Below are 67,563 nucleotides of genomic sequence, written 5' to 3' on the forward strand. Positions count from 1 at the left end.
AACTGATAGAGAACATGACACACAGTAAAATAAATCTTGGAGTGGAGGACTGGAGGAACAAGAACTGTGGTCATTTAACTTCTTTAAATTATCATTCAATAAATCCACCATTGGAGGAGAGAAAAAATCAGTCCCACAATCAGCAATTAATAATTATTTTAATCATAAGATGCCCATTTGTTTGAATGTAACTGCCCTGGTGGTGAGAACTGCATCCTGATTACCAAATACCAGAATAAGATGACACACACATACACACAAACATGAGTTTGATTGATGCTACTGTAACTTTCCATAAGATTTTTTTTTTAATGATGGTGAACAAAAGCATGTTCATAAGCCCTACATGCGAGTGCTGTAAATATTCCCCTTAGGAACTAGAGGATGGGGCCGTAGCTCAGTGGAAGAACATGCAGAAGGTCCCAGGACCCAGGTTCACTCCTTGGCATCTCCAGGTAGGGCTGCGTGAGACTCTTGCCTGAAACCTTGAAGTACCTGCTGCCAGTTAAGAGTAGATAGGCCAATGGTCTGACTTGGTATAAAGCAGCTTCCTGTGTTCCTAACTTGTCCTTCAGGGGGGTGTTTTTGGTTTTGTTAGCTGCTCCTGTTGAGCTGGAAACACACTCTCAACATGCTCAGAGACAATCAGTTATTTAGAAAGCTGTTCTGCAGAAGAGGGAAAAGGCATTCTACATATGGTTACAGTAGGCAACATCCAGATCATATCATGACTAAATCCCACTAAAATGAATGAGACTTAAGTTAATAAGGACTAGATGGTCTCGTCCAATTGATTCCATTACTGCTTGGTATTAACTAACTATTCTAGATGTTGCCTACTCAACCTAATTTTTTTTCTAACAAAAAAATTTGGAAATGCTCAGAGGTCCTGTGTCCTTTGCAATTTGGTAGAAGCCGTTTCATTTCGGAGTAGAACAACATTCTGCACATCTTCAGAACTATTTTGATCTTACGGTCTTTGACAAACACTGTTCCTTAGGGGAAGAAGGCATTTGGACATGTTCGGATGCACTCAGCCTGAGATGCCAGCATTAAAGGAGAAAGAGAAGAAAAGGGTGGCGTGCTTTCCTGCACCAGAACACTTCGCCAATGTACGTTACTCTCTGGGCTTAGCTGAAGCTTTAAGCAACATATGTGCCTCGCCTCCTTCACAACATTCCGTTTACGAACAAGCCACTTCCCCCACCCCCTCCACCATCGACTCTCCTAAAAACGGAGCGGCACGTGCCTCCCTCTACCGTACAGAGGCAGGACCGCTGCCCCCTCCTCCTTTTCTAAAGCGCGCGCGCACGCACACACGCGGGGCACTTAGCTCCCTCCCCTTAAAGGCAGGTATCGGCTGCAGCCGTTAAAGGCCCCCCTTCTCCCTCCCCCACCCCCAGGTCCCCTAGCGGGCGGGGTGGGAGCGGCCGTTGGAGGTGGCAGAGAGAGGGGGGGGCGGATTAACCCCCTCGTTCCCGTGACAGCGGCGGCGTAGTGGATTTTCTCTCTCTCCCCCTCCCCTGCTGAGGCGGTGCTGGGGAAGCGAGAGAGCCGGGCCGGCCAGACGCCCAGTGCATTGTGGGACTGACTGTTTTGGGCTTAGGAAAAGGGGGAGGGGAGGGGAGGAGGAGGGGAGGGAGTCCCGTTCGCGGGCGAGCGAGAGAGCGAACGAGAAAGAAGCAAAGGAAACGGTAAGGGGGAGACCGGGGCGAAGGCGGGGGGAGAGACTTAAAGGGGAACTCGCTCCCTTTCTCTCAGCTTCTTTTTATCTGGGTCGGTATCGGAGTGGTTGGAAAGAGGCTTCGTTTAGGGGGCTTGCCGGTTGTAGGTGGATGGCCTTGGGCTGCTATGGCCCAAAGGGCTGCTTTAAAAAAGAATTGCCCGCGCCCGGTGCAGAACGGGTTAATTTTTTTCACCCGCCGACATTTTTTTTTTTTTTGCTACGGTTGAGAGATAGGGAGGGTGGAGGCCGAGTGCGCGCGCGCCGCGTGGATTCCTGAGCGCCAGCCGGGTTTCCTCCCCTTTGAGAAGCCGCCAAAAGCCCTCTCAGTCTGGCGCGCGACGCTCCGTGGAACGTTCCATTTGCTTTCTAATTATGTGGCATTCTTTTCCGTTTGTGTTCGCCTTTAAATTTGCTTTTTTTCCTTCGCATCCAGCAAAGGGTTAAGCCTTCTCTTCCTCATATGTTTAAAAGACATACCTGTCCTTTCCTTTTACTTATTTGCCTTTTTTTTTTAGGGGAGAGGGAAATAGTAGTTTACAAGATGCTTTATATTGCGGGGAGAGAGAAGACGTTTGCAGTGAGAAGGTTTATACGGGGAGAGAAGGCGGGAACGTTGGCTGTAGCAGAGTCCCAGTCGCTGCCGAAAGAGAGCAGCAGCGAAGGCCCTTACTTGCCTTTAAAGGCAAACAGCTTGGAAATTTAAGGTGTCCTAGAATCATGGCTTCCCTCAGTTTTCTCCAAGGTAGAGTGGCTTGCCTCCCGCTTCCTGGATTTCCCTTTAGTGCTGTCCCTTTTCCACGTGTTTGAGTCTACTTCTGTGATAAGCATGATGGCTTATACGTTTGTCTCTGTGCAGCGCTCTCTTATACCAGATCTAAAGATAGGCTAAGATTAAATGGCTATTTATGCAGGTTTTTGAACAAAAAAGGGGAAATTTTATGCAAGTGTATTTCGTTTTTCTTAAGTTTTAATAGAAGTGTAAAGGAATTTTCAAACTATTAAATGGTGATGGCATAATCCAGGTCAAGTTATTTTATATCCTGTTGATTTCAATGGGAGACATCTTAAGCATATGTTTAACTCCTTAATTGATATCAAAGGAGTTTAAATATGTTTGGGTTGTGTACTAAGTTAGTTGTGGCTAAATTCCATTGAAAGCAGTCAGTGGGATTTAAGTTAAAAGGTACAGAGGGGAAGCAGCATGGTGATTGGACTAGCCAGGCAAGGGGAAGGCATATTGGATAAATACAACCTTTTCTTGGCCCCTCTCTCCATCTTTGATGACACTGGTAGACATTTCAGTGACCCATCAGCCTGAGGATGTTGATGTTAAATATCAGCTCAGTTAACAGCAAAATAACTACTCTCCAGGATTTGATCATAGATGGGCATGCTGACCTGGCAAGTCTCACATACCTGATTGGGTGAGGGTGAAGATTGGATGTTTCTTATCTGTGCCTTCCAGGTCTCCAGATGTAACATCAGTTTTGGCTCAATGGGCAGAGAGACAGAGTTGCTGTGGTCCGTCAGGATTCCATCTCTCTCCCCAGGTACTCCAGTTAGTTTTGAACATTTGTGTCCTGTTCTGGGCTCTTGATACAGGATAACAATTAATTTAGTACACCATCCACCCTATTACCTGTCTTTTGTTATTTGCAGCTTAGGAGTTCATGGCTCCATGATATCCCTGGGTTTATTTCAAACTCTTATCTTACCCAGTTCTTAACTAGCTTGTCTCATTGATTTCAATGGTGCCTACTACTCCTACTGTGAATGTTTATATATTGCTTTTCAACAAAAATGGCCAAAGCAGTTTATGTAGAAAAATAATAAATACATTGGTTTCCTGTCCCCAAAGGGCTCATAGTCTAAAAAGAAATATAAGATACTGCTTATTTCTACTTCTGGTCCATTGACTGTAGCAAACAGAATTTAAAATAGACACCAGCAACAACTACTGGAAGAATGCTGTGATGGGTGCCAGATAGGGACAGTTGCTCTCCTCCTGCAAAATATAAGAAAATTGCACTTTAAAGGTGCCTCTTTGCTTATTTAGCAGGGTCTCGTTAGTATGTGACCTTGTAACTTTATTTGGAATATGCCTTGTAGACATAGCAGTAATAAACCCACAAAGGTATGGAACTTGTTGAAGTTCTTACCTCCCTATATTCAAATTAGGGAAGGGAAGTTGTTGGGGGGGCTTAATGAAACCTGCAAGCCCTGACTCCTAATTTTAATCAGGTCATGACTGTAGCTTTCTAAGACTATAGGTAAAGGGGCTGACACCCCCACCTCCCAATAATTTGAGCCTTGTTCCTGCCCCTGTACACTTAAACATACCACTTTCCACTCTCTCATCTCCACCATCCAACTCACTTGCTTCAGAATACATGTCAGTTATATTGTTGAACTTTTCTGCACATTCTAGTAACAAATTAATAAACTGTAACATTCTAGCTAGTAACGTCTGCTGAATCATCCAATTGGGCAGGATTTTTCCTTTTGAAGAAATCTTAGTACATCCACAGATCAGTTTAAACAATACCCAGAACATTTTCTTCAAATACATTCTAACTGCATGTTGTCATTTTATTTTTGTTAAGGTTTTAGACAGTTTTTCCAACTTGTGAAAGGAGACTAGGGATGTGCATGGAACCATCTGGCCCTATTGGGTTTGAGGCTGGACCAGCCTCAAACAGAACCGGGCCAGTTCGGTCCGGCACCCCTTGAAACCCCCCCCCACCCCGGTCCGGGGTTTCCCCCCTGCAAATATTAAGTTTTTTTAAAAAAATACCTTTAAAATCGAACCCCCGAACCAAAACCACGAACCTTGAACCCCTGAACCTGTCTGCACATCCCTAAAGGAGACAGGGTGAGCTTGTCTAAGTTCACTGCTTCTGTGGCTCACTTGAGTAGTTGTTTGTGGTCATGAGGTGCCCATTGATCCTTGGAACTAATTCACGACCTCATAGGTTCTGACTATAAATAGAAGCTACAAAAAGTGATCTAGGGGAAATCTTCCATGTGGAGAGAGTGCCTAGTATATCTTAGCCATTAAAATGAACAGGTAAGTTGTGGTTCTTTTTCGTGGTCTCTGTGTATCACACTTGGGTTTGCGCCTGCGCAGAGCCAAGCTTCAGATCTTTCTAGAGATTTACCAAATATAGAAAAAGAGTGGGGAAAAGTCTCCCCCAGTCTGACTGGTTGTTTTGATGGAACAAACTTGAAATATTTCAAGTGCTTTGGCCATAGGGAACAATAGGGAAACTTGAAACACCCCATTGTTCCCCACGCGTAGCTCCTAGGGACACCAAAGTGGGTTGAATGGTACGGCATAATGAGTGCCACCTACCACCCAACCCACACAAGAAATAGATCCCCATAGGATCCTGGGGGGGGGGGCTGGTTCGGGGAAAGGTTAAACATTTGTTTAAAATTGCCTGCTTACCCATTTGCTTACCCAGCCCACTTTGGTTTCCCTAGCAGCTACCCATGGGGAATAATGGGGTGTTTTGAGTTTCCCCATTGATCCCTATGGCTGGAACAAGCTGCACTCAAAAAGCACATGCAAACAAGTTTTGCATTGCAAATTGCAACCCTGCCTTGAAAAATACTGCAGAAGCACACAATAAAAGGGAATGTGTGTCTCCCAACACAGAACGCACATTTCAAAGACAGTCCAAATGGCCAAAAAAGAATCACTGACTCAGAATCCACTGCCAGCCACTGTGCTGCAGTAACATCATTGGCACAAGTTTCGCTCTCACACACAATTAGACCTCCTTATTTCCTAACATTGCAACTGCTGCCACCGCAGCAACCTTAGCAGCAAACATAGCCATAAGCTCAATTAGAGCACCTTCAGCCACATTTTGACTGAGTACACCTTGCAGTGCAGACCAGAGCAGTGAGGGAAGCACAAGTTAGTCTCAAGGCCAGACATGGAGCTCATCACAGCAGTCACTAAGAAATAATACACAGAGAGCTGCCCATTTCCCAATTTTTTATACCGCCCCACACAAAAAAGTCCATGAGTGGTTCACAATCTAAAAACCATTAAAACAATTTAAAAATACAAATAAAAACTCAAACCTAAACCTGAGTATAAAAATATTATACTCAATGCTGAAAAGAAAACCCCAAAATCAAACCTATTTGATTCCTTTCTCCTCTCCTGATGTATCTTCTTCAATAGACTATAAGAGCTCTCTCTGCCTCCGAGTCCCTTTAAGTACATTTTGAAACTCCCTCCTTTTGTCTCCCCCCCCCATGGGGGCACAGTTGCCATGAAAACACTTGATTTGATTGATAAAAAGCCAACCAAGAAGCAAGGAGATCGCAAGCCACTTGGAAGCTAGTGAAGAAAACCAATCAGCAAGGAAAACAGGCATTCATAATGGTGCTAGGAATGTCACAATGTTTCGATAGAAATGGGGTTTCTACTTGAAGCTCTAAACAGGCTGTTTATTTAAAGGGTGTTTTAAATTTTCTTTATTTAAAGGTTGTTTTCAGCTTGAGACACTCAAAACAGCTCATTTTCAGTCGGAATGTTCTGCACATCCCTTCCCCAGGTCAGGAAGAGCTGGTAGTCACAGTGAAGGTGGCTTCAGTTAGTTTTCACTCCACGCAACTTGTGACTGTAGTTCAGATTTTTACATAGGGGACATACTCTTTATGAGCATTATCTTGCATAATATGAACATCTTTTGTTGTCTGTGCTTGGCAACTTGTTTCTGGATTAATTCATTTTAACATTACCTTTGAAATCTATTAAACTAGGCTAATTACCAGAAAAAGAAACCTACATATTTTCTAAAGGAGAAGAAAAGCTGTGGATACGTACTGTGTGAGAATCATGTCTGTTCGGGAATCCTTTAATCCAGAAAGCTATGAACTTGACAAGAATTTTCGGCTTACCCGATTCACTGAACTTAAAGGAACTGGCTGTAAAGTGCCTCAAGACGTCTTACAGAAATTGCTTGAATCCCTGCAAGAAAATCACTTCCAAGAAGATGAACAATTTTTGGGAGCTGTTATGCCAAGACTGGGTGAGTATTAGATCTTTAATAATGGGATCTCATGTTGATAAATAAAGTCACTGGCCACAATCCAACACAGAATTAAATATGCTTAAGCCCCTTGAAATAATCATTTGAGGACCTTGTTTTTACATGTTTCAGGACACAGTACTTGTGTGTGAGGGGGTAGAAATCCCAAGAGAAGGGGTGAGGGGGGTTGGATTGTTTTTGTAATCAATATGCAGTTGATCCTAGTAAAGACTGTTGCATACATGATATTTTACCTGCAGAAAACAAAGTTTGAATAAGACTGGGAGTTTGATCAGACAAAAAACATTTGTGATTCTGACCATCAAATATTGGGGTCATGAATTTGAAGCATACAAGCTATACTAGGTCACTCTTCACTTCATGAAATATTTAACACTGTTTAACTGGTTAGTCCTAAGTCTACTTTAGGAGCGCATTGGGAATCATGGAAGTTGTATTGACTGATAATTGTCATGTTACTCACAAATGCTAGAAAGATTCAAGTAAGTATAGAAAGCAATCTTTAGTCTGAACTAGCGCTACAACCATGATCTTGTCTCGTAGCTGCAAGTAAGTAATAGAAATCTAAGACAGGCTACATTAGCAAATTGTGTGCTGCTTCAAACTGAGGCTTACTCCTCCATTTCTGGCCAAACTAGGTATGACTGAACTAGGTAGGGGTTTGTGTGTATGCACATGCGCGCACACAGACAATTTGCATAAGAAAAAGCAAGCACAACAAGGTCATTTATATAATTAAAAGTCATGTCTGGTTTGGCCCTAAATGTACACTTCTGTATTATCTTTTGTCTCTTGATTTCTGAGCGTTCATCTAGACCAGGGATTCTCAAACTTGGGTCTTCAGGTGTTATTGGACTTCAACTCCCATAATCCCCAGCTTCAGTGGCCTTTGGTTGGGGATTATGGGAGTTGAAGTCCAATAACACCTGAGGACCCAAGTTTGAGAATCGCTGATCTAGACCCATTTCAAACTGGCTTTAGAGCTGGCTATGGGGTTGGGACAGGCTTGGTTGCCCTGATCGATGACCTTTACTGGGGAACTGACAGAGGGAGTGTGACCCTGCTGGTTCTTCTGCATCTCTCAGCAGCGTACAATACCATAGACCATAGTATCCTTCTGGATCGCCTGGGGGAGTTGGGGATAGGGGGCACTGCTTTGCAGTGGTTCCGCTCCTATCTCTCGGGTAGATTCCAGATGGTGGAGCTTGGTGACAGTTGCTCCTCAAAACGGGAGCTGTTATATGGAGTCCCCCAGGGCTCCATTCTGTCACCAATGCTTTTCAGTATCTACATGAAACCGCTGGGTGAGGTCATCAGGAGGTTTGGTGCTGGGTGTTATCAGTATGCTGATGACACCCAAATATGCTTCTCCTTTTCCTCTTCAGGAAATGGCACTCATTCTCTAAATGCCTGCCTACAGGCAGTAATGGGCTGGATGAGGGATAACAAATTGAAGCTGAATCCAAGCAAGATGGAGGTCCTCATTGTAGGAGCTAAGAATCTGAGGTGTGGGTTAGATCTTCCTGTGCTGGATGGGGTTACACTCCCCCAGAAGGAGTAGGTGTGCAGCTTGGGCGTACTTCTGGACCCAGGCCTCACCCTGGTGTCTCAAGTGGAGGCTAGGGATGCACATGGACTGGTCTGGAGCCTATTCTAAGGGCCTCCGGACCTGGGGCTGGTCCAGCGGTCTGGCACTGGGGAGGGTGGATCTTTAAGGGCGGGGGAGAGTGTACTTACCCCGCCTGCTGCTTTCCCCCCTCCAGCACTCCCCGTTTTTTAAGCATTTGGGGCGGCAGGGTACCTTCCTGCTGCCCCTACACCCGTTCCTCGTCAAATGGCTTCAAAAGCCTCACTGCGCGTGCATGCACGCGACGTACGGATGTGATGCACACGCAGTGAGGCTTTTGAAGCCATTTGACAAAGAACGGTGGTAGGGGCAGCAGGAAGGAAGAGCCAGCATGGTGTGGTGGTTAGAGTGCTAGACTAGGACTGGGGAGACCCGAGTTCAGATCCCCATTCATCCATAAAACTAGCTGGGTGACTCTGGGCCAGTCATTTCTCTCTCAGCCTAACCTACTTCACAGGGTTGTTGTGAAAGAGAAACTCAAGTATGTAGTACACCGCTCTGGGCTCCTTGGAGGAAGAGCGGGATATAAATAATAATAATAATAATATAATAAAAAGGTACCCTGCTGCACCAAATGCTTCCAAACGGGGAGCGCTGGAGGGGGGAAGCGGCGAGAGGCAAAAGTACACCCTCCCCCCGCCCTTAAAGATCCACTCTCCCCAGTGCTGGACTGCGGACGTACGGTTCTGGCAACACCACTAGTGGAGGCCATGGCCAGGAGTGCTTTCTATCAGCTTTGGCTGATTCGACAGCTGCTCCCATTCCTTGAAGAGGATGACCTCAAAACTGGTGCATCAGCTGGTAACCTCCAGGCCTGACTATTGCAATGTCCTCTACGTGGGGCTGCCTTTGTACATAGTTCAGAAACTTCAGTGAGTTCAAAATGCGGCAACCAGATTGATCTCTGGGGCAACCTGAAGAGACCATATTATGCCTGTTTTGAAACAGTTACACTGGCTGCTGATACTTTCCCAGGCAAAATACAAAGTGCTGGTTATTACCTTTAAAGCCCTGAATGGCTTAGGTCCGAGTTATCTTAGATAGCATTTTCTTATGTATGATCCCCACTGCACGTTAAGCCATCTGAGGAGGTCTGTCTCCAGTTACCACCGGTTTGTCTGGTGGCGACTGAGGTGGGCCTTCTCTGTTGCTGCTCCTAGGCTATAGAATGCACTCCCGGCAGAAATCTGTAATTTGAGCTCATTATTGTCTTTCAGGAGAGCCCTTAAAACCTATCTGTCTGGCCTGACCTTCCAGGGTTTTTAAATTGTTTTGTTTTAAATATTTGCCCTGGTTTTCCAGGGTTTTTAACTGTTTGAATGTTTAATTGGTTTTATTCTGTCTTTATCATTTTGATTTTAATTGTTAACTGGTTTTAATTGTTTTTATTTTGTTGTAAACTGCAGCCATTTTTGGAAGGGTAGTATATAAATTGAATAAATAAATTAATTTAAGCTATCTAATTATCAGTGTCTATACTACCATGCAGATCATGCTATGCAATGATCTAAATGTCAGTTTCAGCAAAGCATCTGATACTTTTAAAGAAATACGACAGTTCAGATGTAGAAAGCTGGTATCTTGTCTCTGCCTCTCTTAATCCTTCCCATCCTGCCATTACTGCCTTGGAACTCTGATTCCTATTGTTTCCTCCTTTAATATTTCCCTGCCACAGAACTTGGGACCTAGAATTTTGACTCTGCAAATTCAACTTGATGCAGATTTTATAACATTTCAAACTTACATTATTTCTGAAATGAGTTTTGGGAGCTCTAGTGAAGTTCCATGTTTACATATGGTACATGCAGAAGGATATTACTGAGAATATGCCTCTGCGTGCAAGCAAATTTGGTTCTTTGGCCCAGAGAACGAATTGAGGAGATCATATTGACACTGCTAAAGCTAATCCAGTCTCATAGGAAACTGGCTCTGAACCCTTGAAAGTAGCGCTGATTTTCCAGGAGGGAACGCTGTTAAGAAATGGAACGAGCTCAGTCCTGCTCTCTTAGAACTATTAGTTGGTCCTTCGAAGGCAAGAGAATGATGTGGAGTGGCTGACTGCTATGGCAAGGACTCTTGTGAGAGCTCATTTTGGGGTAAGGAAATGGGCTTGGTCCACCAACACTGATGTGAGAACCATTTAAAAAATTGTAATGGAAAATATTCTATATTATTCCACGAAGTTTTCAATTTCTAAAGATGTGCTTTTTCATACAATTAGTAACAAAATGAATTGAAATAATACCAGTTAAATTAGGCAGTTTCAAATGAACTTTTGTCAGGTGACTATCCCTAGAAAGCATGTGTGTATATTATAATAAATATCTATTTTTAAGTTTAGCATGCCCGAAGTATTGTTTTCAGTGCTTTAACTTTTCTTTAAATTTTAATATAAGGATGTATATGCTATTAAAGTTCATCTTTATTGGAATACTTGTAAATATTTTATTTTCTAGTAAAGCTTTGAATATGAATTATTGCATTTAAATCACATTGTGTGTCTTACTGAATTTGTGATCAAATATTTCAGTTCAGCTATTTTGGCTTTTGGGAGGTGGAAACTTTTAAGATATTTACAATGTGTAAAATTAGCATGGCGGTCTTTTTTTAAAAAAAGTTTAATATAAGCCAAGTATGCTAAATCAGATCCCAGTTGATCTAGGACAGTGGTAAATTTTCCAATTCTGAATGTTTTGGATTGCTTTCCACCGCCTTCCATTTTCTCTTCAAAGCAGCCCTCCTATATAAAACTAGCTACTTAGGTGTAACAAATTTTACTGACATGGTGTTTGAAGTTTGTCTTGGAGATCATTACAGTAATAGAGGAATACTATTTAAAGCCCAGTGGGTCATACCCAGCACATTGAATTATGCCTGGAAACTAAGGAAAGTCTGAAACAGAAGTGTAACTTGTTCCTCGCAGTCCAAGCTTTACAGATGAGCGTAACGTTCTACACAAGCTCTGGTTTCTGAATTGCCATCAAAGGAACAGCCTTGTGTAAAGCATATTGCTGCTTTTAAGTTTAGAAGGTAAACAAGTATGGATGCCAGGTCCACATTGGGTCACAATTATCGCACCAGAGGTACATGATGAAAAGCCCTCCCAGGTACTGCAGAAAACTGGATGGTGCAGTAGTATTCCAAGACAGTAAAACAATATTCCATCACATTAACCGAAGGAGGCAGAACTTCTTGAGCAAAAGCTATCTAGTGTGTATACCTGGCAATCATTATTTTGACCTTGTTGCATTCATTCCCTCTCTGTGGACAAACATTGATCGAGGACTGAGACCACAGGCCCAGGGTGTGAGTAGAAGCAGCAGACCCACGTGTCACTTGAAACCAAGCCTTTTGACAGCAGAGGGTGCAGCACCCTCCACCTCTGCCAGCACCTCCTGTGGGTCTGGGCAAAAATTTCCTTGCCCCCTTTGTTGCCGTCCCATGTTCATTGATGTTCAAGTAGATCAGGGAGGAAGTGGCCAACAGGTGCTCTTTCTCTTGTTGTATTGGGAGATTAAAGGTCTGTGTTCTGGTTTTAGATCTGGCAGTTCATGGAAATGGCAGTTGCAAGTCCTGTGCTGTATGCTTGTAAGAGCGGGTGAGCCACATGATGACTAGAGTTCTTTTTGCCAGGGAACCATGAGCTACTTCCCCTGGTCTGTTAAATTTTTGCTGTCTAGCACCAAACCTTTGTATGAGCTTGCCATGTTGTTGCCTCATGTGCACCTTTTGGATTTCCTTAGTATATAAGGGCTATTTTGGGGGTGGGGTGGGGGAGCAACAGTCTTCCTTTAGCAGTAATGACCAAATGATTATTATTGATTAGTGATGTCCTCTCTTTGTAGGAATTGGAATGGACACATGTGTTATTCCTTTAAGACATGGAGGCCTTTCTTTGGTCCAGACAACAGATTACATTTATCCCATTGTAGATGATCCTTACATGATGGTAAGTTGCATAAACACCTTCTCTCACATCAAAGACTCTGGATATAGGAAGGTGTTTACTATATACCTAAATGTTATTGGGTGGCATTCATTTCACCTCTGTATTTCGTCAGTTTTGTATTGGAATACCCAATTCAAAAAGTGACAGACACTTTTAAGTTGCTACAAAAATGTTCATCACTGGCTTGTCAGATGAGAGGCAGAGATCTAGACTTGAATGATGCACTGCTGTAGTTCTTGGGGTACTTTAAGTGTTAGAATTGTAACCCTAATAATTCTTGGCTTTTCAACTGAAAGACTGTTTTCTTGGGCAAGTAATTTCACAGTGCTCCTGTCTATCAATACAGATCTTTTAAAAACCTCATGTAGAATGTTATTTGTAAGCTTTGTATTTATTTGTAAAGTTCTTTGTAAGCTATTAAGAACACCAAATATAAAGTTATTTGTAAGCTGCCCCAAGCAGCTGTGTGCTGGTGGGGTGGGAGAAAACATTTTAAATAAATGAATAAAAAGTCTACAGTCCAAAGAATCAGCTTTTAATTTATTCATAAATTATCTAGAAGCAGGGGTAAGTAGCGAGGTGGCCAAATTTGCAGATGATACCAAGCTATTTAGGGTAGTGAAATCCAAAACAGATTGTGAGGAGCTCCAAAGGGGTCTCTCCAGACTGGGGGAGTTGGCGACAAAGTGGCAAATGTCGTTCAATGTTAGCAAGTGTAAGGTGATGCACATTGGGACGAAAACCCCCAACTTCAAGTATATGCTGATGGGATCTGAGCTGTCGGTGACTGACCAGGAGAGGGATCTTGGGGTCGTGGTGGACAGCTTGTTGAAAGTGTTGACTCAATGTGCGGCAGCTGTGAAAAAGGCCAATTCCATGCTAGGGATCATTAGGAAGGGGATTGAAAATAAAACGACTAATATTATAATGCCCTTATACAAAACTATGGTGTGACCATACTTGGAGTACTGCGTACAATTCTGGTCACTACATCTTAAAAAGGACATTGTAGAACTGGAAAAGGTACAGAAGAGGGCAACCAAGATGATCAGGGGCCTAGAGCACCTTTCTTATGAGGCAAGACTACAACACCTGGGGCTTTTTAGTTTAGAAAAAAGACGTCTGCGGGGAGACATGATAGAGGTCTATACAATCATGCATGGTGTGGAGAGAGAGATATTCTTTTCCCTCTCACACAACACTAGAACCAGGGGTCACTCCATGAAATTGATTGCCAGGAGTTCTAGGACCAACAAACAGAAGTACTTTTTCACACAGCGTGTGATCCACTTGTGGAACACTCTGCCACAGGATGTGGTGACAGCCAACAGCCTGGATGGCTTTAAAAGGGGTTTGGATGACTCCATGGAGGAGAGGTCTATCAGTGGCTACCAGTCGGAGGGCTGTGGGCCACCTCCAGCCTCAAAGGCAGGATGCCTCTGAGTACCAGTTGCAGGGGAGTAATGGCAGGAGAGAGGGCAGGCCCTCAACTCCCGTCTGTGGCTTCCAGCAGCATCTGGTGGGCCACTGTGTGAAACAGGATGCTGGACTAGATGGGCCTTGAGCCTGATCCAGCAGGGCTGTTCTTATGTAATATTTGTGTATAGCGCACAGTGGCAGGTACAGCCAGAGCCTTGTGTTGTAGCAGTTCTCACTGAAAAGTGCTAAAAGGACAAGCTGATGTTTGAAACTGAACAGCAACTTATTTATTTAGTAATGGGGATTTCTGGGCGCCAACATCAATTGAAACAGGCTGTGCATGCAGTTATATGCAAAAGACAAATGCAGGATATATTGCAAACTTTTCTTGTATGCTATTTTGCTGCGTGATGGCTAGATTCCTAGCAGACATGACCAACTGGAAGTTCACAGTAATTGGTTAAAACTACTAAATAAGCAGTTTGTATGCATTGTCCCTGGGACAGATTTCAAGTCTTGCTTTGTGAATGTGGGTGGGTTCAGACAACCAAGTAAACTGAGTGCATGCACTCCCTCTTCCCCTTAGTTTCATCACTTATCTAGGATGTCAGTGTTGTGGTTTGTTTCAGCTGTTACTCATCCGAACCAGAAGCTGTGCTTTACAAATCATTGTCAATCCACCATTTAAATCAGAGCTGAATTCCTGTTTCAAATGCTGGTTTAATCATGATTTGTAAACCACAATTAAAGGATAGTTCCAGATTTAGACAGGTTGTGGTATAAAAACCATGATGGAAGAGGTAAGAGGAGAAGGGAGCCTGTGGACTTGGGTTGCATTCATTACTGAATAAACCATGGTTTGATTGCCTGAGCCCACCCTGAGTGTCAAATGGACTTTGCAACAAATAAAACAATGTTGTGGGGATGGTGGGGACTTATCTCAGTAGCTAGATTTTCAGATTTTTGTAACAGTTTCCTCAGTGTTGAATATCAATATTTTATTTTTGAAATTTATTTAAAGTTTAGATATTCTAAAGTAGCAGCATAAATATGATTAAACAGAAAATTACATTTAAAATAGAATAAAACCAGTAGCAAAAATGCTATGTCAACTTATAACAGAAGTTTGAGAATTCCGCTCTGGATATCTTTTATGATGACAAAAGTAGATTCTAGAGTGATGCATATGACACCATTTGGCATAAATGGTGGTATGTCTTTTCCAAACATACATAACCACTTGACAGAATCCAGTTCACATAAAATAGCTAACAATTTTTTTCTTTTAAATTTAAATCCTGGTCTGGTTCCTTAGCAAGGGCAAATAGAAGAGAATTGGAGAGGAGAGCTGGTCTTGTGGTAGCAAGCATGACTTGTCCCCATAGCTAAGCAGGGTCTGCCCTGGTTGCATATGAATGGGAGACTTCATGTGTGAGCACTGCAAGATATTCCTCTCAAGGGATGAAGCCGCTCTGGGAAGAGCAGAAGCTTTCAAGTTCCCTCCCTGGCTTCTCCAAGATAGGGCTGAGAGAGATTCCTGCCTGCAACCTTGGAGAAGCCGCTGCCAGTCTGTGAAGACAATACTGAGCTCGATAGACCAATGGTCTGACTCAGTATATGGCAGCTTCCTATGTTCCTAAAAGCCAAAGGAAATACAATATGACAAGACTGTGTCACAAATCTTAAGCTTATTTAGAAAATTAATCTGATTTCAAATAGAGCTGACAGTTGGGCCTTTGATTCAAGTCATATTTAGTCCTTCAAAAGTACAACTTCATGTTAAATACTACAACAATCTCCCATTTCCCTCCTCTTCTTTGCTTCTTATCCTTGCTTCTTTCTTTGTCTCTTTCTCATTCTCTCTATTCTTGACATTTTTACTACTTGGGACAGGAATCTCTTGTTGTTGCTTGCATTGCATTGTAAAGTGATACATGTTTCAATAGTGCTACATAAATAATAATTTCATTAGGAGTTCTGTGTGTTCTGTTTTCAGGGACGCATAGCCTGTGCTAATGTTCTCAGTGATCTTTATGCTATGGGTGTTACAGAATGTGACAACATGTTGATGCTTCTCGGAATCAGTAATAAAATGACAGACTGGGTAAGTTATGTAAATGTTGTTGAGATGAGCAATGCTAACATGTTACCTTGTGTTTCTGTAAAAATGAATGTTAACTTGTAAGTGAATAATGCAAATTGTATTTCAGGACTTCAAAGAAAAAAATATGAGTGTCTTTGTGGAATTGTAAGTAGCTGTTCTCTGTGTGCCAAATTGTACTTTTGCTGCCCGTAAACATTGGGTCCTCATGAATATCCCTTTTCTTACCATTTAGAAATATTTCTCACATTGGAATGTGAGACAACCCAGCAGGTTGCATGCAAACGATTTTTGCATGTAATCTTAGCAGTGAGTTTGGAAACGGTGACCACTCTGGGTTTCCCAAACTCATTAGAATGACACAGATTGCTGAAAAGGACAATTGGGATCTACATGTTGCTGACCACTGCCAAATCTAGATAATTCAGGCAGGGATGAGGAGATTAGGAGAGGTGTGCATAGGTGTGGAATACTGCATGTGTGTGTGTGTGTGTGTGTGCGCGTGTGTGTGCGTGCACGAGCTTAATGGATGCAATAGTGTTGGTGTACAGAGCCAGTGTAGTATAGTGGTTAGAGTGTTGGACTAAGACCGAAGAGACGAGAGTTCAAATCCCCATTCAGCCATGAAACTCACTGGGTGACTTTGGACCAGTAACTTATTTCTAAGCCTCACATATCTCACAGGGTTGTTGTGAGGATAAACATAACGATGTATACTGCTCTGGGCTCCTTGGAGAAAGAATGGGCTGGTCTTGTGGTAACAGGCATGACTTGCCCGCTTAGTTAAGCAGGGACTCTGGTTGCATATGAATGGGAGATTAGAAGTGTGAGCACTGCAAGATATTCCCCTCAGGGGATGGAGCTGCTCTGGGAAGAGCAGAAGATTTCAAGTTCCTTCCCTGGCTTCTCCAAGATAGGGCTGAGAGAGATTCCTGCCTGCAACCTTGGAGAAGGCGCTGCCAGTCTGTGTAGACAATACTGAGCTCGATAGACCAATGGTCTGACTCAGTATATGGCAGCTTCCTATGTTCCTAAGATAGTAGTAGTACAGGGTGTGTAAGAGCCAGATTGCTAAACATGATTTCTAGAGTAGGAATGAAACACAGTTTTAATAGGGATGAAGGGGCTTGATTTCAGGAATGCTTCTGTAGAGCGTCTTTCAATTTCTGTTTCTGCTTTTTAGGACAAATAGGGTGGGTTCACATGTAATGGTAGCACCTGAGGTTCATGCAAACTCCAGCAGCCCTGGGAGTGCATACTCCTACCCCACTCTTGCGTAAGCCTTTACTTCCTTTCCAGGTTCTGATATGCTGAGGTTGGTTGTGCCATCTGAACCCAGCAGCCTTGGCATATCCTGTCCTACTTTCTGTTTGGTCTAATGACCGTAAACAAAATCACAATCACAATCCTGTCCTAATTCCATCAAGGAACTCGACACCTATAATTTATTTCAAGTCTCAGTTACAGATGTCGGGTTCCCTGATGGATGTAGGGCAGGATATGCCGAGACTGGTGTGTTCAGATGGCACAACCAATCTCAGCATATCAGAACATGGAAAGGAGGTAGAGACTTGCGCAGGAAAGGGGAGGGGGAGGAGTGCACACTTCCAGGGCTGTGGATGCTTGTGCAAATCTTGGGTGCTGCTGTTATGTGAACCAACCATATTGTTGACTGAAATTAGATGCTTGGTGTCAGACATAGGGATTTCTTTGCCTCTGACATCCAGAAGGAGTAGAGTAGATTTACAGAAAAGTGGCAGGTGCACTGGTTCTATTGCCTTCCATTTTTTCTGTGCAATCTCCCCTCTTCTCTTGGCTCCCACAAGCTAGGAAACCTGATGTTAGATCCAGACTGGGGGGAAAGCAACTCGGGGCGGCGGGGAGGAGATTAGGAGAGGAACAGTGGCGGAAGATGGAAGGCCCCTGCTCCTTCTCTTCCTGTGTTTCATAAACAATTAAACTGCATGTCTATTTCCACTCTTGGAATTCACCTTGAGGCATATTTCCCACTCTGAAACAGCTGCACTGGCTACCTATTTGTTTCTGAGTCCAATTCAAGGTGCTGGTTTTGACCTTTAAAGACCTTGATGGTTTGGACCCTGGATATCTGAAGGACTGCCTGCTCCCAAGGGTTTCTGCCCACTTGACCAGATCATCAGAAGGGGCTCTGCTCTGCATGCTGATGGTGAGAGAGGCTCAGATGTTGAGCATGTGGGACAGGGCCTTCTCAGTCATTGCCCCCAGGCTTTGGAATGCTCTCCTGGCTGGCATCCGCTCCTCAGTCTCCTTGACAATTTTTAGGAAAAAAGTAAAGATATGACTCTTCACCCAGGCTTTTAAATGAAAGTATTTTGTGTGTGTTTTGCTGCTGCTGCTTTGTGTTATGTATTATTATTTTATGGGTTATTTTTATTTAAAGATTATTTTTATATTATTATTATCTGTACTTTTGTATGATGTATTTTTGAGATCATCTGTACCTTTGTATTTTAATTATGCATTGTTTTAATTATGTCGTAAACTATTTTGAGATTATTTTAATGAAAAGCAGTATATGAATTGAACAATAAGTACATATAAAGTTCTACCATTAGACTGATCAAATCAGTTCTCCTAGAATAACATATGCTGAACCATTTTCATCTTCTGGTGTGTTCATATGTTCAAGATGCAGTAGAAGTTGAAATGGGTTGAAAAAGCATGAACAAGTCTTGGTAAGATCCTCATTCCAGCTTGTTCTGGACTTGGTAATCAAATAACTGATAGAAGATTTTATTCTGACAGTCACTGTTGCACAAGGAAATATACTGATCCATCACTAAAGCGGAGTCAAAATGGAAGACTGAGTTTTGCAAATCTTTTGCAACCCTGCCCCATTTAGATGATTTTTCAAGTTGGGGGCACAGAAAGGCTTGAAAGTTGGGGGTGGGTGGGGACTAAAAGACCAGTTCTCTTGTTTTCCTACAGTGTGCTGACAGTTTCATTATCTTCCAGAACAACTTGGCAAAACAAGTGTCAGTCCAACTAAGATTGGTTTGAAGAAGCAGGCTTCTGTATACCATCACCTACTGAATCAGGAATTACATTTTATATTGCATGTATATCAAAATACACATCTGAGTGCAGATGCTGCCTATCAGCATTTTATTGCTTTCAGTGAGATGCACACTGCTATACTCTTTCGAGGGATGTATGTCCTGTCAAAGGTAACGGAGTATAGATGCACTTACATATGCATCACCTTTAACTTGCAGTTCCTGATACAGCAAGTAGTAGGCATGTTTATCTCCTTAGTTGTTGGGTTGTTAAACAGAGTGGATAAAGACAGATTTTTTAAAAATTGTTTTTTAATTTAAATCAATGTTTTTAAAGAATGTAAATAAAATACTAAATTTCAAATTCAAGGCTGTGTGAAACTCACCTCCCCTGCCCAGATGATCCAACAACTTTGGTAGGAAGCACAGACTGCATTCCCACATGATCTGCACTGCTACATGTATGTAGCACAGATCTCCAGAGGCTGCAGTGGTGCCTCCATGTATTCTCCAGTGCACCCCGCAATGAGTGTGGTGCATTGGGGGATACCCCCATGAGGCAGGTGTCCTAGATGCCCATCTCTGTGTGCGCTCAGGTTGCAAACAGCTCGAGCACATCCATGATCCCAGCGCCAGGGTTAAGGGGACACTCAAACCCTTAACCTCACCTAAAGGCCTGGCTTCGGAGTCAGGCTAAGTGGGCGGACAGCACCAGGATCAACACGGATCCCGGCGCTGCACACAAGCAGCCTAACCCAGGCTGGGCTGCCCTAGCCTGGTTTAGGCTGCTCATGAGAATAGCTTTTATATTTCGTAAATGCTCTGTTGAATTGTGAGACTGAAACTTGGGTTGGTGGTTAACATCCTTCATAATGCATGCTCAGAGGCAGAGATCCAGAACTTTCTCCATAAGTTAATAGAAGCTAGTATAGGCTCTAAATCGGAGTATAACCTTACTCTTTGGCAACATTTTGGGTATTAGGAATAAGCTCTGCTGCTGATTGATTATGTGGTTTGTATAATAGGTAGAGTCCATACCATTTAGTCATTGGGCTAAATAATTTGAGGAAGATTTTACTGCTCATTCCAGAACTGAAGTACTGCAAATACTGAGAAGTATTTTTATGCACTGCATTTTGGCATGTGAGCAAGTATGTATTTGCATATTATGTTGACACATTAAAGAGCCTATAGCTTCAATTTAAAATGGAATTGCCAAGTGTAGGCTATCTGCTCATACTGTGTTTTCAGTTTCACAAAGCTATTAGTAGAGTGTGAGAGACCTTAATTACGTTGGATAGTATGTAAATAAAATAAAGTTGTGCCTTCAAGTCGGTGTCAACTCCTGGCAACCACAGAGCCATGTGGGTTTCTCTGGTAGAATACAGGGTATAGGTGTATCTGGATTGTGATCCATTGTATCCATAAGAACTGGGTTCTGTGCCTGCGCAGGGACCTCTCGGGCTGATTAATTAGCTCCTCTCCGCGCCCCATCTGCCTGCACGTGCCTTGCAGTGACCGTTGAGATTGGCGGTTGGGGCGCCTCCTTCTCAGTTTTCTCTTGACCGCCTAAGCGATCACACCTCTTAGCTGTTGCTCCTCGATTGAACTTGTTTGGATTTAGGCTTGACTCAGATTGTATTGGTTACTCTTATTGCTAAACGGACTGAGTATTTGGTAATTGTGAATATATTGGTTTGACCTTGGAACGGAACTTGGAAAGTGTTTGACTATTCTAAACGAACTGGTTTGTCGAAAGATTGTTTGCCTTTGTGTTGACTCGGAACGGAATACAGACTTCGCCTACTCTACGGAGCTGCCTTGTTGGTGAGGCAATGGAAGTTAAGAAAACTTTCAAAAGATGTGTAAAATGCCGGGCCAAGCTACCGTCTACAGATTACCATGACGCGTGCTTGATGTGCCTCGGAAAAGAGCACAATACTGCAGCATGTAAAGTTTGTTGCTCGTTTTCAAAGCAAACGAGACAGAATAGAGCATTACATCTTCGGGCGGCGTTGTATGAGGAGGCCCTTCGCCCGCCGACACCACGGCCGTGTGCTTCGTCAGGCTCCAGAACTTTGGCAGGAGCCCCGTCGACATCGAGTGCGCATTTGGTGTAGAGCTCTCCGGGGCTGAGTAACAGCGGACCTGCACAGCAGCAGTCTAAAACCACTGCCGAGGACATCTTTAACAAACCTAAGGAGGTTTCAAAGAAACGGAAGCACAAGGATAAGGATCGCCATTCGAGGGGGGAGGCTGAATACCGAGACCAGCGAAAATCATCTCGACATCGGACTGTGCCGACCCCGGAACAGTCTCCTTCAACGCCGAGAACTCCAGGATTGACGGGACATGACGGAGGACTTTGTGAGCTGCTGGGCTCGGCTTCGAGCACCCCTTCAGGATCGACTTTTCAGGGGTTTCTGACTACAGACGAGGCTAGACGAGGATCCTGATGTGGAAGAACCAGCTAGGCTGCCTCGAACCCCTTCTTCTGCTCCTGCACGTATGCAGGGCTCGGGTGTGGGGGCTCCTGCCCCGACTTTATTACAAGAGCAACCTTCATTCCAACCTACTCACACCTGTGGCTTCCGGCATACTTTACCAGCAGATTATGCAGAGTTTCTACGTTGGAGAGCTTTGTAGGGGCCTCTGCCTCAAGCCCAAAATGTTCACCTAGACCCAGTGGCGGCCATTCCTGCGCAGCGTGCGCCAGTGGTCCAGCCAGTAATCCAACCATTGGCTCAACCACATTCGGAACCAATAGTTCAAATTCAGCCACTGATTCAAGTGCAACCTGGACCGCTCTGCCCACCTCACCAAGTGCCGATGGCTCAGACTCACCCTTCGATGGCTCCACCGCAGCCGCCAGTGGCTCAGCCACCACAGGTCTGTGCGCCAGTCGAGCAGATTCCAGTAAAGCCTGCAGGGAAAAGGAAGCGAAAGTCTACTCCTCCGCCTTCAGAGCCACCTTCCTCCCCCTATGACAGTAGCATTGATGATGCCTCGGGGGCTATTTCAGAGTTGGATGATGTCAGGCGCCGGTCAGACCCCCCCCTTGGATGTTTCGCCTAAACTCTCAACTTCACCAACAGAGGATTTAAAGGCTTGTCATGCTTTAATAAGAGACATAGTAGAGGCTCTGGGGATGGAAATAAGGTCGCCTGATGAAGATGTTGTGGACCCAGTCTATAACATGATGAGGAAGTCTAGATCTTCACACCCGGTTGCTCTCACCATGATCCCAGCAATTAGCAAGGCAGCTAAGGCGGCGTGGGAGGTGATGAGTGTCGCGGTGCCAACTTCTAAGCGGATAGAGAACCTGTACAGAGTCACTGAGGAGGAGAATACTTACCTGCTGCGCCATCCGGTACCCAATTCGCTGGTCGTGAGCTGCGCTTCTACCTCCAAGAGTGGCCACCGACATACAACACCTGCGGATAAGGAGGGGAGGAAGGTTGATGTATTGGGCAGGAGAATATATAGCACAGCTAGTCTGGCTATCTGTATTGCCAATTATGCAGCATGTATGGCTCGTTATAACCACCTGCTATGGGATGCTCTTTTGCAAGACTCCACTTCTATGACACCAGAGGAGTTTCAGTGGAAGTTCAATGACACTTATGAGAAGACTACTGCAGTGACGCGACAGCAGTTGAGTGCGTTCAAACATCTGGCTGAGACCGAGTCCAGAACGATGGTAACAGCGGTGAGCTTGCGCAGGCATGCATGGCTCCATTCTGCTACTCTACAACCTGACATGAAGGACAGAGTGGAATCTCTGCCGTATGATGGGAAGGGATTGTTCCATGAAGACACGGACACCTCTATGGAAACTTTAAAGAAATCAGAGTTTACAGCCCGTATGTTTATGGTACTTTCAAGTGGGTCCAGTTCGACATCTAGGAGTCAAAATTATTATCGGCAGAGACGCAATAGGTTTCAAGACAAGAAGGATTATAAGAGGCAATACCGGACCTATCAACGCAATAGGGGGTCTAACCAGAAAGCGAAGGGAAAGGTGACACGACAAAACGACAAGGATACTTCAAAGCAGAGCTTGATGGGACCGTTCGTTCACTGCACTGCCTTGGCAATTTTTACAGCCAAATTGTTGGTCTAATTCCATCACCACCAGTCGAACAATCCAGGACCCAAACCATCGGCCCTGTAGTTGCCAGAAATTCCATCAGACTGGCAAGCCATGCCCAAGCATGGCACAATATAACATCAGATCGGTGGGTCTTGCGTATAGTGCAAACGGGAGATGCGTTGGAATTCAAGACCAAGTCTCCATTTTCAGGGCTGATATACACGCCAGCCACGGAGATACTTCAGGAGGAGGCCAAGGTACTGCTGGAGAAGCAGGCGATTACACCTGTGCAGTGGACGAACAGACTGACGGGGTATTATTCCCGTTACTTTCAGATCCTGAAGAGAGACGGCGGGATCCGGCCTATAATGGACTTGAGAGGGCTCAATTGCTTCATTCTGGCCAGGAAGTTCAGAATGGTCACTCTGCAAACTGTCCTGTCCCTATTGGTGCACAAAACGTGGGCAGTAACACTGGACTTGAAGGATGCCTATTTTCATATCAGCATCCAAGAGAGCCACCACAAATACCTCAGGTTTACGGTGGGAGCACAGATATATCAATATGTGGTGCTCCCGTTCGGACTGTCAACGGCACCCAGGGTGTTTACCAAAGTGATGGCAGTTGTGGTGGCCTACCTACGGACACAAGGACTAGAGGTCTATCTGTACTTGGACAATTGGCTCGTGGTCAATCGCAGCAAGGCTTTGCTAATTCAACAGGTGCAGCAGCTGGTGCACCTGTTAGAGAGTCTCGGGATCAACATCAACTGGAAGAAGTCGAAGCTCGAACCGATGACTCGGGTGAGTTTCATCGGAGCAGTGTTAGATTTAGAGAGGTTGAGAGCGTTCTTGCCTATGGAGCGCATTGCCCAGATACACCCTCTCATCCACCAATTTATGGAGACCCCACAGCAGCCGGCAGTTCGGATTCAGAAGTTGCTGGGGTTAATGGCTTCGTGTACCACGACCGTAGAGTACACACAGTTACACATGCACACACTGCAGCTGTGGTATCTCCGCAATTTTCGCCGCAATGTGGACAATCAAAGTATGCGCCTGACACTGCCACCGCGGATTCTGGGGAGTTTGCGGTAGTGGATGGAGGAGCTCAATCTTGTCCAAGGAGTTGGATTCGCATCACGAATTCCTACGTGTCAAATAACGACCGATGCGTCCAAGACAGGATGGGGGGCGCATTGCTCAGGTCACTGCATCCAGGGGTCGTGGACACAGCCACAGGCTTGGCAACACATCAACTATTTAGAGCTGATGGCGGTGTTCCTAGGCCTCAGAGCGTTCGAGCCGCTGGTCGCGGGAGCGACTGTGCAGCTGGAGTTGGACAATACGATGGCAATTGCCTATGTCAATCACCAAGGGGGGACAGTGTCCTTAACGTTGTGCCTGTTGGCCCAAAGGATTTGGGATTGGTGCATTCAACACTCAGTTCACCCTATCGCGATCCACATAAAGGGGGTGGACAATTGCTTGGCCGACAGGCTCAGCAGAATCACCGACTTCAACCAAAGACACGAGTGGGAGATAAATCCGGTGTACCTCAGAGTAGTGTTCAGAATTTGGGGGGTCCCATCGATAGATTTGTTTGCAACTCATGCCAACAAAAAGTGTGCCAGTTACTGCTCTCGTGCGGGCATAGGCCAGGACTCCCTAGGGGACGCGTTTCAACATACCTGGAAGGTGGGTCTGCTGTACCTCTTCGCGCCACTGCTGCTGCTGGGGCGAACAATCGCACGTGTGATGCGGGACAGAACAAACTGCATTCTTCTGGTTCCATGGTGGCCACGCCAGCCATGGTTCGCCCCACTTCTACAGTTGTCAGAGTGTTTTCCATAGATTCCCTTGGTGGCAGATCTGTTACAAAGGGAACAAGGAAAGGTGTTACATCCCGAGGTCCAGTCACTGAATCTGACTGCGTGGAGAATCAACTTCTGAATAGTATATTACTGAATAGCAGACGGGAGATGACAAGTAGTTACGCTTGCAAGTGGAAATGCTATTGGACGTATATGAAAGGAAAGGGGATCAAGCCCTTATGTGCAACACCGCGTGAGGTGTTGGTGTACCTGATTTCACTGAAGTTGGACAACCTGGCCAACGTCTCGACTAAACTGCATTTGGCTGCAATTTCATCAAGGCATAAGGGCTGGGATGGATCTTCAGTCTTCTCCCACCCAGAGTGCAAGCATTTCCTTAAGGGCATCAATAATTTATATCTGCCTGTGCGTCACCCTATGGAACAGTGGAGTTTGTCATTGGTGTTTTCAGCCCTAACGGAGGCCCCATTTGAGCCCTTGGCAATAGTGCCGATTAAGCTTCTGACGTTAAAAACAGCGTTCCTGGTGGCAATCACGTCAGCGAAGCATGTGAGCGGGTTGACAGCGCTGCGGATGGATAAGCCTTACACACAGTTCTATCCGCACAAGGTGGTGATGCGCCTTGATCCATGATTCCGGACGAAGGTGGTGTCTGAATTCCATTTGAATCAGGAGATAGTGCTACCTACCTTCTTCCATGATGCAGAAACAGACTTGGAAAGGGCACTCCACACGTTAGATGTGCGGAGGGCTCTTCTATATTACTTGGAGCAGACTCATTGTTCTAGGAGAAGTAAGAAGCTATTCATCTCGTTTAATGGACGTTGTAAGGGCCGTCTGATTTCTCGCCAACGCTTGGCGCAATGGGTAGTGGAACTCATTTTTCTTGCCTTTAAGTGTCAAAAAGTAACCCCATCTAGGACGGTGCGGGCCCATTCTACAAGGGCTTATGCGGTGTCAGCAGCACATCTGTCGGGCATCAAGATGTCGGATATCTGCCTGGCAGCCACGTGGTCTTCTCATCTGCCATTCGTCAAGCGTTATGCTCTAGATTTGCGGATGGCAAGGGAGGCAAATTTTGGAAGGACTGTCCTGAAGAGGGTATTAGCGTAGCTATGGGTCTTCTGCACCCGCCTCCAATAAGGGGAAAGCTTGCTAATCACCCAGTTCTTATGGATACAATGGATCACAATCCAGATAAACAGGTTGCTTACCTGTAACATATGATCTGGATGTGATCCGTTGTATTCATAAGTCCCTCCCAGACCAACCCCTCTGCAGAATCGGTGGGAACAGAGAGACTAAACGTCGTGTGGATCGTCCCAGTGAGCGGTCTGCGAGAAACCTGAGAAGGAGGCGCCCCAACTGCCAATCTCAATGGTCACTGCAAGGCACGTGCAGGTGGAAGGGGCGTGGAGAGGAGCTAATTAATCAGCCCGAGAGGTCCCCTGCGCAGGCGCAGAACCCAGTTCTTATGAATACAATGGATCACATCCAGATCATATGTTACAGGTAAACAACCTGTTTTTCTCTGGGAAACATACCAGTGGGGATTTGAACCAGCAACCTCTCGCTCCCTAAGCAAGTTACTTCCCCGTTGCACCATTAGGTGGGATGTACCATATATATATCTTAACATCTTTAAAAGCAATATATATATATATATATATATATATGAAGGAGGCGAATATATATAGGAGGAGAATATATAGGAGGAGAATATATATATATATATATATATTGCTTTTAAAGATGTTAATATACATTCCTTTGTGTTCTCCTATAGCAATAACCTGCTGTGTGCTTTATATTAAGGAGCAAAATATCCTGAATGTTAAGAACTTTGCTGGTTTTATAAGAAGAGCATACACTTAAATCCATGAAATGTTCATGTTTTGTTTCTGTTGTATGTTCTTAAAAAAATGTTTGCTGAGCTTTTTTAAACAGTAAAACACTCTAGTCTAGTTGGAGCTCCTGTATGTTGGTTTGTGAGTTGTAAATGGATACCTTTGATGCTAGTTTGTACCCCTAGTGCAGTAGAAAATGTAAATTGTTTTTCCATTAACAAGTCACTTTTTTTTTTTTTGCTTGTTCCCTTTTGATCTGTAGGAAAGAGACAAAGTGATGCCTCTCATTATCCAGGGTTTCAAAGATGCTGCAGAAGAGGCAGGAACGTCGGTGACTGGTGGTCAAACGGTTTTAAACCCTTGGATTGTTTTAGGAGGGGTAGCCACAACAGTCTGTCAGCCTAATGAGTTTATAATGTGAGTTGAAGGATTTAATTTTATGCAAAAGGTGTCATGCAAATCATTAATCTTATGCAAAACATTAAAGTGTATAATTACTTCTAACTACTTCTGGTGCTCTTCTAAAACTCATGGAATAGTTGTGTGGACCCAACTTTTTTTCTGTGCTTAGTTTTTTAAAACAGAAGTGTTACCACTTGAAGTCCACATTTTCAAATAAAGAGCTAGTGTTATAAATTCTAGTCTAGAATGTGTAAGTATCCTTAATTTTTTTAAAAGCCTTTTAAAAAGTCATTTGAATAAAGATATGTTTAATGGTACCTAGAAAGTCATAATAATAACTCAGCAGTTGTCATTCTGTTCACCATATTGGGTATTTGCTCATACTGTGTAGTGTTCATTATTGAATGCTAAAAAGGAAGTTATTCCCTTCCAGCAAACTTGGGGTAGTGTGTGACTATCAGTCTTACCCTGATTAAACTGAAACTCTGCTTATGGTGTCTGCATTAACTTTATGTTAAGATCCAGAGCACTTATACAAGTTTCATTGAAAGCAGTGTGACTTACTCCCCAGTATGAGATTGGGGTGCTGGTATGAAAGCTCGGTGTAAATATAGTTAAACAGTTTGAAATGCTATTTCTCCAACATGTACAAATATTGTGAGCAATCTTCTGCCACATATTTATGCCATCCAGTGAGTGCATTTCACAGGCAGCTTTTTAAAAGTACTTTTGTTTTTAAGTATATTTTGAGCACTGTTGAATATACTCTGTGGAATGCTAACTAGGAAATAGTAATTTCACGTGTCTCAAATATGTGGATATCTTGTTGCAGGCCAGACAATGCTGTACCAGGAGATGTGCTTGTATTAACTAAGCCCTTGGGAACACAAGTGGCTGTAGCTGTTCACCAATGGTTAGATATTGTAAGTAAATTCGTCTGCATGAGGTTGGGTAAAGGGATCAGGGGAATGTTGGGTGTGGCCACATTAGAGATAAGCCAACCTTGATTTTGAAAATTTGATTCTATGGGACTGGTAGAAATTTGTCAGTAAAGCAGTGAATAAGCAACATGGGCTTAAGCTCTAATTTTCTTGCAGGTGACTATTTTCTGTTACCGTTTTTGAAACCGAGTCTCTGCCACATGTTCATAGACCTGCCAATTATCTTTTAAAAAAACAAAAAACTTCTGATAGAAAAACCTCTGAAATGATCACACAGGACAATACTGAAATTTTCACTATAAAAACAAACACATTTCTTCCTGTGTTTTGACATGGTGTATCTATGAAGTTATCATTGCTAGCCTAACACTTCAAAAGAATGTGCTTTTACTGTACTTGGAACAACATTCATTGAGATGCAGAACAACAAAATGACACTACTTTTCTGATTGCAGTTCCATCTACATTAGTTGTTTCTGTGACACATAGACCTGCAAATTAAGGATCTGCTGAATCCTTATATTTCAAATGCTCTTAATTTTCCTTAGTTGTCAGACCAGCATACCAGCACTTAAAAACAGAGCAAGAAAAAATTCAATTCTAATATTTCTTCTAGACAAAATATCTTTTGATTGTTGCTTTGTAAGAAAGTTCTTTGGTTATGCCATCTGCTTAGCTTTTGTTGCTGATGTTGTATTAAGAAAAATAAGTGGATATAAAATAAAACTAGAGAATGGCTAACCTGTATATTATATGCGAAGCTTCCAAAGGAGACCTAAGTTATATGGCTCTTGGAGAAATCTCTTGAAATGATTGCACTGTAGAATAACACAGTCTTCCCTCTCACCCCAGGGAAATAAGAATGGTCCCAGTTATTTGAATGTGGAATCTCCCTTTTGCTGGGAGAGTGAACTGTTCAGGCCCACAGTTTGGATGCTTACTGTTCTGGATACCAATAAGCTAACTGAATGCAGATTATCTGTAGCTTCTTAGATGGGGTAGATGAGGACACTGGTCATGGATGGATTCAGTTTCCCCTGCCTACAGGATCATGAAGCCTTGGGGAACCTCTTGATTCCTTGGTGCACCTGGATTTTTAGGTTGCAGTAGTGATTGTGTATAAATGCAGGCTATGTGCATCACTGTATTGAAACTAGTAAGTTAATTAAAATGTGAACTGCCGCTTCAAAATACACTTTCTGTCATATTTTGACAGCCTGCAGTTTTTACTGCAATTGGAATTAGTTACGCCTGCAATCCTGCACTCATTTACCTCAAATAAGCCTCACTGTGAAACTTGCTTCTAAGTAAATATGCATAGTATTGCACTGTAAGCCAGGTAATTACACCACATGCAGAAATCATCATCTATTATATTAATTCTCCTGGGTGTGCCTTAGAATGTGCATCCCAGAGCCCAGCTGATTGGCTGAGGCTGCACACAGGAGGATTGGTTGCCACGGTGGTGGCCTGGCCGCCGAGGCAAGGCCCAGGAGGGGGGAAAGAAAGGGGGGCAGAAGTGGCAGTGGGGAGGAGAGGTGGCTGGGCCCAGAAGCAGAGACTGGGGCAGAAGGTGGGGGGAGAGGTAACCGCTGGCCCCAAAGAGCGCACAGATGCTCTGTGCGGGGTCAGCTAGTATAGTTAAATGATGTTTGTAATACCAGCTGTATAGGCAAACTAATCTTGTTTCTTTTATGTATCAGCCAGAAAAATGGAACAAAATAAAGTTGGTTGTTACACAAGAAGATGTGGAACTAGCATATCAAGAAGCAATGATGAATATGGCAAGACTCAACAGAACAGGTATGAGAAAGGGGAATACCCGCTTCATGTCTTACCTATAAAGAAATAACATAAATGAGGCATTCTGAAGGAATTTGTTTTTAAAAAAATAAAAATGCACAGACACTATTCATATAGCATATTTACCCAAATCAAAGACTACTGATTTTTAAGAAGGAACCGCCCCCCCCTTAAAAGCTGTGGTTAAATACAGCTTATACCTGCATTTACTTGAATGGAACAAGACTCTGAATGTAAGACAACCTCCTGATTTCTCAGATTAAAAAACTTGGGGGGGGGGGGACCTAGTCTTTGATTGAGGTAAATACAGTAATTAAAAATCAGGTAGCATAATAGAATAGAATTGATATGACTGTTTAATGCATTGGAGTCTGAAAAATACTGACGTTTCATTATGTTCCCAAAGTCATCAAGAGGTTATAGAGGTACCTTCTGAGGATCCAGAATAAGTGCCACAGAAAGTAATGGGACTTAAGATAGTTGGGACTAATTTGTCTCATTTCAGTGCTGCTTAATCTGGATCCTACCCAATATTTGAAAATGAAAAAATCTTACCAGGGTCCAATCAGAAGAGATGTAATGCTGAAGCTAAATAAGTTGGGGTCTGGTCATTGCCTGGATAGTTCCAGCATAGCAGAAACACTTATAAATGTAATCCTCACACTGACTTTGTTGTATGAGAGGACCTAAGAGGTTTTCTCGACCTCTGATTGAAATGGCAAGAATTTAAATCTTGTTCTGCATGCCATGTCTTATTACTCTAGCTGTGCACTGCCTTTGGGCATCCTATGCAAGTAGGGGTTTTTTAGTCTTTGGAGAATAGGCATTGCAGTAGGAAACATTAGGTTGTTCCCCCTGCAAATGCCAAAGGACTGGCAAACATGTCAGCATTCTGGCTTCATTGTCAAACTGGCCACTCTCTACCAGGACTTGCTAGCCATAGGATTTAATAGGGCAGGGAAATCTTGATAACTTTTTAACTGCTGCCCAGAATGCACCAGCCCCTCTTAGCCTAGCCTGAACAACGTATACTAGTCATTTTCACCAAGTGTTAAAGACATCTACGGTATGATACACTTGACTAAAGACTGGACAAAAAAAGGACCAATGTGTCACTTTTCTACTTGCTATATTTGTGCCAATTTTTTCAGATTGTTCTGAAATTAGGTACATTTGTAGACCTTGTCTAATAGATCATGCATACCAAGTTTCAAGTTATTAGGGATGTGCATAAGGTTCTGAGCTCAGAACATTCCAACCTCGGAATGAGCCATTTTGTGTGTTCTGAGCTTGGAACAGAATGACTAGGAGTATTTATAGACCGCCTTTCAATAAAAGTTCCCAAAGTGGTTTACATAGAGAAATAAAAATAAATAAGGATGACTCCCTGTCCGCTCACAATCTAAAAAGAAACATACCAGCAACAACCATTGGAGAGATGCTGTTGTGGGGTTGGATAGAGCCAGCTGCTCTCCCCCCTGCTCAATAGAGAGAAGCACCCACTTTTAAAAAGGTGCCTCTTTGTCCTGTTAGCAGGGGTATGTTCCAAGCTCGAAACCAAATGACAGTGTTTTAAGTCGGAATGTTCCGAGCATTCCATTCACCATTTTGGAGTCCAGAATGGCACTCAGAATGCTTTGAGTGTTCCAAGCTCATTCCGTCAGAACAAACTGCTCAACCAGTTGCTCCAACAGAGTGTTCTGGGCATTTGTGTTCTGTTCTGAGCTCGGAACAGAATGCAAATGTTGTTCCATGCATATCCCTACAAGTTATTAGCTCAATGAATATTTATAAGCAGTAGTATTTTGAGGTGTATAATGGCAGATACCTTTTTGCTACTCACCTTAACTAAAGTGGCACTCCCTTGCCCCTTGATGAATGAGAGAGCAGCTCTTAGGGATGATGGGAGCTGTCACTGGCTCCCAGGCCTTGCAATGAAGAACACTGTACTATAACATTGTGGCTGAAATGAACCATGAGGCGTCCCCACCCCATCCTTGTACTTGTTACTTTTCAAGGTGTTACTTTTCACGTACATTTTTGTTACTTTGAACTTTTCAAGGTGGGAGACCAATCAGTCAAAGCTTCCTAAAAGGCTTTGCCAAAATACGTATATACTGAAAGTACCCTTTTCAGCAAAAGGGTTCTCAAAGTAGTTTGTGTAGCAAAAGCTTTGAGGAAATTTTTGCCTTTCCCAAAAGAGATCTGAGTCTTAAACACAATCACACATGTGATGCACTGGAGGGACAGTATGTTGGGCTGAATACAGACAGTTGCTCTCTCCCTATTAAATATAAGAGAAACAACACTTTAAAAGGTGCCTTTATTCCCAGTAAGCTGGGAATGTTACAAGTGCAACATAGTTACAGGTGACTGAAGTTTAATCTGTTCTTTGTACAGTGCTGAAGAATATTTTATGCAATTACACAAATACTGGTTGGAAAAGCTGCTTTCTGGAGTTGCATAACATTTTCTCCTGTTTTTCATTTCAAGCTGCAGGTCTCATGCACACGTTCAATGCACATGCAGCCACAGACATCACAGGCTTTGGAATCCTGGGACATGCACAAAATCTAGCCAAGCAGCAGCGCAATGAGGTGTCTTTTGTTATACATAACCTTCCTGTTCTTGCCAAAATGGCTGCAGTTAGCAAGGCATGTGGCAATATGTTTGGTCTCATGCATGGGACCTGTCCTGAAACTTCAGGTAAATCACCTTTAAATACCTTTCTCCTTAGAATTTTATATATGTGGCAGCAAACAATGTGAACTGATGTGCTGGAGCATATTAGACAGACAAATACTTTGCTAACGTAATCGGTCTGTAGGATTATTGAGGTACTTCATGCATTCCATTTTGAACAGTATTTGAAACATTTCATGCAAAGCAGGCTAAACTTTGCTTAAAATTACTTTTATAAATTTAAAGTATCTCCAAATTGGCAGTTCGAATGTTTGTATAATGGAGCCTGTATTATAACTGGCGGAGGCTGGAATTCAATTCTAGGTATGTTGCAATACTTATATTTATTTCTGGATCTGGGAATATGTCTTCACCTAAAAGAAGAAAAGAAAATGATTGGATAGGGCAATAGTTTCTGAATAGCAGAACTGAACTCACTAGTTCCTACATGAGATCTTCAACAAGTTGTTTGAGAAGTATATACCTACCTAAAATGTAGGTAGAATAAGCTCTGCAAATCTAAGGATGTCTTGTGTTCACAAATACAAAGAACAAAGTCTGCAATTGCTATTATGATCCATGAGATTCCAGAGGCTCCGTAGATTTGGCCTAAATATTGTTGAGTGGTGAGCATCACTCTGTGCAGATTGTTCTACATAGAGAAGGTAGATTAAAGAATAAATGTGAAACAAACATTGATTCCCTCACCAAACTTATAAGCAGGGTTTTTCCTAGCCATCCCCTTTTTGGTTGGTCCCCCAGTCAGTCTGATAAAGTTCAGTCCTTGCTTTAAAGATTGGCAAATAAAATGTTAATTGTTCTGCAGCCAGAATACACAATAAAGCATCTTGCAGTCATGTAAGATTTTTACAAAATTCAGTCAATATACAAGAAGTTCTAGTGGTGTTAATCCAATATGTCATTAACTAAATCAGTTACTGTTGTCCAAAATACTTTAACTTTAATGCATCACTGCCACATATAAAAGAAACCATCTTTAAGACAAGCCATCACCTTCCATTAATAGTTGTATAAAACTTAATTTTCCATGGTATGAGGTCCTATTGCTTTGCTATATTAAAACAGTGTGTTCTTAATCCGCCTGCATATAAAGAACTCTTGAAGAAGATAAAATGGGGCAGCATATCATAAATATTTTTGATATATCTTTGACATGAAGTCATTGCCTTTCTACAGTTTACTAGGACTTCTGCTACAAGGGCAGTAGATGGTGCTCTTTCCTTGAGAGTGTGAAAAAGCTACTGCTGCTTTGTAAGGAATGGATGCTGTACTTTGAAATTTCTGTCCCTTATGTCATAGTCACCTTTGTATGTGACCATATGTTAGATTTATATTCTCTGCTGCTGGGTGAGGACATTCACATGGGTTACCCTCCCCACATGCTCCAGAGGGCAGGACAAATAAATTAGTCAAAAACCTATAAAAGGCAGAGGATAGCCCCTCCCAGTTCAGTTTGTCCTGCTAGGTCGTTTCAGCCAGCTTCTCTTTCTTTCTATTCCTTTCTCTTGCCTTTTCTTCCTCAGTATTTTGCTGCCTCTTCTCTTCATTTGATTCTCTTTCCCTCCCAACTTGCCTCCTTTAAAAAAAACCCCCCAAAATCCTCTCCTTTTCTGTTCCTTTCTCCCCCTTCTCTCTCTCTATGGAGCCTCAGAGGACCGGAATTTTGCATATCCTTATGTCCAAAGGAAAAAAGCAAGCCTCACAGCATGGTAAGCTCCTTCACCATGCTGCTATAATACATGCTGCTGCTTCAGGCCCGTTGGGACCCACCCAGTCCAAGCCAGGGTGGGTGGGAGGCATCGGTCCCTTTAGAGGGGCCTTTGGTTAGGAACATAGGAAACTGCCATATACTGAGTCAGACCATTGGTCTGTCTAGCTCAGTATTGTCTTCACAGACTGGCAGTAGCTTCTCCAAGGTTGCAGGCAGGAATCTTTCTCAGCCCTATCTTGGAGAAGCCAGGGAGGGAACTTGGAACCTAGATGCTCTTCCCAGAGCGGCTTCATCCCCTGAGGGGAATATCTTGAGTGCTCACACATCAAGTCTCCCATTCATATGCAACCAGGGTAGACCCTGCTTAGCTATGGGGACAAGTCATGCTTGCTACCACAAGACCAGCTCTCCTCTCCAAACATCCTTTGATCCACAAACATCCGTAACACACACAAAGAAGCGCTAATGTCCTGTCTCCCCCCGCACCCCAGGAGGGAGGAGAGTCCAGACATTGTCATTTGGGAAGATGATGCCCCCGTTGCTCCTCCAGACCAGGAACCTCGGACAGACAAGGACCCCCCCCCCGCAGTCCAAATGGGCGGGAAGGCCAACAACCGGGCAGGCCTGATCCTCCTCCCCCTTTCCCACCTGCTCTACCACTGGCAGAGGGCAGCAACAAGCTCAGCATGCAAGCGCGGGACCCGCCAACCCAAGGGAACTGGCAGATCAGCCGGCTCTAACTCCCTGCACTCTGGGGCCCCTGTCTGGGGGCAACAGAGTGCCACAGGACGTTCCTCCTCCTTCAGCCCCAGCCCCTACTGATGACAGGGGTTCAGGAGGCGTTCCAGGACTGGTCACTCCAGCTCCATGTGTACCAGTGAGTCCAGGGCCTTTTGGCCCCCTATGTCCACACCTTAGCAACTCTCCCCAGGATCCAGTTCTGCCCCCCCACCCATGGCCCAGCACTCCTCCCTTCCCTGGGGAAATGCCTGTGGCCTGGAAAGCCTGTTTTGTGGAGTCTATTCATACCTCCCTTGAACAACACAACCCAAGTGGCCAGACAATAAAATGCCACAGGTCTTCTTATTCTACCTCTTCTGACTCCTCCAGAAGTCCTCCTAAAAAGACAAAAATGAGTTAAAAGCGTAAGCAATGTCTTAAGAACAAGAAATCAAAAAAATTCAAGAAGCAGTATAAGCATAAGCATAGGAGGTCCTCTAATCATTCTTCTGATATCACTGATTATGACTCCCCTGATCCTCATCCTGGACACCCAGCAGCCCCCTTCAGGCCTCCGGAATCCCAAAGTCCACAAGACACCACTGGAGGCATTCCTACAGACACCAGCAATGACCCAGACTCGAGGAAAGAGGGAGAATGGGTCTGATGGTCAGCAGGTGGAGCTGTCCATGCACTCATGTGGACTTCTTCCATCTATAACTTCTCACAACTTCTACTTAAGGCATTACACACCCTTTGTTTGCAACTGGACCTGCTAAAGGAGACCACCGCTCAATCCAGGGAGTTCCTGGTGCTGCTTCTTGTTTCCCTTCCCTGAAACCTCTTCTGAGGTAGTGAAACAGGAGTGACAGGCACCTTCCACACAGAATGCCTCTATTGTGTCTAAGCAATACAGCTTTGTTCCCTCCGCAACTGCTTTGTTTCAGATGTCCCCGTTGCCACTCTGACCTCTGGTGCAATCCTGACCCGGGATGGATAATCATCCTTGAAAGACCCCACAGAGAAAAAGTTGGGAGTGTCAGCTCTGGAAAAACACTGCTGCCATCTCCATCTGCATTAGAGCCTCAACTGCTGCCTCTATCATGTGCTACTTTGGATGGACAAGCTCTTGCAGTCTCCATCTCCTGACCCACCAAGGCAAAGACAGATTCTTCTTAAAATCCATAGGGCCCAGGCATTCATAGCAGATGGTACTTGGACTCCATCCATTTTGTGGCCTGAGCCACAGCCACCAACATTGTTGCCAGACGCAACTTTTGGCTCAAGCACTGGCAGGTGGACCCCACTTTTTGAGCAAACCTCGTGACTGTACCTTTCACTGCAACCAAGTTGTTTGGGGATGAGGTCCTTCAAGCAATACTAATTGAAACCAAGGACAAGAAGGGGCTGACCTGGTGTGTATCACCGAGACTTGGTTGGGGGAGGCTGGTGGCCCAGTCTGGTCCCAGCATCTTCCTCCAGGGTATTCTCTAGAGGAGCAGGTGAGAGGACAAGGGTGGGGAGGTGGAGTGGCTGTTGTCTATAAAGATAACATCTCCCTTACCAGGGTCCCTGTCGAGGTATCTGACCATATTGAATGTGTGTACCTAAGTTTGGGGACCAGGGATAGACTGAGACTTCTGTTGGTGTACAGATTGCCCCGCTGCCCAACAGAATCCCTTACTGAGCTCACGTCCTTGGTCGCAGAACTTGCGTTGGAGTCTCACAGACTTTTGGTGCTGGGTGACTTCAATGTTCACTTCAGGACCAGTTTGTCGGGGGCAGCTCAGTAGTTCATAGCGGCCATGACAACTATGGGCCTATCCCAAGTGGTCTCCGGACCAACACACATTGTAGGTCACATGCTTGATTTGGTCTTTTACTCTGATCAGGGTGGTGTTCTGTGGGTGGGTACTTCTGTGATTTCCCCATTGTCATGGACAGATCACCATCTGGTTAAGGTTAGGGTTACAACCACTTTCCATCTCTACAGGAGCGAGGGGCCTATTAGAATGGTCTGCCCAAAGAGGTTATTGGATCCAATAGGATTCCAAGAAGCCTTGGAGGGATTTAATATTGGCTCTGCTGGTGATCCTATTGATGCCCTGGTGCAAAACTGGAATAACATGCTCACCAGGGCAGTAGACACGATTGCTCCTAAGCATCCCCTCCGACCCGCTTCAAAACAGGCCCCTTGGTATACAGAAGATCTACGGGGGCAGAAGTGGCAAGGTAGGTGACTGGAGTGCAAGTGGAGAAAGACTCTACTCGAATCCAACAGATTATGACATAGAACACATTTAAAGATCTATGCTCAGGCAATACGTGCGGCTACGACATAGAACACATTTAAAGATCTATGCTCAGGCAATACGTGCGGCAAAGAAGCGGTTCTTTTCTGCCCATATTGCCTCTGCAAGTTCACGTCCAGCGGAGTTGTTCAGGTTTGTGAGGGGGCTAGTAAGTGCCCCGCCTTCCTTGAATCAGAATTTGGAGCCATCAGTTTCCCGCTGTGATGTGTTTAAAGAGTTTTTCGCAGATAAAATCTCTCGGATTCGGGCCGACTTAGATGGAGACTCTGCAATTAATTCGATGTCTGAATTGGAGGTATCTGACAACTCCTCTTATGTGATTCGACTGGATTGGTTTCAGTTAGTGACTCCTGAGGATATGGACAAGCTGCTCAGAGCAGTGAGGCCTACCACTTGTTCTCTTGACCCTTGTCCAACATGGCTTGTTCTGTCTAGTAGGGAGGCTGTTGTAGGAGGCCTGGTAGAAATCATGAATGCTTCTCTGAGGGAGGGCAGGATGCCTCCTTGTCTTAAGGAGGCAATTATTAGACCTCTTCTTAAGAAGCCTGTATTAGATCCCTCAGAGTTGAGCAAATATAGGCCTGTTTTCAATCTCCCATGGTTGGGCAAGGTAATTGAGAGGTTGGTGGCCTCTCAGCTCCAGGCGGTCTTGGAGGAAACTGATTATCTTAGACCCATTTCAAACTGGTTTTTGAGCAGGCTATGGGGTGGAGACTGCCTTGGTCAGCCTGATGGATGATCTCCAATTGGGTATTGACAGAGGAAGTGTGACTCTGTTGGTCCTTTTGGATCTCTCGGCGGCTTTCGATACTATCGACCATAGTATCCTTCTGGAACGTCTGAGGGTGTTGGGGGTGAGGGGCACTGTATTACAGTGGTTCCACTCCTACGTCTCGGACAGATTCCAGATGGTGTGGATTGGAGATTGTTGCTCTTCAAAATCTGAGCTTAAGTATAGTGTCCCTCAAGGAGCCATACTTTCTCCAATGCTGTTTAACATCTACATGAAACCGCTGGGAGAGATCATCAGGGGATTTGGATCTGGGTGTTATCAGTATGCTGATGACACCCAAATCTACTTCTCCATGTCAACTTCTTCAGGAGATGGCATAACTCCCCTAAATGCTTGCCTGGAAGCAGTAATGGGCTGGATGAGGGAGAATAAACTGAGACTGAATCCAGATAAGACGGAGGTACTTATTGTGTGCGGTCAGAACTCTAGAGACTATTTTGATCTGCCTGTTCTAGATGGGAGTCACACTTCCCCAAAAGGAACAGGTCCGGAGCAGGGACGTAACTACTATTAGGCAAGGGGAGGCGGCTGCCTGGGGGCCCCCATGCCTCGAGGCCCCCCCCCCGAGGCAAGTTACATGACTGTATATTGTGAAGTGTGTGTGTGTGTGTGTGTGTGTGTGTGTGTGTGTGTGTGTGTGTGTGTCAGCGAGTGGCCCACTTAAAAATTTTGTCTCTGGGTCCACTCCAGGCTTGTTATGCCCCTGATCTGGAGTCTGGGAGTACTTCTGGATCCACACCTCTCCCTGCTTTTTCAGGTTGAGGTGGTGGCCAGTTGTGCTTTTTATCAGCTTCGGCTGATACGCCAGCTGCGTCCGTTTCTTGAGATTAACGACCTCAAAACAGTGGTACATATTTTGGTAACCTCCAGACTTGACTTCTGCAATGCGCTCTATGTGGGGCTGCCTTTGTAAGTAGTCTGGAAGCTTCAGTTGGTACAGAACGCGGCGGCCAGGTTGGTCTCTGGGTCATCTCAGAGAGACCACATCACTCCTTTCTTGATAGAGTTACACTGGCTGCCAGTAGGTTTCCGGGTAAAATACAAAGTACTTGTCATAACTTATAAAGCCCTAAATGGCTTAGGCCCTGGGTATCTAAGAGAACGTCTTCTTCATTATGATCCCCACCGCCCATTGAGGTCGTCCGGAGAGGTCTGTCTCCAGTTGCCGCCAGCTTGGCTGGTGGCCACACGGGGACGGGTTTTCTTAGTTTCTGCCCCAAGACTGTGGAATGCGCTCCCTAGTGAGATACGATCCTCCCCATCTCTGACAATTTTTAGAAAGCATTTGAAAACCCACCTCTTCACCCAAGCCTTTTCTGTTCTTTAAATTTTTATGGTTTTAATTCGTGGTTGATTTTAAATTGCTAAATTGTTTAAAGATTTTGTATATATTTAAACTTGTTTTATACTATTGTTAACCGCCCAGAGATGAAAGTTTGGGGAGGTGTACAAATGTAATAAATAAAGAAGGCCCTTCCATTTTCTTCCCGCAAGGATGACCAGTGCCCCAATCAAAAATATTTTCAGCCCTTTTGTTCCTTTTGGCCCAACTTCAGACCAAAGGACAGACTCCAGGCAGGCACACTCCCAGTGGAACATACCACAGTTCACCTCCAGAACCAACTCTCCGAAGCAACAGTTTGTCCAACAGCAGGAGGAACCCCATCAGGCCTCCTGGCTCACCACCTTCGAGCATAAGGGGCCGCCTGTCTCACTACTTTCACACTAGGGAGGCCTCCATCTCGGACAAGTGTGTCATGGACATGGTGCTACATGGTTGCAAGGTAGAGTTGATGGCTCTCCCCAAAGTCTGCTTCGTATCCACGCCTGTCATACCCCAGTTCTCGGATAGTGAGGAGAAAGAGGAAGCTGGCATTCCTCCAGCAGCTGCAGGGGTATCTGAAGGACAGAGACTGGCTTTCAGCCCACAGGAAATACCTGAGGTAGGTCCAGTCGAAGCTACAGAACAAGCAAGGCCATCGGAGGCAGCAGACAGAGGGAGTGGAGAGCAGAACACCAAGGTAAACGACGAGCCTCCTCGCGAGAGAAGATTGATGAAGTGCTGACAACAGGTGGAAGAACTCAGGAGAAGTAGAAGGTTGTTCAACAAGCCAGTTAAACCCTGAATCTGTGCCAGCTGGCCGAAGGCAGAGAGAAATTAAGCCCGGCCGTAAATTAAGTCTGAAGGCTGCAGCCAAACGCTGAATGGCAATGCGCCGTTTTGAGCCTGCTTCAGCTGAGCCTCAGACTCAGAGGACCCCCAGCTTTGTGTTGGCCTCTAGAGACCCAGGCGTTTCCTGCTTCAACTCTGCTACCGTACCAAATCCTGACAACTGCCTTGCACCCCTTTTGCTCTGGACCCATGCTATCTGGTGAGCGGACTGAGTTTGCGGGGGAGGCTGTCTGAACTTGATACTGTAGTAAGTTGTTTTGTGTGTTCCTTGCTGACCGAAGAGGATTCTGAGGACCTTCCAGCAACCTTGATGGAAACTGTGACTTCGATGCCAGACAGACAGGCTCCTGACAAAGCCTAGGTCAAGATCTCTTCAAAAGCATGGAGCCCTGCTGGCAGCGATTCAGCACTTTCTCAGCATCTCCACAGTAGAAATGGTTCCAGCAAGCCAGGAACCGCGGAGCATTTACTCCATCTTGTTTACTGTGCCTGAAAAGGATGGTTCTCTAAGGCCATCTTTGACCTCGAGTACCTCAACAAGCTGGTGAAGCACACAAAAGTTTGTACAGAAACTCTTCGGTCCTCTCAAAAGTCGTTCACCGCGGGGACTTCTTGGCCTCCAAGGACCTCACAGAAGCTTATCTTCACATTCCCACCAGGAACATCATCACTTCCTGCGCATTTTGGACAATGACCTACATACAGCTCTCCCCTTTGGCCTGACCTCACCCTCAAAGATATACACAAAGACCCTGGCTCCCCTCTTGACCCACATGCTCCTCCAGAAGATCTGTGTATTGATTTACCTAGACAACTTGCTCATCCAGTCATCATCCTGGGCCCTTGCCTAAAGGGACCTGGCCACCACATTGCTAATTCTAGACAATACTGAGCTAGGTAGACCAATGGTCTGACTCGGTATATGGCAGCTTCCTTTGCATGAACACTACCAAGAGCACCTTGACTCCGTCCAATCGAATCTATCACCTGGGACATTATCAGCAATTGCCTGTTCCTACCACAGGATCAGATAGACAAACTACAGGCACTCATCCACCAGGGGTTGACCCTCGGGTCAGTACTCATACCTAGCCTGGTCCAGCTCCTGGGCCTCTTGGTCTCTTCCCTAGAAATGGTGCCTTGGGCACACTTTCATCGCCGTCAGCTTCAGTGGTTCCTGCTGCTACATTAGATGTCTATTGCCCAGAGACAACTTGTCGGACTACATCTTACCCCATCAGTCAAATATTCCTTGCATTAGTGGCTTTAGACTGTGCACTTAGCCCACAGCCTTCCTTCCCTGGACCCGCCTTGCACCATCATCATGATGGATGCCAGCCTGACGGGCTGGGGTTCCTAGTGCCTCAGCCACTCAGCTCGGGGGTCATGGTCCACACAGGAAGCCAGACACAGCATCAACTGGCTTGAATTGAGGGCCATCCGTCTGGTGCTCCTGGCCTTCCAGGACAAGATTCTTCATCACCACATTCTAATTTGCACAGACAACACCATGGCCAGGGCACATGTCAAATTGGCAAGAGGGGACCCGCTCCAGTTCCCTGCACAACAAAGCTGTCCTCCTCCTCTCCTGAGCAGAGAACCATGTCGTTTCCCTCCTGGCTCACCACATCAGCATCTTCCTGAACACCCAGGCAGACTGGCTGAGCTGGCAGGAGCTACATCCAGCAGAATGGAGACTCCCTCAGGTCTTCCAGATGATCGCTCTCCGCCTGGGTCAACACAGGCTAATTCTCAGCTCCCAAGGTCCCACTTCTTTTTGCAATATAGGCCAGTTCTCAGCCCCCGAGGTTCTTTTCCCACTTTCCATGTACCCAAGCAGAGGCGACAGATGCCATGTCAACACCCAAGCTATAGGAACTCCTGTACACCTTCCCTCTAGTTCCGCTCCTCAGCAGCTTCCTTCACCACATACACCTCCTCCGAGCAGAGACATCCTGGTCACTCCATTCTGGCCACAACCCTGGTTTCCAGAAATCCTACACCTCACCTTTGAGGGTCCCTAGTTCCTGCTGGTCTCCCTGGACCTCTTCACCCAGGGTCCAGTGGTTTACTACAACCCAGCATGGTTCAAACTTGCCATGTGGTGACTAAAATGTCACAAGTATGCGTCCAAGGTCATGGCATCCAGAAGGCCCTCAACCAACAGGATGTACCAGACCACCTGGAGAACCTTCCTCTGCTGGTGCCACCTGCACAAGTTCTCTCCCCAAACTTGTGGCATCTTACAGCTTCTTTTCTTCCTACAAGATGGACTGGACAAGGGGCTCAAAGCAAATACCATCAAACAGCACGTGGCCACTATGGCAAGCATACTAGCACTATATAAAGGGAAGGGCATTCAATCTCACCCCCACCTCAAGCGTTTTCTAGGCAGGGGGAGCTGTCTTCTCCAGTAGTTCATAAATTCCCATCCTGGGACTTCCACAAGGTTCTTCATGCTTCTCCCTTCAAGCCTATTAAATCTATTCCACTGCGTGTGCTCTCCTTGAAACTGGACGTCTTCATTGCTATCACATCTGTAAGGAGGGTTTCCAGGCTCAGGACACTCTCTTCCAATCCTAGATACTGTTTTTTTTTCCCCTTGCAGGATTCCGTCTGCCTCATCCCGGATCCATCCTTCCTGCTTAAGGTCATGTCAGTTTTTCACAGGATGTGGTCCTCCCATTCTTCTGCCCCAGGCCAACCACTACCAAAGAGAAACAGTGACACAAGCTTGACATCTGCCGCTGCTTGAAGAAATATCTCTTCAGAACAGCCTCCTTCAGACCAGCAGACGCCCTCTTCATTTCCTTCCTTCCCACCACCATGGGTCAACAAGTGTCTTCTGCAACTTTGGCCCGCTGGATCAAAGCCTGCATTGCTCTGTCTTATGGGGTCCAGCACCTTCCAACTCTGCTGCGAATCACCGCCCATTGTATCCGTTCAGTGGCTAAGTCAGCAGCCTTTACTACCAATACTTTGCTTGATGGCATCTGCAGAGCAGCTATGTCATCTTCATCCATCCATCCACACTTACACGCCATTACAAGTTGGAGCTCTTCAATTCAGCCCAGGCCTTGTTGGTAGACATGTCCTACAACAGGTCCTTCTGCACCAGTAGCCAGGGATGCTCCTGCCCCCGGGGTCTCTTAGCTGTGGCATGTCCCACATGAGATGTCCTCACCCAGCAGCTGAGAAAGGAGCATTGGTCACACACCATGAAGGCTTCTTCTGGCTGTTGGTGTTGAGGACATTTTGACCCACCCTGGGGCATCCACGGGTACTGGTACGTGGTTTCTTCATTTTTTTTCTCTTCTGTCATTCTTGCTACACTACCTTTGATTACCACATAATAATGTATTTGTATTTCTCTGCAACTCGCCTTTATAGAAGCTTGGCTTGACAAAGCAGAACTGGGAGGGGTTATCCTGCTCCGCCTCTTATAAGTTTTGACTAATTGATTTGTCCTGCCCTCTGGCGCATGCATAGGGGATAACCCATGTGAAATGTCCTCAACACCAGCAGCCAGAAGAAGCCTCCATAATGAGTGACCAATGCTCCTTTTTGCAAAATAGAGAGAAAAATACTATTATTAAACACCGGTAAGAAATCTGTGTGGAGAAAGACTTTTGGCAATGTACTCTCAAGAAACATTTGAGAACACACACTACAGAACTGTTCTTAGTATTTGCAGAAGTGGAATCTGTGGTGACTTCATAGTTTAGAATTATTTATAATGAAGTGCATACCCATGAGTTAGATGCTAACTTTGCATATTCATATTAAATTATCCATTGTCAGTAGTGCTTTGTGCAGTTCTGTGTAACATGGAAAAGACCTTATTGAACTAATTGCTAATTTCAAAAGGAGTTAAATCACTTAGATTGCATTATCTTAGGATCAAGTGACAGATTCAGCTTTGGAGTGCTTTGTTCCTCCTTTGACAAGTTAAAAAAAATATATATATGTATGTATGTATGTATGTATGTATGTATGTATATATAAAAACCCACTTACTATTAGTCTAGTTTTCAAATACTGTCTGAGCAAACTTTCCAAGTCCCTTGGGAAACAGAGTTGGAATTCTAGGACTCATAAATTACATTTTGCTGCCATATCTGCAATACAGACACAGGGCAGGAAGGTGATCAAAAAAAGCACTAGAAACCCACACACCCCACACACAAACACACACGTACATGCAAATAGTTAAGATTCTGCTTTTATTAAATAAGCTCTAAAATGTGCTTAATTGGTGAATCATGTTTATTGCCAGGATGGGGATCACTTACCATGGAGAACATTCTTGTACTCTGGCTCTACTCTTGATCAGAAGGACTAATTTTTGTAAGAATTGGAAATCAGCATATTTACTTCTGCCAAGTGGGCCAAGAGGCACCTTTAAAGTGTTGGTTCTTGTTAGTTATGTGCATGAACAAGTTCCTGCACTCCCAGGAGGCAGGGGGGTTTCTTTAAGGGGCAGGAAGGGTGCCCTTACCTGCCCCATCCCCCCCTCCGCCCCGCCAGCACTCTCCTCCAAAACCTCTGGCACAGGGCTACAGCATACCTCCTTGCAGGTATGTGTCATACCATAAGTGGCCGGTATGACACATACCTGAAGTGTCATACCGGAAGTGGCCAGTGCTCATGTGCCAGAGTATGTGAGGCAATGAGTTTAAACTTTAAGTAATTTTAAGAGAGTCTGTAAGGATCTGTCAGTAACTTTTGATCTGAAACTAATTTGTAAATTCTTCCTTTCAGGAGGCCTCCTTATCTGTTTACCGCGTGAACAGGCAGCACGTTTCTGCGCTGAAATAAAGTCTCCAAAATATGGCGAAGGCCACCAAGCATGGATTATTGGGATTGTAGAGAAAGGCAATCGCACTGCCAGAATTATAGACAAACCTCGAATCATTGAAGTTGCACCACAAGTGGCCACTCAGAATGTGAACCCAACACCTGGTGCAACTTCTTAATCTAGATGAAATAGCTTTTTTTTTTTTTTTAATATATCTTTTCCTTTATCATCTTACAGCCTAAAGAACTGTATAAAGAGAAAAAGAAACACATTGTGTCTGCAAATCTGGTGGCCTTAGGTCAGTTGGAGTGGATGTGTTTAATAAAATAAAACCCATTGCCTTTTTTCCTGTTACATTAACTGAAGATGCACCTAATCTTGAGGCAGCTTCTGAGTTGAGAATTATATTGTTATCCAATACTGTTGATTCATTTTGAATCTTTAGACACTTATCTCTTGCCGCATAGGCTCTTTTTTTAAAAGGTGCTTTCACGTAGCACAGACATTACCAGTAGTGGTGTCAAATAGCAGTTTGTGTCCTTTTTCACAATATGTATATTTATCATTAGGTCTAATTTCGGATGCCTTGAATGAAATTCCAGAAAGGCAATAAATTTGATACATGATGCACAGTGGTTTTATCCAGTAGTGAAGAGGGTTGCATGACTCCATTCAATCTTTGATTTGTAAAATTTAGTCTTATCCACGAGCATCTACAACCCTGGACATTGCTTGGTAGTACACTCTGTTATAACAAGCAAGTGCTGACTTTGCATGGAAAGCACTTCAGAACTGAAGGAAAAATAATTTTGTTCTTTGTAGATCATACAATATTTACTTGTATTATCAATAATTGTTTTCTTTATTGATGGTATAAATGATGCTCAGTTTTGCAATGTGATTGAATGTGCTGTAGAGCAACAAGAGATTGCCAGCCAAAAGGAAGTTATTGTATAATCATTTACAACTACTATATAATTAACTACACAAATAATTTTTAAATATAACCAATTTAAAAAACAAACTTCTGTGGTTGGTAGTGTTGAATACATTTTATACTTTGTATAGTGATTATAAATCTTTTTTCTTAAAATCAGCAGCTGTCTAGTTTAAAGCTTAGTATTTTTGTTCTCTGCTCACAATTCATTTTTGTGCACACTTTTGTGATGTTTAAAATCTCCATTGCCAACATTGCTGCCTGAGCATAAGCTTATTATTATTTGAATAAATATTTAATTTTTTTATTGCTCTTGTACAACTGGATGACCTTTTTAAATGTTTTGATAAGCTTACTGGTTGGTGAAAGGTGGTAAGTAAATACTGTGCCATTAGTATGAACGTTTACCATTTGTATAGATGTGGAGTGAAAACAGTTATATGTAGTGTAATTAATGTAACCTTTTGTTAAAGTTGTTTTTTAAGTTGTGGAATATTCTAACTTGGGTTCCCAACCTGTGGTGCTGTTGCTGAACTACAACTCCCATCACCTCCTGCTACAGTTTATTGTGGCAGGGGAAGATGGGAGTTGTAGTTCAGCAACATCTGGAATGCCACAGCTTAGGAGCCCCTGCTCTATCTAATGGCAGGTTCAGATGGCCCTCTGAAAGTCTGGTTTCTGGGGAGTGTGCGCTCCCAGTGGGTTTGTCCAAACGTTCAACCTTCATTTCCCAAGTCTTCTGTCTATCATTTTCTGCCCATTTGTAACCTGCATTTGAAGTTGGGTAGAAATTGTCAGGCTCAGGAACTGGAGGTTGACACATTCAGTCAAAACACCTTCTGGGAGTGTGCATTCCCCGGAAACCAGACTTTTGGCGGGTCATCTGAATCTGCCCTAAAGGAATTTCAAGTGCTGAAAGTACAGTGCTAGGATAGTTTTGTTCCTATTGAAAAACTACAAAATGAGCATTTTTAATTTTCTTTTTTCTTCTCTCATTCCTAACGTATCCTTTCAACTTCAATGGGGCTTCCTTGAGTAAACTTAGTCAGGATGTCGGCCACTATATACTCTGACAAGATAAGACTGAATCAAATATTTTCCAGTAACATAGCACCGCTCAAATTCCAAATGGGGAGAGCAAATGTACGTGACAATAATGAGGCACAAGTAATTTTGCTACATGAATGGTATATCTGTGTTGGGTGTCGTTGCCCCATCACCCCGAAAATAATAACACAAATAAACAAGAGGCAAAAAAATGTAGTATGCTGCTATGCAAGTGGATGGTAATTGCTAAGCTGTAACTTTTACCTTCTGTTCTGCCAGAACTGCCAGAGGCAGGGCTGTTCTGGCTTTGTTTAGTCAGAGCACTCCTGATTTAAGCAGGAAAGACAAGATGTAATTATTTTTTTAAAAAAAACAGGCTTTCTGTTGCAAGACAGCATGGTAAAAACTGTGGTTCCATTTTTTAAAGTATATAAATGTGGAACTTGTATTGGATAATGAAATTCAGCAGCTTGAAACATCTGCTGTTTTGTGTTTGTGTTTGTTTGTTTGTTTGTTTGTTTGTTTGTTAAAATCAAGTGTGCAACCCTTGTGCCTGTAAAGATGAGATTAAAAATATGTGGGCAATGCCAGTATTGTACAAAAAGCTGGAGAGTGAGCTGAGCAAGACTTTCAGTGATTAGATTAGTGAGGCAATTCTGCATCTCCCCAGAACTAGTAGGAGGAGAGTAAATTATGCAAGACAAGCAACTATATGTCTACTTTAGTCGGTTTCTGCAACTTCTAGAAATGCACACTTTCTTCACAAAGCACGTGGGTTACTTTGGTGACCATTCTGATCGGAGATGGCCCCAGTTTTTGCAGTGCCTGAGAAGGCATCAAATGATGTCTTGCCCTATGCCCCTGGTGGGGACCAGCTGCCTTTTCAAGACAGACCCTTCCAAGTTTTGAAAATGTGGCAGGGAGGAGTGGGGTTGCCAGCAGTCTCCTCTCCTGTGCTTCTTGCAAGCTCTGCAGATTGAGGAGAGGAAGGCAGTCTTATCTCTTCTCCCTGAGCTCCTTGCAAGACTTGCAAGGGTTAGATTGGTCCCAAAGTGCTGCTCTGATGGTGGTTGGTGGCAGAAGGAGGCAGATAAGGTTGCAGGGAACATCTTGCCACCCTGCTGATTCCCATATAATCTGCTGCTTTTTGCAACCGCCTTTCTTGCTTCATGAAAGGACCACCCCAATCCTGGTTCTTCATAGTATGCAACATCTTGACTTTAGATATGCAGTGAAAATGGAGAATGTGACTGATTTACTCAAGCCACTGTCCTAAAACAGTTTATGTTCCATTTGAAGTCTGTGGATATGCATGTTGATTGAAAATATATTTGCTCTTTGATTGTTGTGAAATATATGATTATATATCAGTTTATGCACAGGTTTGAGTAGTTTTGTGGATCATGCTGCTACTACTGCTGTGTAGATAACCAACAGTGAGGCAATCATTGAAACTTATTGCAGGATAACAGGAACTGAAAAAAGTGGTGCAATCTGCATCTTCTTAAATTAACTGGCAAAAGTCCTTCTGGCTTTAATGGTTTTGTGTAGTTCATGATTGATCTTCTTTAACTCTGCTGTGTTGGTATTTGTTTGGGTACTTTGTAGGGGTGTGCAATTCGGGTTTTCGATGATTCGGTTTGGGATCCGAACCGAATCACCCCCGTTCTGTTCTGTGCCCGAATATGGGCTTCCCGAATCACCCCTGATTCGGTTTGGATTCGGATTAAATCCAAATTGATTCGGGTAAGAAAAACAGGTCCCAGGGGCAAAATAGTGGGGTAGGGTGGTAGTGCCCGATGGGTGGAGGCTACCATCCAAGTTTCAGGGGAATTGGGCAAAGGGTTGATTTTTGGGGAATTTTTGAAGTTTTAGTGTCTTTGGGGCAGATCAGGGGCATAGCGTGGGATCTGGGCAAAAAGAGTGGGGTGGGGTGGTAGTGCCTAATGGGTGGAGGCTACCACCCCGATTTCAGAGTGATTGGGCAGAGGGCTGATTTTTGGTTAATTGTTGAAGATTACGCGTCTTTAAGCTTTTTCCTCATAGGGTATACATGGAGCTTTCAGCAGCCCCATAAGTGCACTTGGGGGGTGCTGGGGTGGCCCAGAGCGAGTGGTAGTGTAGTGCACATAGGGTGCCAACCACCCCCATGGGTTTCTAATCCATGGGGTACAGGGTTCTGTTGTTTCTGAGGTATTCTGAGTGTGGATTCTATGATAGCAAATGAGATTTTCAATGAAACACCTTAAATCCACTCTAATTTGCTATCATAGAATCCACACTCAGAATACCTCAGAAACAACAGAACCCTGTACCCCATGAGTTAGAAACCCATGGGGGTGGTTGGCACCCTATGTGCACTACACTGCCACTCGCTCTGGGCCACCCCAGCACCCCCCAAGTGCACTTATGGGGCTGTTGAAAGCTCCATGTATACCCTATGAGGAAAAAGCTTAAAGATGCGTAATCTTCAACAATTTACCAAAAACCAGCCCTCTGCCCAAATCCTTTGAAAAAATTCAGGTAGCTTCCTTGCCCCTACCTGGCACAACCACCAACCACACACTGCTCTAGGCCACCCCTTTGCCCCCCACGTGAAGCTATACATTTGCTGACACCTCAATGCTTCTTTATGGAGAAAAACCTTAAAGACGCATAAACTTCAACAATTCCCCAAAAATCAGCCCTCTGCCCAATCACTCTGAAATTGGGGTGGTAGCCTCCACCGATTAGGCACTACCACCCCACCCCACTCTTTTTGCCCAGATCCCACGCTATGCCCCTGATCTGCCCCAAAGACACTAAAACTTCAAAAATTCCCCCCAAATCAACCCTTTGCCCAATTCCCCTGAAATTTGGGTGGTATCCTCCACCCATTAGGCACTACCACCCCACCCCACTATTTTGCCCCTGGGACCCAAAATTCGAGCAGACGTCACACCAGACCTTTTTGCACTGAAATCAATGGAGGCAAAAAGGTGGGAAATTCAAAGAGACGTCATCCCGAATCACCTGCATTTTTCGGGCACGAATCAGGGGTGATTTGGCTCGGGCCCGAAAAATATTGGGGGGCATCGGGGGTGATTCGGTTCGGCCCCAAATCACCTGAAATTGCTCATTTCGGGCACAGGTCGATCTGTGCCCGAAACGTTTTGCACATCCCTAGTACTCTGTACTGGATGTGCAAAAACTGAACTAGATGTACACTGCTTGTGTTTGGTTTGTGTGAGTGTGGTTTGTTTCTGTAAATAGGTGCAGGAGGCTGCTGATTGGGTCTGGGATCACTGTTCCCTCTAAGGTGTGTGCGCGTTCACTTTTTTTAAAATGTCAGCTCAGTTAGTTTTAGATCCCTCTCAGGTTGAATCATGAAGGCCCCACTCTGACTGCACATGCGCACACACTACCGTGAAACTGCCACCCAGAACAAAACTCATTCTGCACAGAGATGAAAAAAGTTAGAGAGACCACTGCCTGGGACATTTAACTCTTTGCCCTCGCTATGGTCCCAGTCCATGGCGGGGTGGGTGGGTGCATGTGGTGGCTGTGATTGCTATTTTAAAACAAAACAAAGACTTGCAGGGCCAAACATCATGTTTAAAGTCGCTGTTTGATTTGGCTCCCAAGTTCTCATGTGAATACATGTAGGTGGGCAGTAGGTTGTATTTTGTTTTGGTTTTGTGTTTTTTAATTTGCTGCTGTTCAGCTTTCAAAGAAGTAGCAATAAATGAACAGACAATATTAAATGAATACAAAACTACAGATTTTTTAAAAATAAAAGCTATACAAGTGTGCCAGAAAATACTTTCTAAAACTAAAGCCCTAATAGAGGGCTTAACTCTTCTCTATCCTCATTTTGTCTCTTTCTGCACCTGGTATTATTGGACTAGGCTGCAAAGGTCTTCATTTGTTAGCCACTTCAGCTGTGTTATTTTATTAATTTATAATATATGTATACTGCTGTTCAAGAATAAAATCCTCAAACAACTTGCACAACAAAGGGGATGAGGAGATGGTTCCGTCTTCTGATGGGACTCACAGTCTAACAAGGAAAACACCAGCAACAGATACTGGGAAGAGAATGCTATGCTGGGATGAACAGGGACAGTTTATTTTATTTAAAATATGTATATCCTGTTCCTCCAGCACACTATTGCTTGGGGTTGCTTACAATAAAAGCATAAAATTCATGATAAAAGAGTAAATGACAATAAAATACAGCAGATCATCCTAAAACAAAAGAGAGAGCACATAAGACAAGTAGAACAGCAGCCAGGATTAAAACTAAATGACAGTTATGGGCAGTATTTAAAAAGGAAGGCTTTTAAGTTCTTTTTAAAACCAAGCAAAGAGGGAGACTGACTATGGGAGGGCATTCCAAAGACGAGAGCACTGAGAAGGCCCTATCCCTGCTCCCTACCAGTGGTATTGGTGTCAATGGTGGGGCCAAGGAAAGGACTTAACTGGACGATATGAGGGCCCTAGCAGATTCATATGGGTGATTGTGGTCCAAAAAGTACCAATGTCATTCATCTGTACTAAATATAGGGGAATTGCCACTTCAACAGGTGCTTCTTTAGCCAGTATTTGCCCTTGCCTTGTGGTGCTTTACTTATTCCAATGGAAGAGAATAGCTCCTGTTCATTTAATGAGATAAAGTAAAGGGCTGCAACACTGGAATGTGGTCAAAACTAGCTCCTTACCCCTGCTAACTGCCAGTAAGAATCAAGCCAGTCTCTTTCTGTACAGTCTTATCATGCGTCCTATTTCCTGGCTATGCTAGAGTGCCATGGAATGTTGAGAAGTGATTTTATATATATGGACAGTGAGACCTTCCAACAACATGTTGCAGTGTACCTAGCCTCTTGCAGTTTTGCAACCATTCCGGGTTCATGGAGAAGGTAAGCTGGGGTTTGCCGCTAAGCTTAAGCCTGGTTTGAGCAGCCTGGAAGTGAAGCTATGTGCCTAGTTCTGTGAAATCAGAAGTTCTAGAAATAAAATAAGGGGGAAAGAACCAATAGAAAAAGGATAGTCTTGAGTCCTGCCTGAACATGAAAATCACAATTTATTTACCAAACATTGAGAAAATCTCTGAAATCAAAGAACACATTTAAAGAGATTGGATCAGAAAAATAATATGTATTGTTGAATTATTTTGTAATGAGTAACAAATATAACAGGCTCATTGTGATCTGTATTTGATTCTCCCCCCCCCCCCCCGTTTTTCTCTTACATCAGTCACAGTTAATATTGACGGGTGTGTGTATCATGTTTGTGTTGTGATGCAGCTTTCAAAATGGGAGAGGAGAGCTGGTCTTGTGGTAGCAAGCATGACTTATCCCCATAGCTAAGCAGGGTCTGCCCTGGTTGCATATGAATGGGAGACTTGATATAGCACTTAAATTTATATACCACTTTATAGCCGGAGCTCTCTAAGCGGTTTACAATGATGTAGCATGTTGCCCCCAACATTCTGGGTACTCATTTTACCGACCTCGGAAGGATGGAAGGCTGAGTCAACCTTGAGCCCCTGGTCAGGATCGAACTTGTAACCTTCTGGTTACAGGGCGGCAGTTTTACCACTGCGCCACCAGGGGCTCATATGTGAGAACTGCAAGATATTCCCCTCAGGGGATGAAGCCGCTCTGGGAAGAGCAGAAGGTTTGAAGTTCCCTCCCTGGCTTCTCCAAGATAGGGCTGAGAGAGATTCCTGCCTGCAACCTTGGAGAAGCTGCTGCCAGTTTGTGAAGACAATACTGAGCTAGATAGACCAATGGTCTGACTCAGTATATGATCTGGATCGGGATCCGTAGAGATCCTTAAGTATGGGTTCTGCTCCTGCACAGGGACCACGTGGTAGCCATGCCTCAGCTTGTCAAGGTGTCCAAGCCCCATCCCCACGCCAACAGCGTGCTATTTAAGCGTGGCCTGGGCGCCATGTTCCTCAGTTCTTTTCTGACCGCCGTTACGTTTGGACTTCGGTCTTCCGTTTCCTGTCAGTAAAGATCCTCCGTGAGTTGATCTCTTAGAAAGAAAGAAAAATTGTTTAATAGGACAGATTTTTAGTGTATGACCTTTTCTTCTGGCTGACAAACTGTGTTTGGTGCTTTGATTTGGCTTGACTGACATACTTTGACTGGCATTTTGACCTATGAAACGCCCCTGACTATCCAACTGTGCGCCTATTTTTGGCTGAGGGGAAAAAGACCATCAAATGGTGTGATGGCTTTAAAGCCAAACTCCTCTCGAAGATCTACATAATATTTGCTTGAGAGAAGAGCACAATGTCTTGTCCTGCAAGATTTGTTTGTCGTTCTCCAAACAAACTCACAAGAATAGTGCACTTCATTTACAGGCTGCCATTTATGATGAGGTTTTGAGTCCTCCGACACCTGGCGAGCCATGCCCTTATGTTTCGGTGTTGAAAACGCCTCCTAAATAGACATCAGCACCATCGTCATTGTTGACTCCTCGCCGGTCGAAATCCACGAAAGCAGCTTTGACTTTGGCTTCAGCATCGGGCTACCCAAAATCAGAAGTCATCCGCTTCGACATTGTCGGTTCAACTAGGAACTACGGTGTCAACCTCAACGTCGAGATCCGCTCCCTCGTCGACTAAGCCAGGGATTCGCAGCGTTGGCTCCCCAGATGTTCTTGGACTTCAGCTCCCATAATCCCCAGCCCCAGTAGCCTTTGGTTGGGGATTATGGGAGTTGAAGTCCAATAACATCTGGGGATCCAACATGGAGAATCCCTGATCTAAACCACCCAAACCTTCGGCATTGACATCCAGTTCCTGTCGTTCTCAGGACACCATCTCGACGCCGGTTGCCTCGAAGCCAACAAAGCACCATGGTTCTGACTCCTTCGACTCCACCAAGCAAATGCCAGAAGACTATTGATTTCACATGTACTCCATCTCCTTCGGTACGTGCGCCCTCGACACTGTGCCGGTCTTCAACATTGTAACCGACCCTCAACGCCTCAGCATTGACAGCAATCCATCATCTCCAATCTTTCTGCCCGTCAACGCCGATGGTCTTAACATCAAGGGCTTGCTCCCTGTCTCCGGCCCCTACACCGGTTTCATCATCAGTGCCATTGACACAGAGTGCCTGGAGTGCTGTTCCTCCCGCATCGACTCTCCACACACCGGTGATCTCCATGTTGTCTCAGGTGTCTCCTCGGTGCCAAATACCTTTACGGACCTTCGATGTCGACAAGAATGAAGTGAATAATAATGCTATTGTAGCTCTCGACCCTTCAACAGAGCAGACCTTGTTCTCCATTTTGGACTCTACCTCTAGTACGCCTTCGACTTCCACGTTTAAGGGTTTCCTTCTCACAGATGTCAAGGCGAGTACCACTCCTGTGCCAGCCCCACCTTTGGACTTCACTTTGTCAGCTGGCCACTTACATGACACTCCTGCATGCACACCTGTGGCTTCACACATGTGCCCCCTACTCGTTGAACTTGGTCCCTGCTTGGATTCGTCCGAGTAGAGTGCTCTGTAGTTAAACCTGGTTACACCTTATCAGACAGGGAAGCCTATTCCCCTAGGCGTCATTTGCCCCCTTGGAGCCACCAGGAGCGCATCCCTCTTAGGGACCGTAGTGATCATTGGGACTTGGAAGAGCTCTCATCAGACTACAGGCAAGATCGGGCCTGGAACTATCGTGAGTACGCCTACTCGGATTGGTGCTTAGTGTCTGAGCACCATTCTCCCTCTGGGTCATATGGTCGATACCAGGTTGACTATAGATCGGACTATTCTGACTATGGTAGGCCTTGATATGGGTCTCGTTATATGGAGAAAAACTCCTTCCATGTTTGTTCTGTACGATGGGCCTCGTAAAGGTTTCCGGTTTCGGTGTAGTCCATGTCTAGATGGATAGTTTCCACAATTGAACTCGGTTATCATTTGGCTCATAAGCAGTTGCCTGCAACCATTAAGACACACTCAGTTAGGTCCATTGTGGCCTCTGTGGCCTTTGATCATGCGGTCCCGTTGGATGCTATATGTCAGGCAACTACCTGGGCTTTGCCTCATTTGTTTATCCATCATTATGCTATTGATGCCAGAGCACAGAATGATGCTTTATTTGGCAGGAGTGTCCTGCAGTCCACTTTCAGTTGATGTATTTGTTTCAATAAATGATTCTGGCCGACTACATCTTGTTTGTCTTTCCTTTTCCTTGCGTGCTAGCTTGTTATGCACCCATTAGTGTAAAAGTCAGAGAGCACATCGAACTACAAGTTACTCACCTGTAACGTTGGTTCTTCTAGTGGTCATCTGTCCTTTTACACACCCTCTCCATGATTGAGGGGATGAGGAGTGGTGCAGCCGCATATAGCGGCTGGAGGTGAGGTTCCCGCCCCAAGCAGGAGAATTGAGCTTGCTAGATTCCAAAGAGGTCTCTGTGCAGGCGCATAGCCCATTAGTGTAAAAGGAAAGATGACCCCTAGAAGAACCAGTGTTACAGGTGAGTAACCTGTAGTTTTTGCAAAAAGCACTACAGAAAATGCTGCATTATCCTAATGGGAAAAGCAACCTGTCAGCTGAAGAATTATGTTCTTCTACAGCAATGTCTGTAATCGTTTTGAAAAATGAAGCAATATAATGCAGTATTGTGAAAGCTGATCCATTAATCAGAGAGGAGATGCCAGATCATAGCATGATAGAGGAGAATAACACACGTTGGGCAGACTAAGAGCCATTGAAATTAATGGGACCTGAGTTATTGATTTCAGTGGTCTCTTTGATTTCAGTGGTCTCTTTGATTTCAGTGATGCTTAGTCATGACTAATTAGTCTAGATCAGTGATTCTCAAACTTGGGTCCTCAGGTGTTATTGGACTTCAACTCCCATAATCCCCAACCAAAGGCCACTGAGGCTGGGGATTATGGGAGTTGAAGTCCAATAACACCTGAGGACCCAGGTTTGAGAATCCCTGGTCTAGATGCTGCCCATTGTCATAGTTGGATACCTATTCCTTTCCTGTGAATCATGCTTCCTATTGTCTGCTGCCCATTTCCCTATAGTACTTAAAATTTCATAAATACACATACATGTATTTGTGCATGTTAGCTATCAAAAGCACATAATTTGTCTCCGTGCTATCAGAGCAGCAAAAGTGAAAACTGCTCTAAAACAAGTTTTATCAGCTATAATAGCAGAATAGGCAGTCAACTGGAGCCAGCACTTCAAGAAGTGTCAACCTGGCCTGAAGTGGTGTGCAAATTCAACTCTCATGCTGCTTTTTGTATGCTTGGCTCCATGTACAAACAAGGTGCCCCTAGATTCTCTGCAACAGAGAGTGATCTGGGGAACACATCCTAATTGCAAAAGGATAGCATTTCACTTGACTCCAGTTGATTAAGTTCCGTCAAGTCGGTGTCGACTCTTAGCAACCACATAGATACCGTATTTTACGGACTATAAGACGCTACAGACTATAGGACACACCTTAATTTTAATCCAGTTTTTCGGGGTTTTAACATATTAAACTGTTATCAACTGTACCTAAAAGTCCTGCTACCGGTAGCGCCAGGAAAGGACTCTCAGCCTTGCTTCAGTTTGTTCTCCTTTCTTCTTACCTCAGATAAGTCCTCTTTCAATTGCTGCTACTCCACTCCTTGTTTTCTCTTCAACCTGCTTCTGACTCTATTAAAAAACAACAACACCTCTTTGGTTTCCCAGCTCTCCGCTCCTCACCAGTATGCACATACCAGATGAGGGAGCTCTGCTTTCTTAATTCTTTTCACTTTCTTCACTCCTGCTAGCTCCAGGAAAGGACTTTCAGCCTTGCTTCAGTTTGTTCTCCTCGCCTCAGATAAGTCCTCTTTCAATTGTTGGTACTCCACTCCTTGTTTTCTCTTCAACCTGCTTCTGACTCTATTTAAAAAAAACAAACACCACCCTCTTTCGTTTTCCAGCGCTCCGCTTCTCATCAGTATGCACATACCAGAGGAGGGAGCGGCTACCACTTCGGCTTTCTTAATTCTTTACACTTTTTTCAGCTGAATATGCTTGCAGAAAGTAAAACAGAAAGCTGAAAACAATGGTGTTGCTGGTGGTGATGTAATTGCACGATCGGGGAGTTCACAGGCCTAGCGGTGGAGGGTGAGCTGGAGCGGCAGTCCCCAGGCTGCACAGAGTTAATAGCATCGTTTAGCATTGTTTGCTGGGGGATACCCCTCCCCCTCGGGCAGGCTTGCGAGTAAAAGACGCACCTGAATTTTGGTGGCTATTTTTCGAGTGAAAAAATGCGTCTTATAGTCCGTAAAATACGGTAGATTCTCTCCAAGATGATCTGTCTTCAACTTGGCCTTTAAGGTCTCTCTGTGGTGCATTCACTGCTGTCCTAATTGAGTCCATCCACCTTGCTGCTGGTTGTCCTCTTTCCTTCAACTTCTCCCAGCATTATGGACTTCTCAAGGGAGCTGGGTTTTTGCATAATGTGTTTGTAGTATGATAGTTTGAGCCAGGTCATTTGTGCCTTGTGAAAATTCTGGATTGATTTGTTCTATGATCCATTTGTTAGTTTTTCTGGCTATCCATGGTATCCTCAAAAGTCTTCTCCAGCACCAATGCTCAAAAGCATCAATACTTTTTCTATTTTGCTTCTTCAAAGTCCAGCTTTCGCATCCATAGAGTGTCATGGGAAAAACCATTGTCCAAACGATTCTAATCTTTGTAGGGATAGACACGTCACAGCATCTAAATATCCTTTCCAAGGCCTTTATTGCAACCTTACCAAGTGCTGGTCTGCAGCATATTTCTTGACTGCTGGATCCTTTACTGTTGACAGTTGATCCTAAAAGGCAGACACTATCACCACTTCAATGTCTTCATTGTAAATTTTGAGCTGGTTGCTATACCCATTGTCATTAGTTTAGTCTTCTTTACATTTAATTGTAGTTCCATTTTTTCACTGTGCTCCTTGACTTTCATTACTAGAGCTTGCAGATCATCTGTATTCTCAGCTATCAGAGTGCTGTCATCAGCATAGTATAGGTTATTGATGTTTCTTCCTCCAACTTTAAAACCACACTCATCTTCCAATCCAGCTTCTCTCAGTATATGTTCAGCATATAAGGAGAATGTATACAGCCTTATCTTACTCCTTTGCTGATCTGGAACCATTCTGTTTCACCATGTTCCGTCTGGATTGTGGCTTTCTGTCCTGTGTATAGGTTCTGGGACGCCCATTTTCCTAAGGATATTCCAGAACCTGACATGGTCAACACAATCAAAGGCTTTTCTCTAGTCAATAAAGCACATATTGATTTCTTTTTTGTATTCTTTAGCTTTCTCAATCATCTAACATGCATCAGCAATGATGTCTCTTGTTCCTCAGCCTTTTCTGAAATCAGCTTGAACATCTGGCATTTCCCTTTCCACGTAGGGCTCTAATTTGCATTGGATGATCCTGAGCATTATTTTGCTAGCAGATGAAATTAAGGATATTGTGTGATGGTTTACACAATCTGTTAAGTCTCCTTTCTTTAGTATGGGTATTTAGACTGACCTCTTCCAATCTGTTGGCCACTGTGTCGTTCTCCAAATGTGCTGGCATAGTTTGGTTAGAGCCTTGACTTATTCTTCTTCTGTTGCCTGCCATATTTCTGTAACTATTCCATCAATTCCTGTAGCCTTCCAACTTGGTAATGACCAGAGTGCTGATCTAACTTCATATTCCTGTACTACAGGTTCTTGCAAGTAGGGAATATCTTCTAGAGTATCTTGGATGTTGACATCCCTGCTGTACAGATTTTCAGTATATTTCTTCCATCTCTGTTTGATCTTCTTTGAATCAGTTACTATCTGTCCTTTGGCATCCCTTAACATACCAATTTGAGGTTGGAACCTCTCTCCGAGTTCAGAGGTCTTTTGGAAAACTTTCCATGTCTTTTCCACCCTCATGGTCTTTACAAATGTCATTGTAGGTGCTTCTCCTTGTCTCTTCAAACAGTTTTCTGAAATTCCCTATTAAGTTCCTTCCTGAGATCTATATCTTTCTTGACTTTGGTTTCTCTCCTCTTCTTGGCAATTTCTACCATCTGTTCTGACATTCATTTTGCTTTCTTCCGTGTTTTGGTCTTTGGCAGACTCTTTTCACATTCGTCTTTAACAACTCCAGTTAGAGTGTCATAAACAGCTTCAGCTGGCTCTGTTCATAGCAAGTCTTGTGCATTAGGTAACCCCTTTGAGCCAAATCCTTGATTATAGCAGGTGGAAGAAATGTGTGAAATTAATAGATCAAACTTAAGCTTGCATTTCAGGTGCAAATTATGCAAATGTGCTGAATCTCTCTCTTGTGCCTCAGTGTCTTTATATAGAAATTGAATGATTGATTAACTGCCGTCAAGTCGGAGTTTACTCTTAGCGACCACGTAGATAGATTCTTTCCAGGATGATCTGTCTTCCACTTGACCTTTAAGGTCTCTCAGTGGTGCATTCATTGCTATCATAATCGAGTCCATCCACCTTGCTGCTGGTCGTCCTCTTCTATTGCCTTCAACTTTTTCTAGCATTACGGAGTTCTCAAGGGAACTGTGTCTTCGCATAATGTGTCCAAAGTATGATAGTTTGAGCCTGGTCATTTATGCCTCGAGTGAAAATTCTGGATTGATCTATGATCAATTTGTTTGTTTTCCTGACTGTCAAAGGTATCCTCAAAAGTCTTCTCCAGCACCAAAGTTCAAATGAGTCAGTGTTTTTTCTATCTTGATCTATAAATAGGAGTTGATAAATTACACCCAAATCTATTTCAAGTCCTGGTGTGCCGGTTTCAATGTCTAGGGTCAAAGATGGACTGAGTGTGGACAAATACATTGAACTGAGAGAGAGGTTTGACTGCTGGGGGATCAGATGATCCTAAAGTAGATGTGCAACCAGTTCTAGATGGGGTTGCATTTCCCTTAAGGTTCAAAGTTCATAGCCTGCAGGTGCTTCTTTATTTAAAGCTGCTCTTGGTTGTCCGGGTGGCAGCAGTGGCTAAGGCTGCCTTTTTATCTGCTTGGACTTGTAAACAAGGTGTGTGTCCTTTTTCTTTTCTGCACAGGGCCTCTTAAAGTGCTTTTGCACTCTGATGCTTGGGGTGCATTCATATGAGGATTGGATTTAACCTGAATTCAGTACTGAGACAGCAAGGTACTGTTCATATAGCAAGCGGAATTATTCAGGTTTTATCTTTTTGAATGGAGCTTAACATGGAGTATCAGTGTCCAAAAATAGTTGCACTTTCTACAGCGTTTTCCTGGGATACTCCATTATTCTGCGGAGTATGATTCTGATGTGTGGTGAAACCCCGCAGATCAAGCAGATCAGGATGAGATAGAGGTGTGGCTTTGCCCAGTGTCTGCTATCACAGTGTCTGATATCACTATTGACAGACTCGTTTCCTGTGCCCTAATGTCAACTTCCATTCATTCTTGCTATTTTTTCTTTTATTTTAATTTTTGAAATTGTTCCTTCCTGAAAAGCCTGACTTTTTGAAATTAATTTGGAGGCCCCATGAAGGGCCTCCAAACTGGTTCTGTGCACATCCCTAGTTACAGATGGCGGAGTTGCCAGGTAGATGGCAGAGGCTGGCAGAATGTTGGTAGATGAGGACTCAGAGGCACACTGGCTTGGCACTTGGCTGCAGCTTTGCACCTTGTCAAGGAGACCAAAGTAGAACAGCAGGGCCCCAGACAGGCAGATAGCCCTTGGTGGCAGAGGATGGCAGGCTGGAAGATGGTGGTTGGCAGTTGGTGGAGACAGAGCTCAGTTTAGAGAAAACATCAGAACTGAAGCTAAGAAACAGGTCATGCACAGCAGGACAATTGGCTTGGGGCCACCCTGCTGGAGTGTGAATTGGCCCTGGTTTTGCTCAGAGTCTAGGTGGCATGGGGTCCTCCTGAACTAAAGTCAGAACTAAACTCAGTGACAGTGCAAAGTTCAACTTTTTAAAAAGGCAGCAGAGAAACTGAAACTAACAAACAGAAAGATGGGCAGGTAGATGGGCATGGACGTTCAACTCCAGCACTGCGGGAAGATTGGCGTCGGGCTGCCCTGCTGGTGTATGGTGTGGCCCTTGTGTGCCCAGAGTCTAGGTGGTATGGCGGCCTGAACTACAGGCAAGAATTACAGTGACTCTGAACAGGTAGAGTTCAACTTGGCAGCAGGGTGGGGAGAGGGGGAAGCAGCAGAACTGAGGCAAGCCAGCGAAGTAATACCGTGTGCAGATAAATGCCCATGCACATTCAACCCTGGCACAGCAGAAACAGTGACTTGAGGCCACCATATTAGCATTCAGCTTGGCCCATGTGTTCCCAGAGTCAACTGTAAGTAACTGTAAGCCTGTGCTGCAAAACATAGATAACATTAAAAACAAACAAACTGAGAAGCCTTCCTAAAATTAAATTAAAAGGGGTGGGGGCAAGGGAGAGGCACCAAGAGTGAGTGGGATGAACTTGCTCTCTCCATGGGCACCTTGGGGAATCTCAGCTCTGCGAGGCTTACCTTTAGGAACACCCTCTGCTCCACCAAGCCTGGATCCAGACCGGTGTGATGGGGTGTCACCGTGTTACTTGTCATGGAAAACACCATCTCGCTTGGAGCACTGGTTGGTGGGCAAGATGGTCCTGGGTGATTGTGTGCCCTGTGAACCAGGGGATTGCAGATCTTCTCCACAACTTTCTCCAGGTAGTGTTACACTGCCAGTTCAGTGCTACCCGACAGACTTTGTGCCTTCCTTCACCTTAGCAGGGCTCCCAGAGCAGCTGCCCACAAGGAAAAGGGTCCTTCTGATGCTGGTTCAGGTCTGAAGAAAACAGGTGGTGCTGTGGGGGAGTGCCGAACTTCTCTACAGACCCCTTCCTACACCTCTCTGACTCTCCTGACCAGCTCTTCTGTCCACTTGGCCAAAATGTCATTGGAGCGACATGCTGTCCTTCACACGTGGATCACAGATGCATGCCAGCATGTATGCTGTGTTCCTCATTGTCTTAAGATTGTTTTAAATTTTTAAATTGTAATGTTTTATCTTTTTGTTGTCATTTATTTTAACCAATGTTTTAATTTTTGTCATTTATGTTTTTTGTTGTAAAATGCTCAGAGACGTAAGTTTGGGGCAGTATAAAAATATGTTAAATAAATAAAATTAGTGGCATGTGTGACTACCCGGTTCAGCGCATGAGCTACTCACCCAATGAAACCATTCTAGTCTTATGCACCACCTTCACAATATTGCGCCCTGCCCCCGATTGATGACCATGATGCCACAAATCAGATGAGGGTGCCTGCTCATAAGCTACATCATGTAGCTACTGAGTGGACGCCATCAAATACCTTGGTATGGAGGAGGGCCCACCAGAAACTGTCATCAACAGTGCCAGCAGCAGTACCAGTGCCTAGAGAGGTAAAACTTCCAGAAATCTTGAAGTTGGGGTGGGGGTGGGCAGACAATTGTTTCCTGGCTTTCTCCCCTTCAGGAAAAATGAAATTTGGAGGGAAATTGAGATATATGTGATACTTCTTTTTAAAGCACCCTTTACAGGTCTAAAGTCACATTGTTCCTTTAGAATCTATTATGAATAACCTGCTTTTGCTCTTAACATTGATCATTGGTATATTACACTTAGAGGTATAGCTTATTCAGACAATTCGTAATTTCTTTTTAAATTTTGTTTAATGTTTGTTACAAATGGACTATAATCTGCTGAACTCCAAGGAATCCAGCATTTCTGTCAGCTAGGTTTCTTATATTTTCAACATCAGCTTTTTGTCTGCTTCTCATAAACTATCAAAAACTGTTCAAGAGAAGCAGGCAAAAAGCTAATGTTGAAAACAGAAAAAAACTACTACCCTGACATACAATATGGTGCTTCACCAATTGAAGAGAGGTGAACACATTTATTCTGTGCATCATAAAACCATGTCCTTGCTTCTATCTACCAAGCTACCAGAAGCTCCGTCACTACTAACTGTTGTGTCATCACTGCAGTGATGAAATTTCTGTTATTCTATCACTATTACTTTCTGCTTCTTCTGTTCCTTCATTTTAATCATTGTTATGAATTATGAAAACTGCCTGTGAGGGCACCTGATACTGGAGAACCACCAGATTCACCAGGCACATCTGAACCCAGTATGCTCCACCAGCACAAAGGGCTGGTTGCAGAGGTGCATGTGGGTAATTTTGGAGCCTGGCCCTAAAGGCCTTTTGCCCCCACCCCCACTGCCAGTTAAGCTGCAATGCACTGTTGTTGTTTTTACCAGAACATGCTCAAGGAAAACTAGAAACTCTTTATTTTTTAGAAGAGATTCTGAATAAGATACTTTGCACTTACTGACATAGAGATACCATAGTTTGCATGCTCAGCACTTGGGAAGACCCCCACCTGCTCTGTGGGGGACTGGACCTCTGCCTGGAAGTCCAGTCCAGAGTGTGCTGCTGGCTGTCCAAAGTCAGCATCTCACAGATACACTGGGTGATATCTTCTGGCTTTGGAGTAGCACCAAACCCTCTGCCTTCATTACTCAAGAGTTGCTTGCTTACTTTTGGGCTGCTGGTTCTTTGGAGTGGGGGCTTTGGAAGAGCTTGAGGAGGATTCTTGCCCAGAGATCCTGCCTGCAGCCTTGTGAGCCCAAGCATGCTGCTGCTTTAGGTGGAGCAGCATCCTCGGGGTGCTGAGATACCCCTTGTCTCTGCCACAACTGACCTTCACTTTGCAACGGTTGCAGAGGGTGAAGCAGGGGTCCTCGGACACCACCTGGAACTGGTCTCAGACCAGGCTAGCTCTCTTCAACCTACAAGGGAATGCCTGCTTCCTGTGGAGATTGGGAGCAGCAGCAGGAAGAGGAGGAAATGGACCAATTCCTTGGATGAAGTAGATGGCTCGAAGAGCTGGCAGGCACTTGACTCCATTTCCTACCCCAATGTCACCCAACTAAACCTTCCCAGCTACTGTCACACTTGCCCCTGCAGTAGTACTAGGGGGAGACTGGGTGGGAGGGACTGCTAAGGGCACAGATGAGAAGTAGTATTGGGCTTTTCACCCACTTCCTGTGCTTCCCTGCCAGTAATGGGGAAGAGGGTGTGCTTGAGGGTGGGGAAGAAGTAGACTCCTTAGGCACATCTTTGCCTCTTCCTGCCCTCATGCCAGTTGATGTTGCAACACTTCGTTGCTGATGGCTAGTGTAAGTGCTTTGATGCTCAAAAAAGAGCAAATAAAAATAGTGTGAAATGACATTATTATTTGTGTGTGTGGTGCTTGTAGAACCACAAGACTGCACTGCTACAGAAATGGGTAGCAGGCAGCCAGAACACTACACAGAGACACAACTCACAGAGACACAGAAGGGAGTAAGAAAGAAAGCAGGAATAAAGAAGATTCTTTCTCTTTAGGGGTATGATGGATATATAGGAAGAAGTGGTTGGTTGGGGAGAGGTGCTCATTTCATCCTCAAAATGGATGTACCCTGAGGGCTTGCTTCTATCAAATAACACAGAAGCCTGGAGAAAATGCTGAGTCATTTGTTAGAGGGCTGCATGAGCTTGCAGGACATGAATTTACAGGTGGAAAGGGGGGGAATCTTAGAGACAGACTTGTGCTTATTGATGCAAGAGAAAGGGCTGTCTGAGAGGATGCAGCTCACAGGAAATTTGGCTCTTCATAATGCCACTGAAATGGCAAGGCTATCAAAGTTAATAAAAACATTGATCAGTGAGCAGAGGCAACCCGACTAACATGGAGAAAGTAATTTCTTCTGAAATAAGCATTAGAAGCAGGAAGAGCAGCCATTTTGAAAAGTCAAAATTCATTTCTGTAGCGGCAAAAGCAGAACAAAATAAACTCCAGATAAAGCAGTCCAGCCATTTCAATAGCCCACAACAGCAAAAAGGCACACATTTCCAGTCTGCAAATACAAGACATGGGAAGATCCACTGCATTAGAGGGATTTGTCCGACTAAAGGAGCACAGTGCAAGATTTTTTTTAAAAACAGGGCATTTTGCTATTGTATGTTGTACATAGATAGTACAAGATGTTGCCAGAGAAGTGGAGGACCAATTTTTCTTAGGCTCCAAGCCATTGAACCTGCATGGAGAATTAACCTAACAATTAATGGCAAAACTGTAAATCTCCAAATAGATTCAGCTGCTGGTATCAGTTATTTCAGAGAAGATCAATACTAGCTTCCAGAATCCTCCTAACCTACAAAAAGCAGAGACTGTTCTACACAGCCCAGGACATCCCTTAGACTGTACTGGACAATTATAACACAAACAAGTCATAAAGGAAACTAATATGAGTTTGCTGTGTATATGATTGGAGGCAATGAACTGGATAATTTCGTCAGTCATGGAGTAGCTACCAGAATGGGACTGGTGAATGCAGTGGGAGAAATTGAAGGTGTGTTTGGGGACATTGTCCTACTCCAGGAAGACCCTGTGAACATTGTTTTAAGACAGGATGCTAAACCACATAGTATACACACTCCTTGAAGGATTGCCATTCCTTTAATCCACAAAGTGGAAGTGGAACTGAAAAGGATGAACATGAGTTCATGGTGCGCCCCAATGTAACAAAGAAACATTGACAAAATCTGTCTCTGTGTAGACATGAAAAGGCTCAGTGAAGCAGAGAAAAATATGTACTCCCAATACTGGAAGATCAACTCAAAGTGGCTGGAGTTGGTTCTGGCAAATACCTATGACAGACTAGAGTGCTGATATTTAATAGCATCATTTGGGAGATTCTAGGAACATAGGAAGCAGTGCTTTCCATTTGGGATCACCAGTGTTTCTGAGATCTTCCAGAGGAAAATGACAGAACTTCTTAGGAGTGTAAAAGGGCTTATTGTTTTCATGGATTACATTTTTGTACATAGTGCATCACTAGGAGATTATAACAAAACTCTTACCCTTGTCCTAAGTCTGATAAGAGTCTGGACTCAGACTCAAGTTCATCTATAGAGACTGTGCCACAGCCACCCACCAAGAATGACAATGATACTAGTACTCAGATCATCACTCATTCCAGTCAAATTATCTGGAAACCCTTGAGATTTAGAGATGAGTATCAGACCAATAAATTGTGCTGTTACATTTTAAAGAATTGTTTTCAAAAAGTAGGTGGGGAAGATGTGTGGAAATCAGTAGGTGGCACCAGCATTTGCTGGAAGTGATACTAAGTAGAGAGAGTGTCTGTTTAACCTGCTTGTACCTCTTGTTGAACTTGTCTTCCTGTAATTAAATAAGTCTTTGCTCCCTAATGACTGCTGTCCTTTGAGCTCCTGTGACAACTCTGATTTTAAAAAAATAGCTTCCAGAAGTCTTAAGTCTGTCCAGCCCTGCTATAGACTCCTATAGCAGTGGTACAGATACTACTGCCGTATGCAACATTTCAGAAAGAAGAGTAATTAGGTTACTAACCAATGTCCCTGCCAAGGGGAAGAAATATAAGTAAAAATGAATTAAATAGTGCTTTAATCATGTTTAAAGTTTAGATGTATATTTCAAGGATTCACAGAGCTTTGCTGCATTCTTGGTAATATGTATTTAACAAATGTCTACCCTACTGAATTTATCTGACATTCCCTCCTGAAGTTATCCAAAGCAATTTACAATTTATACAAGAACAGATTTAAAATAAATCCATACAAAAGTAATTAAATATTCATGAACACAGATAGAAACGCATTATAATGCAACTGATAACATACACATTTACAGCACTGAATGAGATGAAACAGTTTACTTCTGTCAACATATGGGAGCCAGACCCATTCTCTCTACTGCTTGCCAACGAGATTTTTCCTGAACGTGAAGCAGTAAGCAAGGCCTCAGAGGCTGATCTCAGGCCTCTAGGTAGGTTCATATGGGGACAGGCCATCCCCCCAGTAAACTGGATGCATCCCATTTAGGCTTGTAAAGGAAAAGGAACTTAGCTCAGTGAAAAAGCATCTGCTATGAACAGTAGGGTCTACTGGTGCATTGTAGATGGACCAATGGTGTGACTCCATGAAGAGGCAGCTTCCTATATCCTCTTGCCCTCCTACTCTTTCCTTGTGGGAACGGGGTCATAGCTCACTGGAAGAACATCCGCTTTGTATGCACGAGGTCCCAGGTTCAATCCCTGCCATCTCTAGATAGGACTAAATGGGAAAGGTCCTGCCTGAAACCCGGAAAAGCCGCTGCCAGTCATAGAAAGGCCACACTGAGCTGGCCTGGCAAGTGCCTATGTACCTTGGGGACTGCCTACTCTCATATGAGAGTAAGCCTAAAAACTAAGCCTCCGGTTGTGTTATAAATCATCTGGCTCACCCTCTCGATGGTGGCTTTCTGCACCAGCTGCTGTGCTTGGAATGTTTGAAAGGTATTCCCACATAGTCAGCATTGAAGTAGTCTATCTGAAAGTAACTAAAGCATGTGTAGGATTGCAGTTAGTGCACCATCTGGCAAAAGCACTCTTGGCTACAGTCGACACCTGGGACTCCCAAACTGCACACTTGATCTTTTGTGGGAGCAGTTAT

General features: G+C 44.3%; 1 protein-coding gene across 6 annotated transcripts; it reads left to right on the forward strand.

The window, feature by feature from the left end:
* The first annotated feature begins 1,230 nt into the window (after positions 1–1,230).
* On the forward strand, positions 1,231–55,209 carry SEPHS1 (selenophosphate synthetase 1). Of its 6 annotated transcripts, XR_008308602.1 has the most exons (11): positions 1,356–1,694; positions 3,192–3,276; positions 6,506–6,774; positions 12,268–12,371; positions 15,787–15,894; positions 26,963–27,117; positions 27,935–28,025; positions 29,747–29,846; positions 32,340–32,552; positions 45,020–45,354; positions 53,847–55,209. XR_008308602.1 is itself a non-coding variant. In XM_053256119.1 (10 exons), exons 3-10 carry the CDS (start codon positions 6,582–6,584, stop codon positions 45,232–45,234), a joined length of 1,179 nt encoding a protein of 392 aa, XP_053112094.1. In that variant the 5' UTR covers positions 1,356–1,694; positions 3,192–3,276; positions 6,506–6,581; the 3' UTR covers positions 45,235–46,300. The 6 variants fall into 6 exon arrangements, 5 of the variants coding, with proteins under 5 accessions (XP_053112098.1, XP_053112094.1, XP_053112095.1 ...); XM_053256119.1 differs by lacking the exon at positions 53,847–55,209 and having other exon boundaries at positions 45,020–46,300; XM_053256121.1 differs by lacking the exons at positions 1,356–1,694; positions 53,847–55,209 and adding an exon at positions 1,836–2,468 and having other exon boundaries at positions 45,020–46,300.
* The last annotated feature ends 12,354 nt before the right edge of the window (positions 55,210–67,563 follow it).

The sequence above is a fragment of the Hemicordylus capensis genome, chromosome 5 (genome assembly GCF_027244095.1).
Source record: "Hemicordylus capensis ecotype Gifberg chromosome 5, rHemCap1.1.pri, whole genome shotgun sequence".
In the NCBI taxonomy this organism is placed as follows: Eukaryota; Metazoa; Chordata; class Lepidosauria; order Squamata; family Cordylidae; genus Hemicordylus; species Hemicordylus capensis.

Excerpts from the sequence above, each read along its gene's own strand:
- SEPHS1 (XM_053256123.1), top strand. The coding sequence starts at position 6,582 with ATGTCTGTTCGGGAATCCTTTAATCCAGAAAGCTATGAACTTGACAAG. Across the intron at positions 27,118-27,934 it reads CAGCCTAATGAGTTTATAAT|GCCAGACAATGCTGTACCAG; the intron begins GTGAGTTGAAGG and ends ATCTTGTTGCAG. Across the intron at positions 29,847-32,339 it reads GGCAAGACTCAACAGAACAG|CTGCAGGTCTCATGCACACG; the intron begins GTATGAGAAAGG and ends TTTCATTTCAAG.